The sequence below is a fragment of the Lycium barbarum genome, chromosome 4, assembly GCF_019175385.1.
Source record: "Lycium barbarum isolate Lr01 chromosome 4, ASM1917538v2, whole genome shotgun sequence".
NCBI lineage: Eukaryota > Viridiplantae > Streptophyta > Magnoliopsida > Solanales > Solanaceae > Lycium > Lycium barbarum.
The window spans coordinates 27,296,490-27,368,578 of NC_083340.1; the positions used below are offsets into that span (position 1 = coordinate 27,296,490).

Genomic DNA, 72,089 nt, shown 5'->3' on the forward strand with positions numbered 1-72,089 from the left:
ATATGCTTTTTCATAGCCTCTTATTTGTTTCATGATGAGCCTTACTGACTTATAATTACCACTTGAGAAGATGACAATGTCATCAGCATAAGCTAAGTGATTAATTTGTGGTCCTTTTTTTGTTCATGAACAAAGGGATAAAATTGTTGTGATTGACTAGATTGTTCAAAGATCTAGAAAAAACTTCAGCTGCCAGGATGAAAAGAGCTGGGGAAACAAGATCACCTTGTTTGAGCCCATGTGAAGAATGAAAGAACTCCTGTCTGGCTCCATTAATTAGGATTGAGTACCATACGTTATCAACAATTCTTCTAATCATGTCAATCCAATTATCACAAAAACCAAATCTCTGAAGGACCTTGAATAAGGACCAGGACAATCTGTCATAGGCTTTAGCCATATCAAGTTTCATAACCATATTACCACCCTTGTTATATTTCCCAATATCATGCACAATTTCTTGTGCAAGCATTACATTCTCAGTGATTAATCTCCTAGAAACAAAACCACTTTGATTATCTGAAACTTATTTGGACAAGAGAGGACTAAGTCTCTTAGCAACTATTTAGAGATGATCTTCTTGGTAAAGTTACTAAAATTAATGGGCCTGAATTCTTGAAAGGTGGAGGGTGATTCAACTTTTGGGATTAGTTCTAAAGAGGTATGAGTAGAAAACTTTGTGAATTTAGCAACTAGTTTAGAGATGATCTTCTTGGTAAAGTTACTAAGACTGATGGGCCTGAATTCTTGAAAGGTGGAGGGTGATTCAACTTTTGGGATTAGTGCTAAACAGGTATGAGTAGAAAACTTTGTGAGATTTTTACCTTTGAAGAACTCTATGAAAAAGGATGTGATGTCCTTTTTAATGAAATTCCAGCAGAACTGAAAGAATTTGCCATTGAAGCTATCAGGTCCTGCACTGCTTTCAGGATTCATACTGAAAATTGCCTCTTTATTTTCCTCCTTATTTGGAATAATAGTGAGATGCTCATGATCCTGATCATTGATCATAGTAGGGATACAATTAAGAATTCTATTATCATTTGTTTGCTGATTCAAATTGAAAAACCTTTGACGTGTTTAATAGCAGCTTTAGAGATTTTCTCTTCTCCTTGAATCCAAGCTCCTCTATGGTTCTTTATTCTATGAAGGTGAGGCCTTCTTCTTCTTTTTCTTAAAATGCTATGCAAGTATCTTGTATTGTAATCACCTTCCTTGAACCAGTTGGTCTGAGTTTTTTATCTCATCAGATTGTCCTGAAGCCCCAACCACCTTACATACTCAACATATCCCCTTTGAGTTCTTCTCTGTGCTGTTCAGAGTTATTTTGTAGATCCTTGTCCTCCAAGATAAGAATTTTAGCCTCCCAGTTACTTACCTCCTCATTAATATCACCAATGCTCTCTTTGGACCATTGACTTCGTCTCCTGCTTAGAAGCTTCAACTTGGACTGGAGTTGCCACATTGGATTGCCTTCTATTCTAGTTTCCCAGCTTTGTTGCACTATCTCTAGGAAATCAGGTTGTGTTGTCCAAAAATTCAGAAACCTAAAGTACTTAATATGTTGTTGTTGATCATTATGGGAATTCACCAAAAGGGGTCTATGATCTGAGCCTGTTCTAGCCAAATGCTTAACAATATTGTTATTAAAGTTTTGAGCCCACTGATCATTGACTACGACTCTATCAAGTCTTTTCTAAATTCTTTTTCTTGGTCTTCTATTATTGCACCAAGTAAATTTTGGTCCAGAGAAACTAATATCCATAAAATCACAAGCTTCCATAATACTGATAAAATCCAGGCTCTTACTTGCTCTGTAAGGTTTGCCACAACACTTCTCTTTACGGTCCATGATCATATTAAAATCTCCGCGAATGCACCAAGGACCATCCCAAGAGTTATTCAAGTTGTCTATGCTGTCCCAAAGATCTCTTCTTTCTCTAGCATGTAACGAAATCATTTAGCTCACTTTTAATCCGAGGGGACCGTTAACACGCTTCCTGAGGTGTTTAGATTTGATTCAGATAACACGCTTCTCGAGGTGTTTAGATTTGATTCAGGTGACTTTTTGTGAAATTTCAACTTGAAGCAAAAAATAGTTGACTCAAAGTTGACTCTTTGGTAAATAGACTTTTTTCGAAAATTCGTCGATTCCGAGAGGTCCGGACAGTCATTTAGAACTTGTGTGGATATTTGGTTCAGTTTCCAATGCACTCGGATGTATTTTGGGACTTGGGTTGGGAAATTGGAATTGAGGTGTCGAGGGTTGACTCGGTCAACGAGACCTCTGTTGCCAATTACGAGGCTACGGACGCGTTCGTAGTATATTTTTATGTGTGTATGTGTGTCGTATGTGAGCAGATGGCCTCGGGAATTAGTCGGAAATTTGGATTGAAGTCTGAAACTTGAGAAAGTTTCTGGTTTCTAGTGCCCGCTTTGGCGGCACCAGCACTGCAGCAGCGGTACCGCTATAGCGGTCACCCTGCCGCTAAAGCGGTCGTGCCCTCTAGGCATGACCGTTGTAGCAATTAAGAGACCGCTGGGGCGGCGCCACTGAAGCTGTCTGAGTGAACGCGGAAGCGGTGATCGGGTAGTGACTGGGATATTTAAATCATATAAAACCCCAAGTCTTTTCATTCATTGTTATTCTGAAAGTGGTTCATATTGGGAGCATTTCTAGAGGATTCTTAGAGGAGATTCTTGGTGGTAAGCCCTCCTAACCTTCTTGCTAATTCATTATTCCTAATCATCTTAGAAACCCTTTTCTTATTAGTTCATTAGTAATGGAAGATTAAAAGTGGATTTTGATGTATTTTCTATCTAGGCTTGCTAAGGATGTAATTGATTAGGTTTATGCTAGATTATGTTGTATCTAAGGTTGATAATCATTTATCTTCCATTATTAGAGTTAAATTCTTGAATCAAAGAGTTAGGGTTTATCCAAAATTGGGGTTTTACTTGAAATTCGAAATTAGGTGAATCCTTGAGTCATTTTAGCAATTATTTTTTGGGTTTTTATCACCTAGTGCTTAATTTGATGTTTTACTCCCGAATTTTCCATTTTGAACTTGTGGACCCGTTTCCCCAAATTCTAGGGTTGGTTTTTGACCCAAATTGAATGATAGCAATATTAGTATCGTTCTTCATGATTTCTAATCTAGATTTCGAATATGCCTAGACTTCTTTGGTTCTTAGGCTCGGCGGAAGGGCAAGGCAAAGAGTGATTTGTCGGTGTTGCGGTTCGGCCATCTAGGTAGGTTATGGCTTACCCTCAGTGAGACTTTGTATAGCGAAGCATATATTTAGATTGTATTGTCGGAGAAAGCATGTAAACCTTCGGGTATGAAGTTGGGTTGGATATTGTCTTAGGTTGGGCCCTGTTGCGTGATTGGGGCTAGCCACCCCGTTGTGTGTGACTTGATTGATCTGTTGTGTTGGCTTGATGCCACGTGTTGTTAATAGATATCGAGGAACTGTTGTTACAGCTTGATTACAACATGATGGTACTTTACTTTTAACGTTGATGTGAGCATAGATTTTCGTATGATCTGGATAGTTTTTGATGATATTATTGGGGTACCTATGTTGGAACTTGTGACATTGATATATTTGTTGGTGTATCCATGATTAGTACTTATGACATTGATTATATTGTTGGCGTACCCATTTTGGTACTTGTGATATTAAGTTGATTCTTGATGTTGACACATGCATTTCACTTATTCTCATTATTCATGTTATACTGTTGAGACACTATTGGTACTTGATGAAACGATGTGATGTGTTGAGCGCAGTTTGCATGAGAGTGATGTGAGTAGTCCGATATCCGATGGTTGTTGCGGAATCGTGGATTGTGTGATGTGAGAGTCCGTGATCTGAGGCCATGTACCGGAGCGGAATGAGTGTGATAAGAAATCTTCTTGTGGTCATTTGCATACTTGAATCATACTTTGAGCACTCATCTTGCATATATATATATATATATATATATATATATATATATATATATATATATATATATAAGGCACATTTGACAGGGCAGTAACGATGTGGCCTATCTTGTTGAAAATACTTGGGAGGTCTTATACTAATTGCGCGACCATTCTATGCTGTGTGATACGGGATGGTCGGTACGCGTGAAGGGTGGAAAGGTCGTCTCTATGCTGCGTGATATGGAGCGACATAGTACATGGACTTCGCGGGTCCCCCATGGGGTGTGCTACCGAGACATCGATATTTCCGTCCGGAGTACATGTGTACACAACATTTGCATGGCATTACATTGCACTCATACATTATTGCATTGCATTGCATCATGGCTTATATTTAGATGATTTGACGTTTTACTTGTGATGTTGGTTTCGGATTATACATATTGAGACTTGGCACATTTGGGATTAGATGCTCTACTTAGGCGATGATGTGTACTTGGTTCTGATTATGTTCCGCTCATACTTGTTGATTTATCTGCCTATTTGCTTTATTGTCTCAATTATGTTAGCTATACTTTGTCTGCCGATGATACCTACCAGTACTGTGGTTTTGTACTGACCTACACTTGTTGCATTCTTTTATGAATACAGAATCCCAGGCTAGATCTACTTCTGTTTCTCATGGCTAAAAGTCGCTCCGAGATTTGCTTAGAGTCTACAAGGTGAGCACGAAACGTCCGCCGCCTTGAAGATTCTTCTTATTTATGTCTTAATTCCTATTCCAAGACATATTCGGACTTGATGTATTATTGATACTCCAGCCTTGTAGATTTTAGTTAGATGCTCTTATATGACCACACCAGATACTGGGGCAGATTTCATTTACTTCCGCATTTTCTTATATATATTATAATTATGAGACTTTCGCTATTTTACTTTTTCCGCTATTTTCTATTATTTGTGAATGTTGAGTTAAGGGTTCGCCTACCGATGTGAGAAAAGTAGGTGCCCACATGACTTAGGGAAATTAGGTCGTGATAAGGTGGTATCAGAACCCTAGGATATCCGGTCTATAATACAAGAGTGTGTCTAGTAGAGTCTTTTGGATCGGTGCGATGAGCTCCGTACTTATCTGCGAGAGGCTATAAGGCATTTAGGAAACTTCGAATTCTTTCATTCTCTCGTGCAATTTTTTTTCAAATTGGTATCTAGTCGATTCCAATTAGTATCTGGACCCTCTAATCTTGATCATCCTCGGAAGACGAACATCTGCTTTAAATTCTTACGCGAACGATCGGTCTATGACGTGTTGTGGAACAGTACGAGATGTGTTATCCTGATTCGGATGCGTGATTCAGTTCAGTCACTAGTTATGGCCTGAGCTTTTGATTGTGTGGAGTCGCGACTAGACTCGATTGTTGTGTGGAGTCGCGATTAGACTCATTTATTGTGGGAGTTCATGAGGAATTAGAAGATAGTCCAGAGGGCTCAGGGTCTCCATGTTTCAGCATTGGGTTGCTCGGAGGTGACAAAGTACAATTATGGCTTAACAATAGTGGGTTGCTCGATGATATGATTTGACTTTAGCTTCGTTAAGGCATTATGATGGTATGTGTGACACTAGCCAACGGATGGCGGGTCGACGATTCAAGAATGGTGGAGTATTAGACTATGGTATGTGAGAACAAGTGTAAGTTCGGTGATGACATCGAATGTGGACAACGTATTGTGATCGCATGTAATTGAGACAAGAAGTTGACAATTAGGACATGAAGGAAAACTTTGGTGGAAAGCGCATAGCGAAGTGAGACTTCATAGGATATCTTGGGCATGAGTACTTTTTGAGAGATTGGGAAGCGAAAAATTGGTATCTGGCATGGTCGTCAAGATAAGGTTGCGACTGGTGCTAAGGTTATTCTTGATATAAGTCAGTTGATGTTAAAGGACTACTCGGTTATTAAGTGAATTTTATGGGCATATCATTTGATTGGTAAATCTGATTGGGTTGTAGGCTTTGAAGAGTTAGTAATCGACTGATGGAAATGACTTTAATTATGAGCGTATAGGACAAGTTAATGACTTGAGGAGTTACTGGTTGTTCATTTAGATGGGAGGAGAAGCATTGATATTGCTTTGTGGTTTGTCGGGCTTAAATGGATGATTAGTTGAGTGGATTTGAGCGTTTGTTAGTTGATAGTGATAAAAGTGATTCGAAATGAAATACAGGAACTGAAAGATTACAATAAGGCATCTTGCTATCGGGTTTAGAAGAACCTTGGGTTTAGAAGATTAAGGTTCGTAAGACTTGAGGTGAGGTAACATGGGTACGTGAGTTGCGTTTGGGTTGCGGGGGCATTATATCATGACGTTCAGTAAAAGGGTGGCCGATAAGGTTGATGGGTGTCTACGAGGTTAAGGGCAGAAAGAAAATTATTGAAGCAAAAGTTAGTGATGTTGGAGTTTGGTTGCAGTGTACAGTGTAGAGTGGGCTTAAGAGTTTATGGATGGGATGTGTGTTCGGTTATGTTAGAGACTAATAGAGATTAGTAGTCGACTAAGGTTGGAAACCTTGTATTCATTGTGTTATTGGCTAGATTCCTTTACTAGTGTGTTATTACTCGGCTTGGGTGATTGAAGAAAAAGGGATAGTCGTGCAAGTGATTAGAGGTATTCAGATTCGATAATTGAGGTAAGAGGTGGTTCTTCTAGGACTAGTAACGTTAAGGATTTGAGTAAGGGATTATTAAACATGGGTACTTGAAATGATAGAATAGACGATAATAGGTTAACTGAGTTAAGTTCGGTATACATTCGAAAATTGGGTATGGAAATTCGGGTAAGAACGTTTCAGTGAGATACATGAGGATATCAATTTTATTATACTAGATTTTCCACCGTGTTGGATCAAAACTACAATTTTATTCTCCCTGAATTGAATGAACGATGAAACCAGATTAGGGAAGAGGTAGAAAAGGAAAATATAATGTTATCAACACGGTGGAAAATCTAGTATAATAAAACTGATATACATAGAATATCATTTGTATAATTCTATTACACCTTATATAATATATTTTATATACCTCGTAGAACTTTACTATACCTTGTATAGTAAGCTTATATACCTCTTATAATTTTATATACCTCGTATAATTTGTGTTAACTAAATACTCCTTATATACCTCTTATAATTTTATATACCTCGTATAATTTGTGTTAACTAAATACTCCTATCCATATATATATATATATATATATATATATATATATATATATATATATATATATATATATATATATATATATATGTATATAGTTATACCTCATATAATAATTATCTTTCGAATCTATTATTTTGAAATGTATTTTTTGGATATTTTTTAACAAATGTTGCTTTTTAAAATTATTAATGAGTCTGTATTACACAATGTTAGCCTTGCAAAAATCCTCGAAAACTCACAGCAACCAAGAAAAATGGAAATGAAAGAGGAGCTGAGTAGTGGCAGACAGGGGTGTATTGGTTGAAGAAGAGAGAGAAGTGAGAAAGATGTAGATGTTTATCTTAAAGAAGAGAAATAATGATAATAAAAAGGAGTTCATCCTTTAAAGAAGGGAGATAAAAAAAATTCCCTAAGCAATTGAATCCCTTATTTTAGGGGGATTTTTTTTTTACGTAGTACAGTAACAAACTTTGCTATTTTTGAAGGACCTTAAAAATTGTGCTAATTATGTGCTAAAATCTAAAAGCTTGACCTATGGTGTAATTTTCTCTATTTTAAAGAAAAAACGTAAATATACAATAATATAAAAATATTTACATACTCTTAGCAAGTAAATACAATTAACATTCAGATGTCAGATAAAGAGTTATAACAGATTGCTAGTTGCTACATATAAGGAAATCTTCTGTACTTAAATCAAGTTTATATATATATATATATATATATATATATATACTAGTTATGTGAGGCCCGTGCTAAGCCCGGGCCCAAACTCAAGATATAAAAGTAGATATTTTAACTAAAGAAATATAATTTGTGTTAGTACAAGTGTACAACAATAACAACAACCATATACCCATTATAGTCCCACAAGTGGGTAGTTATATGAAAGCAAAATTTTCATTCCACTCCTTTAATATTTTAACTTCCATTTTGATGAAATTATTTAATTCAAATCAAATTTGGAACCAGAATTTGACATTATAACTTATGTATCCTAATTTTCTGAAGTTATTTAGTTCTAAAGAAATAATCTATACATAGTTAATGAACTTTTAAGACAAATGCATAATTTAACTTGTGCAGCGGATGGAGCTGCTCCTCTCTTAATTAGGGATTAGGGGTTCGAACATGGATATGGAAAAAAATCTTTGGAGGAAGCGCTCCCCCCGAATAGGAGCGATGCAGTGCGAATTATCTGGATTAATTGGGCTCAAATGCGGATATCGAGCACCAATCAGAAAATCAAAGAACGTGAAAAATGAGGTAGGAGGTTCGATAGCTTTTGAAAAGTAGACTTTAAAAACAAAAAAATTGATTTAAATAAATAAGATTAGGACCTAACAGTAATTAATTAAAAAGTTTTAAAAAAAATTAAAAATTATTGTGAGGACTACAAAAGTCCCCCGGTTCGATAGCTTTTGAAAAGTAGACTTTAAAAATAAAAAAAACAAAAAAATTGAATTAAATAAATAAAATTAGGACATAAAAGTAATTAATTAAAAAGTTTTTAAAAAATTGGGAAATTATTGTGAGGACTACAAAAGTCCTCACATTTGCTCTTATATAATATAGTAATATATTGTTAGTTAGTAAATATATAAACTTTACTTATAAACTTATATAACATATATAAATATACCTACAATATACTAAATATATATATATGATGTTAGTTAGTAAATATATAAACTTTACTTATAAACTTATATAACATATATAAATGTATATCGATATTATATTAAGTTATATGCTTAAGTTATACTACATATACCTAAAATATACTAAGAATAAGGATATATAATATATATATATATATATATATATATAAATATTAAAAACCGCATAATATTTCTACCCTAATTTTATTAACCATTGAAAAAATATGTAGATGATGGAATAATCTACATGTAGATGTAGATGATATACTAGTGTTTAGTAGAGATATTAAAGAACATTTAGGACACCTACAGACAGTATTTAGACTATTTGTAGAAAATGGAATAATAATTAGTAAGAAGAAAATGAAATTATGTAAAAATTATATAAACTTTTTAGGAGTAGTGCTAGGAGAGGGTAAAATAAAATTACAACCTCATATAGCCAAAAAAGCTTTCAAAATCTGAATTATGGACCGGTGACATCCCTCGTTTTGGAGATAATTCTGGACTAGGATCTTTGACTATATATTTATCTTGATCTTTTGTCTGGAATTTTTTTTCTAGTGTCTCTTTTACTATATTTTCTATTTTTTCATTTTTATTCTTTCTTGCAAGTGTGCTTTTCTTTGTAGAAGTCGCTCCTTGCACTGAATTCCATCTTTGTGGATTATGTGCTGCTATATCGATATTATATTAAGTTATATGCTTAAGTTATACTACATATACCTAAAATATACTAAGAATATATATATACACATATATGTTGTTAGTTAGTAAATATATAAACTTTACTTATAAACTTATATAACATATATAAATGTATATCGATATTATAAGTATATTCTTAATATATTTTAGGTATATGTAGTATAACTTAAGCATATAACTTAATATATATATATATATATATATATATATATATATATATATATATATATATATATACACACACACACACACACATACATATATGTTGTTAGTTAGTAAATATATAAATTTTACTTATAAACTTATATGACATATATAAATATACCTACAATATACTAATAAATACTATAATATATATATACTATACAAAAAATAAAAATAAAAAGGGATTTTTTAATGTTTTGGACCGGCCGATTCTGGTTTCCATGTTTGGAACCGGTAAACCGGAACCGATGGCAGGTTTCGATTTTTAGACCGGAAACCGACCAGTTTTACAACCGGTTACCGGTCCGGTTCCGGTTGAAACGGTTAACAGGCTTACTCTTGTTTAAACGTGAAGTGTCTAACATGCGTATGAGGCCTCTCGTTTTTTGACATTTGGATAAGTGGGTCCCACTGTCACCACCATTTTGACACATTTCCTTTTCCTTCCTTCAATCCCCTCTTACTCCTTAAAAAAGAAAACAGAAGCTTTCCCCTCCAAAACTAGCAGTTGCAGGCTGCCATTGTGACGATTTAAGTTCAGATTATTTTCCTCGTTTAATTACAATTTTTGAAAATTTTGTCCACAAAATTGATATCCTTTAACCATTTTTTATTATTTGAAAAGGAATAAAAGGCTAGATGCTTGATTTTCGTCTACGAATAGCATGAAACAGGTCGATTTTAATTATTTTTGTCTACGAATAGCATGAAACGGGTCTATTTTAATTCCTAAGAGATTCCATATCCCTTAGAGAGCTTGAACCTCCGCAAACCAGCACAAGAGCCTACCGACAGTGGCAGATTCAGAATTTTCAGGTAGGGGGTTAGAAAAAAATAATAAAAGCTAAACATTAAAAAGAAAATGTTGCCCCCAATAATCGATCCTTGGATGCTGGAGAGAATTTTGAACACCTTGTACAACTTGAGCTAAAATTTTACATTGTTCAGGCATTCAAAACTTATATGTGTACATAAACACAGAAAATCTATATTTTATATAAAGTGAAATTTTTTGCCACACCCACCCTCCCCATTAAATCCGCCCCTACCTACAGAGACGGAGAAAAAAGAGATGATGAAAGGAAAAGGTTGTGTGTGTGTATATATATATATATATATATATATATATATATATTAGTGTTATTTGCTCCGTGCTAAGCTCGGGCTCAAAATTAATATTAAAATTAAATTTGCAATTATTTTTTTCTCTCTCTTTGTGATATTAAGTTATTGAAAGATTAGTTCGACCTTTTCTGCATATTCCAAAATGCTAAAGGCTCTCCAAAAATTAAAATTGCACCCAAAATATTTTAAAATTGAATAAAGACTTTTTTGTCCTTATTTTGGGTTTTTTTTAGCATTATTTATTTATTAAATTTTATTTAGACTTAGACTTTGGAAATTTCTTAAGATCCAACCTCGCTGTAACATCTGTGTGAATAAAAACATCCAGTATGAACTATAATACTTTCTTTCAAAAAGAGGAAAAATAATTTGGTTCAAGAGACATCAATTATATATGGTACATTTATTCTTTTGATGAGATGTTAGTAAATGTTATTTTCATTTAAGATATACAAAATACAATGAAAATATGAAGAGAATTAATGACTTTTCTTAATATAATTAAATCCTGTTGCTTTCCAAAAACTTATGTGATGAGGAAATTTCATTTCTTCCTTTTATTAGTTTATAAGTGCACATTATTTTATATACATTCTAATCATTTTTTAAACAAAAATAAAGCTTCAACGTTTCATGCTTAATTTAATCATCTGTCCTATGCTAAACACACAAGCTAATCCTTTTTTAAATTCACCTCTCCCCTTTGCCCCCCACCCTCCCCAAGGAAAAAACGATACTCAAAAACCTTAAATATGATTGCTCCTTTTTGTTACAATTGTTTGATACTCCCTCTGTCCCAATTTAAGTATTTTACTTTCATTTTTTATTTATCCCAAAAAAGGTATCTTTTTTTATATTTAGTAAGTTTTGACAAGTTTTAGACCACAAGATTTAAAAGACTACATACATCTTTAATTTAAGACCACAAGATTCAAAAATCTCTCTTTATTTCTTTAAGTTCTTGCTCAGTCAAACTTAGCCTGTTTGGCTAAGCTTCAAAAATCGGCTTATTTTAAAAAGTACTTTTCAAAAAAGCACTTTTGGCGAAAAGTAGTTTGTGTTTGGCCAATTAATTAAAAAAACACTTTTGAGCAGTCATTAGTGTTTGACCAAGCTTTTAAAAAGTGTTTCTATTTGTATTTTTCTCAAAAGTACTTTTCAAAAAAGTAATTTTGAGCAAAAACTGTTTTTTTGCTTCTAAAAAACCACTTCTGCTACTCCCCAAAAGCACTTATTTTCTCCCAAAAGCTTAACCAAACACCTCACTTTTTTTCAAATAAGCACTTATTGAAAAAATAAGTACTTTTGGAGGGAAAATAAGCTTGGCCAAACAGGCTATAAGACACTTAAACTGGGACGGAGGGAGTATTACTATTGCTTGGAAAACTTAAAATTGTGTAATATTTAGGTAAACAAGCATAAAATATGTTATTTTCTTTAATTATACACATCAGTTATAGTTGGAAGGAGGCTAATGCGTATATTAAATGAGGTGTGTTTTAAGTAGTTAACTTATCTATGTAATAAACATTTGAGAATACATGCAAAAGTATTTTTAAAATTCAAATAGAATATGTCTAATAGAAACATATTATCATGTGTTCGGGTGTTCAATTAAAATAAGTCGTAATTTATGTGTTTATTTAAAATTTACTGATAAATTTAAAAAAAATATTAAGCCAATAAAGCAATATATAGTAGGAGAAAAATGAGGCATATGAAAGAGGATATAGTATATTCCACATCACCCTCTCAAGTAGATGAGCAATAAAAGACAATTAAAAGATTGAATTTGGAAGAGAAACCTTTTGACTAGTAACCATTAGTTAGAATCTAATTAAGTGACAATAAAATCTTTAGATTTCCTCTTATTATATATACTAGTTATGGCAGGCCCGTGCTAAGTCCGGACCCAAACTCAAAATATAAAAACTTATCGCACTTTTTTCAGCGGACAAAACTATAGACATAAAACAATATGAGCTTAACCCGCAAGGATTTTGAGTAAACATTCTAAAAAAGTTACTATTTCTTTTTTAGAAGGTAAACAGCTATTATGCCTTATTACCGTTACTTAATCGTCAAAAGAGACAATTCCATTGCACAATTTCTCATTTATCCCACTAAAAAGGAAACTACAAAATTCACGATGATAGCTATGGTATCCACTTCGAAAGCATATCTATCTACACTGGTTGAGTTACTGTACTTTCACTATTAGTTATATTACTTGAATTGTGTGAAGAAGTAAATACAAACAGGTTAAAGGTTTGGGAAACATCCTCCCCAGGTCACTTTTATATGGATCCAGTTAACTTACAAAGTCACCACTTGTATACAATTTTTTTTACAAGTGTACAATAACAACAACAACCATATACCCATTGTAGTCCCACAAGTGGGTAGTTATATAAAAGCAAAATTTTCATTCCACTCCTTTAATATTTTAACTTCCATTTTGATGAAATTATTTGCTTCAAATCAAATGTGGAGCCAAAATTTGACATTTATAACTTATGTATCCTAATTTTCTGAAGTTATTTAGTTCTAAATAAATAATCTATACATGATTAATGAACTTTTAAGACAAATACATAATTTAACTTGTGCAGCGGATGGAGCTGCTCCTCTCTTAAGTAGGGATTAGGGGTTCGAACATGGATATGGAAAAAATCTTTGGAGGAAGCGCTCCCCCCGAATAGGCGCGATACAGTGCGAATTATCTGGATTAATTGGGCTCAAATGCGGATATCGAGCACCAACCAGAAAACCAAAGAACATGAAAAATGAGGTAGGAGGTTCGATAGCTTTTCAAAAGTAGACCTTAAAAATAAAAAAAATAAAAAAATTGACTTAAATAAATAAGATTAGGACCTAAAAACAATTAATTAAAAAGTTTTAAAAAAAATTGAAAATTATTGTGAGGACTACAAAAGTCCCCAGGTTCGATAGTTTTTGAAAAGTAGATCTTAAAAACAAAAAACAAAAAAATTGACTTAAATAAATAAGGTTAAGACCTAAAAGTAATTAATTAAAAAGTTTTAAAAAAATTGGAAAATTATTGTGAGGACTACAAAAGTCCCCACATTTGCTCTTATATATAATAGTAATATATATAAACTGTCACCTCAATTCCATATATATATAATTATGGATTTTGAGTTCATCATTCTGCAGCTCTTAACATGGATTTGAGAGTCATACTGTAATACTAATATGGTATACTGAGACATGAAATCACATATATATATGCGCTGTAAATATCAGTTATATCAATCTGTACCATTGTTTGAATGGTGCATCATAACGATTAACGAACAGTGTTTCAAAAGGAAGAAGAAAAATCTAAACGTATGCACCATCAGATTTAGGAATTGCTGTTATAGACTTAGATCTTTTTACTTTTTAACCAATCAAATCCACATCTCATTTTGACAACATTAAGATGAAAGTTTGAAGTATTCAATTTGAGAAGGATAGATTAGAAAAATGTCCAGGCTTGCAGAGAAAAACACTTCCATGAGAAGGAATTGAATTTTGAGAAATTGCAAGGATACAAAGGGTAATGAACCCACCAGAGAAGATTTAACAGAAGGACCGGCAAGTTTTCAATATAAAAAAAAAAGGTGACCTTGACCAGGTCAACCGGTTATTTCAATATAAAAAAAAAGGTGACCTTGACCAGGTCAACCGGTTAAGTAAAAATGAGCTTGATTAGAATTCTTAAAATTACGTGTTATAGCTACTTTTAATACATAATTAGTGATACTAACTACATTTTGTTTTAATTATTAATAATAACTAAATACTTTTTAAATTTTAATTAATATAGCTGCACAGTAACTTTCACTTACTGGTACACAAATACACCTAAAATTTAGCACCCTCAATCCCATATCTCCCTTTTAATGGTAACAATATTAATTACTTAATATACATTACCATTCTCTCTCCTGTTTCATAAATTTTGACTTTCTCTATTCTCACTCACTACGCATTTCAAATTTTTCATTTCTCAAATCTCTAAAAATTCTCTCTCTCCTTCGATCAACCACCACCACGACGGGTGGCGGCCGCCCCTCTTTCAAAAAAAAATTGGTTTCCATGATTTCAAGCTTTGTGGACAAATTAAACATAAGAAGGCAATTAACCTTTCCATTTTCTTTTTTATGTGCATGATGTTCCAATTAGAATGATCATTCATTATGGCTATGGGCTTATCTCCCATTGTGGGCAAGTTGTAGCTATAAATGTCAAGACTTTTGGGCTGTGGACTAGTGCCCATAACTTTGGATCGAGTTGCATTTGATCTGTGGCTAGAGTTTTTTTGGGGGTCTAGAGTTTTTTAGGGTTTTGAGAAGATGAAAAATATATGTATTTGTGTATGTTCTACGATATAGTTGTGTATGTTCTACGATATAGCTACCAATTGTTGTGGTTGGTGGTGTATTTATGTAAATTTTTCTATATTTTTGTGTATTTTGTTCAAATTAATTTCATTAGTTCATCTAGTTTCAAATACATGAGTGACGAAAATACATTGTAAGTTTTCTATATATTTGTGTATTTTGTTCAAATAATCCATCAAATACATGTGTGATGTAAATTGGAACTCACACAAATACATGAGATTTAATATAAAAATTCATAGGGTTTGATTGGTAACTTCAAATACATTGATTATGCTATCAAATACATGTGTAAATCAAAACGAAATCAATATTAAAAACTTCAAATGCATTATCGCTAAAATACATGGGTGATGCAAATTGTTACTCACACAAATACATGAGATTTAATATAAAATACATGGGATTTGATTGGAAGCTTCAAATACATTGGTTATGCTATCAAATACAAGGGTAAATTAAGAACGAAATCAATATTGAAAACTTCAAATATATTGGCTGTTGAATGTTTTTAAATTTTTAATTTTTAATTTTTAATTTTTTCTGTTTGAATGTTGAAGATTGGATGGAGGAATAGAAAATGGTTATGGAAAAGTAATCTAAAATCTGATTTTGTGAAAGGGTATGGTAAAAAATATCAATTAATAGCTAATTAAATGATCCCACCGTTATGGCCTTAAAATCAAGGGATGTGTTTTATTTTTGGGCAATTGGCGCGAATGCCCAATGCGCTGGTCTTTAATTTTTGCCCCTGTAATGCGTGGTCTTTAATATTTGCCCTTCTGAGCTAAAAGATAATAAGAAAAAGACGTTATTACCCCTACCATAACATACAAAAACCTAAAAGTTTGTAACGAACCCCAAACATCCAATTAAACCTATCCATCATTCCAACAACAAACCTTTCAATCGTTCCATCGTTCCAACATTTCACCGGAGAAATCTCCATTGATTTTGCTGCTACAACGTCGGAAAAGGTAAATACATAATATATAGCGTTTCAATTGAACGTAATTCAACTCAATTTGATGTTTTATTAAGTTTAGATTTGTTAATATTTGAAAATAATAACAAATCATCTTCTATGAACTAAACAACTGATATTCAGTTGAGATTCAACATTGCGAATCATAATTTTACTCAACAACATAGAATTGATCAAATTTATTGCTTTGTTCTGATTTTGATTAGTTTATACATTCCATTTGATTAGTATACAATGCTCAATGACTTAGAATTGAAATTACAGTAACTTTAGTTGACAAAAAATAATCAGGCAAAGTTCTGAACAAGTATGCCGGAGGAGGCAGAAGTTCGCCTTGCAAAAGAACAAAGTATGCCGTTAGAGTCAAACTTTCATTTTCATAAGCAAAACATCAAGTATACAAGTGTTAAGAACTAGAAAAGTATGCGGGAGGAGGCAGAAGTTTACTTTACAAAAGAACAAAGTATGCTGTTAGAGGCAACTTTCATTTTCATGAGCAAAATAAAAAAGTACACAAGTGTTAAGAACTAGAAATGTATGCCGGAGGAGGCAGAAGTTCACTTTACAAAAGAACAAAGTATGCTATTAGAGGCAGACTTTTATTTTCATAAGCAAAACATCAAGTATACAAGTGTTAAGAACTAGAAAAGTATGCCGGAGGAGGCAGAAGTTCACTTTACAAAAGAACAAAATATGCTGTTAGAGGCAACTTTCGTTTTCATAAGCAAAATAAAAAAGTACACAAGTGTTAAGAACTAGAAATGTATGCCGGAGGAGGCAGAAGTTCACTTTACAAAAGAACAAAGTATGCTGTTAGAGGCAAACTTTCATTTTCATAAGCAAAACATCAAGTATACAAGTGTTAAGAACTAGAAACGTATGCCGGAGAAGGCAGAAGTTCACTTTACAAAAGAACAAAGTATGCTGTTAGATGCAACTTTCATTTTCAAAAGCAAAATAAAAAGGTACACAAGTGTTAAGAATTAGACAAGTCTGCCGGAGGAGGCAGAAGTTCACTTTACAAAAGAACAAAGTATGCTGTTAGAGGCAAACTTTCATTTTCATGAGCAAAACAAAAATTTACGCAAGTGTAAGAACTAGAAAAGTCAGTAAGTAAACTTTAAAGATTCAACAAAGAGAAAACCAAAATGCATATCAAAATCAACTAAAACATATTACGACATTCATAATACGACATTCAAAAAACCAAAATATATACATGGGGAACGAAACTAAAGTTTAAAAAATCATACAAACACTTTAACAAAACACTATAATTTTAAATAAAAAATGATCAATTAAATATAAAAAACTACGAAGACAAAGATATCAATTCAACAAACAACAATTTAACATAAAAACAAATATTGAAACGAGCAAAAGATCCAAATTTGTACCTAAATTTTAGAATAGATAAGACAGACACAAAACAGAGGAGGAACGAAGAAGCAAAAAAAGAAAAGAAAAGGGCAAATGACGAAATAGAAAGGGTTTTAATGGGGTAAGGGTAATTTCGTCAAAAAACTTTCATTAAATAGGCGGCAGGAGCAAAAATTAAAAAAGGCATAAATGAGGGGCAAAATATAAAGACCAGCCCAAAAGAAGGGCACTCCGCGCAAAAAAAAGTTTATTTTTTACTGTGTTACTATGTATTTATAAGCATCAAATACATCCGAAAAAATACCTTAATTTGGGAAAACATAGCTACAAATGGTAATTTTTAAAAGGTAGCTATAAATGATAGGAAACTACTAAAAGGTAGTCATTTTGCTAATTTTACCAGAATTAAAAACCTAGAGTATAAATATTAAATATCTGAAATTTTTTATATTAATACATGCATACATATAAATACTCACATTTCATATTCAAAATTCAAATTTTTTGTTTCCCTTCCCCCCCTCCCTCGATCTTCTTCTTCCTTTTTACCGGTGAGGAGGGCTCATCAGCACTTGTTAACTTCGAAAAAAAAATTGTATATACACCACAAAGGCACACCTTGAGATGTGAACGTATATTTATTACTTTTCTTTGCGTGGATAGTCCTTCATTCGGGGTGGTCTTGAATTTTTGTCCTTCAAATTGATGGTCTTTAAATTCTGCCCCTCAAATTAGTGGTCTGTAATTTTTGCCCTCTGTCTTTGCAAATTCTACCGTAAGGCAAAATTTTGCAAATTTGTCCATACAAATACTGCCTTGCAGTGAAACTTACAAAGGCAGAAGACAAAAATTAAAGACCACCCCCAATGAAGGACAATCGTGCAAATTGCCCTACTTATTAGGCACCCTAAGACAAAAACGAGTTGGGTTGCATGAAGTACCACTACTATAAATTATCCACTAGAAGTTAATACGAATAGTCACCACATGAAGGAAGAAATTTATTTTGAAGGAATGTTCTGTGTCAAATCATATTGCTTTACTTTTAAATTCCTTAAATCTTTTCTGAAAGACGGATTGCCTATATTTCGAATCATTAAAAATCTAAGGAACTTTCCATTTAACAATGTCGGTTTTGGGGGGTGGCTAACCTTCCCATTACGCATAAAATTAGAGCTCAAAAACCACGTTAATAAGGGTAGATCATGGGGGTCTGAAGCCAACAGTGTTTTCTATTTGTATTAGTTCAATGTTTTCAAGAACAACTAGTAACTCTTATTTTCTTTTTGAGTTCTCCCACCAATCTCTTGGTTGACACTATTCAATCTCTGCTAGGTACAGAAACATCAGCAATCTGGAATAAAGCAAAAATAGACTTCAGTTATTCTGGATTCGACTTACCATCAAAACTCCTCTGATTGTCTCTAGTTGTCGCGTATCACAGCAACTTCCAATGAGGTCTTCCAAGCAATGAGAACAGCCTTTCGGGTGTGCTCTATATTTCCAAATTTGACTGCCAGGAAAGTTGCTAACACAGCTGCATGCCTTCAGATCCCAACCCCCTGAGATTGTTTTGTCTCTACCCTCTGCTAACAATGTGACAGGATGTGGATCTTCCATGGCCCAGGCTGTTCTTCCATAAGAGAGCCAAAAATACAGCAATTTAACTTTCTCAAACACCATTAACGAATTCCACATGCAACAGATGTCAGGGAATATACAGCAGAAAATGCACCAGAAGACATTCAATATCCTCGCATGGCAATTCATAGAAACCCGAAATGTTCCTGGAGATCCGCATCGACTAAACTTTGAGGGCTTAGACAATGGAAAAGTATTTATCCTATGCCCATTGCTTCCCCGGAAATTTTCTTTTTCCCTTGTTTTTTGGGCTTTAGGGGACCAATAAATGCATTGGAACCATTCATTGCCCGACTAAAGAGCATGAGACACACCACAAGATTCGTAGCCCAGGGCCAACACAAGCTTGAATAACGAATATGGCTCCACTAGGATTTGAAACTTAAGCATCAAGCATTCAGCACCTACAAATCTTCCGCCACTTGGACTACTCCTTGGTTCTCTGGATATGTATTACCCTGCCATTAATTGACACTTACAATATTACACTTCACTATTAAGCATCGCTTTCTCTGAGTTTCTCTGAGCACATTCCCCTCTAAGTTGCTTGTCGGCTTACAACACGGTGAAGCAGCATGCTCAGGAGACAATAAGGAAAATCTCATCAGCAGAGTCTTGATATCTCATGCTCTCAAAATATTGAAAAGCGGCCTTGGTTCTGAGCTCCCTCATCACAATATTACTTCATATCATAGTTTAAAAAAATTATCAGAGCACCAACAAGGGCAGATTTTGTTCAATAAAGTGAAAAGTCCCTTCCTCTGTCCTTCCCACTTCCTTCAAGTAACCTGATCCATCAATCAGATCCTTTTCTTGTACAGAAGTTGTGAGATTATGAAACACGCCAACAAAGAGTGCATTATAACCTTGACGAGCAGCTAATCCACACGAAATTATACCGTTGCATGCCATGCGAACATCATTGTTTGGTCTGTTAGATAAAGACTGTCCAGTTTGAGAGGAAACTGCTTCACCAAAATAAAGATAATAGTCAAAATTAAAATGCCATGCAGATAGCATAAAGTGTATTAACAATAAAGACACCCGAGAATTTTCAGGTTACCTGAAAATAACTGCTGTTGATACTGTTCGAACAGCATGAAGCAACTGATAGTTTTAAAATTTACCAACAAATGTCCACATTTAAACCTATTCATTCTCTGGCCTAGAAAGGCTCCAACGATCCCCATGTGCTCCCAATCTTCAGTTTCACATGCAGTGGGACTGACAGACAAAACCGTAAGAACTACTATAAGTACAAATTTCAAGAAGAATATCAATTCTACCAGAGGGAAAAAGTACAATAAAGAACAACATAAGATCATTTAGTCCACCAAAAGGTTTAACTTAGGTTAAGCCAATCAGGGGATCTTCCACAGCATCCCCAAGATAATCCTCCAATTGACAAACCTCAGATAAACTAGAACTTAAGATCCGGACGGGCATTTATTTAGTTTGCTATGACCCCTTACCAAGAAGAGAAACAGCGTTTTCCATGCTCGTCTGCAACAACAATCCAGCTTCCTTTGCAACAGAAGGATCAGCCTCAAGTACTAATTCATCATGAACCTTAGCAATGTCCAAAGTAAGTGATCAATATCTAACCAAACAAACTCAAATGCAAATGTAAGCAAATAGCTTCAGGAACTAAGAGGGAGATGAGATATAGACATTTCTGTCCTCCCACTAGAGACTCTAAGTACTTCCATAACAAGAATACATGAAATTTCTCATAGAATCATCCAAACAGTATAAACAAACAATAGTTCGTAACAATATTGAAAATTGTTACTCCTTTCGCATTATTGTGATACATTTGACAAGCACGCAAGTTTACCAATTAACTAGAACTGTATCAGTATAATAATTGAAATCATTTAGTTGAAACGATCAAATAAGTATATATATTTTAATTCCAATTTGAACTCCTGAACTTTTGATATTCTCATTGTAATAAAACTCATACAAGTGTGTTAAACATTCTCGGACATCCCAAAATGAAGAAACCTAAATAGGAACAGAGAGTAATGACTATGAGCAATTGAACCACAACATAAGCTGTTACTGTAAAAGAATGCGGACTGCTTTATCTCCTCCTTTCTTTAAAGACAAACAAGTGCTTTCTGAAAGTACCATAAACGGACTAATTGGGGGTGTGAATAGTCAGTGTCATAATTGAAAACAGATGAAGAACCAAGTGAAAGATTTTCTGTTCAGGAAGAGAATACTCGAAAACTAACCTGTAAAATGATCCGACAACGTCCTTTAAGCACATGAAACTTTTCATGAACCGCAGAATGGGATGGAGACTTCTCAAAATTATCAAGCACAGAGTGGATGCTTGTCATTGCAATCTTGATAATGTCTGCAGCTGACCCCTAATTTTAGGCATAGAGACAAAAAGGCAATGATAAATGGGGAAATAAAGAAGGTAATTGATTGAAGAAAGGAAGGATGGTGGAAGGAGCGGAAAAGAAAGCAAAACTACCTGGCAGATAGAATTCACAGCTTGCCTCTGAGCTTTGGACTTTTCCTTACTGTCTCCGAAATTTATTTTTGCCAAGAAACGCTTTCGTCCCTTGAGGGTCTCTATATAACTGCATCACAAAAGCAAGGAGGAAAACTATTCAAGAAAATACCAATACAATAGGTTGTACATGTAATGAAAATTAATAACGTGTGACTGCACCAACTACAAAATATGAGTAACTTGGAAAGAACGAAGCTCAAGCTATTAAAAGAAAGCACAGTTGCAAAGCCACTCATTTTCAGTTTTAAGCGGATAAACATGGCCATCAACAATCTGTGTGCAACATATGAGGCCTAGCAACCACCAGCAATGTTTTATAAAACAACACAACATGTATAATATGGTAGACATGACATGATCATCCGATTTCCAGCCTGAACTGAGAAAAGTCATGTCAACATCTATCAACGAAGGAATCATAACATTACTCCTAGGTGTAATGACTCGAGCGCATGATGTAATAACTTCTAGGTGTAATGACTCGAGTGCATGATGTACGACCAGAAGGCTATAAGGAGAAAAGGCAATAGGAAGATTTAAGAGATGGAAGAAAAGATATATAATAAAGAGATAGAGAAAGAGGGAGAGATAGAAAGAAATAAAGAGAATGAAATGGAGAGACGGAGAGAGAATAAGAACAAGAGGCATAATATAAAATCTAAAAGATGAATACAATAATCCATAAAAAGATTCCTAGAATGAGAAGATCCCCCACTTGACGTATAGGAATCAGATACTGCGGCAGTCGGCAGGCATGAACAAGGATGGAACGAGGGTTTCTGTGATTGCTGGCAGGCACAAGGCAAAACATGGAGTGATATTACCACCACTAACTAGATCTATACAAGCTTAACACGAAAAAGAGGGAGGAAAGACCACGTAGTAAACATCAAACAAAAACCTATAGTGCCTTGATTTTAGGAGGATCAAATCAGTTTCAAGTACTTCAAACCAAAAAATATTTTATCTGCATCTAATACATCATAATGAAATAGAAGAAATAAAGAAACTATAAGCAGAAAACTAATTATTAAAAAATGGTGAAACTAACTTTTACTAAATTGATCTTACCCTTTCTCACGGCAGGATGTAACTGCTTCCTGTAGCCAGGAAGCAACACCAGGAAAGGATCTTTTAAAGCTTTCTATTCTTTCAGCTGCTTCATCTGAACTACAATCGATTTGATCTGCAAGGCTCTTAGCTCCCATTCCATAAAGAATGCCGTAAACCAACCTTTTAGTTTGATCCCGCTCCCCTTGACTCACAATAGACTCTGTTTTACCTGTCCATTTTGCAGCAATCATGGTGAAGACATCACCTTGGGGTTCACTAAGCAGCTCGATCAACGAGGAATCTTTAGAGAAATGAGCCATCAATCTTAGTTCTATCTGGGAATAATCTGCTGTTAACAGTAACCAATTCTCCTGCAAAAGAGCAAATAAAATATTTAACTGAAACCATCCGAAAAGAGAATTTCGCATAAAAAGTAACTTAAGATTACCCAAGAGATACCTGAGTAGATACAAAAAAATCACGCGCATTGATCTTATAATTATTGACATCTAGCGGACAAATGTCTTTATCCTCGTTATTCATTTTGAAGTCAACCATATGTTCAACACACTAGATAAAAAAAATAAAAAATAAAAATTAACCAAACATAGGTTATATTATCTTTGAGAGGATGACACAGTAATAACAATGAAATAATGGAATAAAAAGGAACCTGAAGATTTGGTTCCTCCATTGACAGTCGCCCTGTTGCTGTTGACGTCTGGAGCCAATGACCATGCAGTGTGTACCTCTGTGTCCTCATAGATAGTCTAGCAAGTGAGCAAATTGACCCCAATGTACAATTCAAGAGTTTTGCTAGGGTGCGGTGCTCTTTAATTATAGGAACTATTGGATGTTCATTCCTGAATAAAAGGGGAACAACGTCAATCCAGAGACGTAAAAGGTCAAAACAGAAACAGTAAAATAAAAGTTACATAGATATGCAATACCTACTGCATATCCTACAATATAGCTAAATATGATCACCAAAAAGTAGGAATTACCAGAGAATAGAACAGGAAGACACCAAAAAGTAGGAATTACCCAATGAAAACCCACCATAGTGTATCGAGCTTTTTGTTTATAACATGTCAACAATCAGGAAGACACCATGGAATTCAGAACAGAGCAATGAACATGCGTAGCCATTAATAATCAAAGCGAACAAGGTAATGGAAACATTGATGCTCTAGAAAGCAAGAAAATTACATAATGGATTTGTTGAAAAGGCCATCAGCTTTGGTTTTCTAGTTGGAGCAGATGGTACTTCTCATCTAACTACCAGACATCAGAAGTACAACGTCACATATTGCTCGAACAAACAACAACTATTGTGCCTGAACCCGAACTGTTTGCGGTCTGCCATATGAATCATCAATATATATTTCTACACTCAAAACTTTCTCTGAAAACAAAACCAGGGGTTCTCTAACACCAGAGGTTCTCCAAATTTTCAACTGAAATACTAATCTCTAACAAACTAAAAGAACTGCAATCAAACACCAGACCTAATATAAGTGTACCAAACGTAACTAAGTCTACAGGTTCATTCTGTAGACACAAGTTTCTATGTTCTTTCCTTGGCCCAGTTGTTTGTTCCTCTTTGTCTAGGCTGTCTATTATGACTACACTAAATATCCACATATACGAGACCAAACCAAAACACTAGTGGTGTGACAGTGAATCTGGCCCTGGCCAAAGGTTCTCTTCACTTCTTCTGTTGGGGTGGGTGGGATCTGACGGATTGTTTAGGAAGTATAGATAAAGTGGACAACACAATTAACTATGGAAGAAGCTAAACCAAAATGACGCAAAACCTTGTGCTTTAACAATGCAACCAGGCCCTAGCTAAAGGTTCTTTCTTTTTACTTCTTTTGTTGGGATGGGGTACGTGATGGATAAATGAGCATAGATAACTGCATAAAACATATTCATGCAGTAGGAGAAGGTCAGAGTTGAGTGCCACCGAGTTTCAAGTGAAACAGAAAATAACTTCCTTCAATGGGATTATATTAACAGAAAAATCTTTAAGTACCTTAGCAAATCCAAGCAATGCTTATCGGTACTAGGGTGCTGTTTTCCTTTTTTACGTCCTTCTGGAATAGGAAGCTGTAGATGCCCATAGAGTACATTCGCAATTTCTGCTGCTGTGTACAATGAAAAAGTCATGCCAGCCAACTTGTAAGCTTCCTTTTCCAGAATCTTCAGCTTTCTTCCCAGAATTTGTCGTGCCTGTAGGCATCCTTCCATGTCAACGCCTATTCCGCAGAGCTCCATGTCTGCAAGAACATTGACCTACAAGATAAACACAGATATCAATGACTTCAAACCTAGAGAATGACATGGCTTTGACAAGTAATGGAAACTCCCCTGGGGAGAATATTTGAATCATTGTTCTCCAAACAGGAATGAAGGGATTGTAATACTTTCTAGTATAAAAGCTTGAGATATTTAGAAAAAGAAGCAGTTCTATTTTTCTTGAGAACCAAACTGGTACCAGTAGCATCTGTTGATTTGGTATTAATGATTAAGATTGAGATGTTGATTTGATATTGATGATTAAGATTGATAGCTTAATTTTAGGAATATATTGTATTGATGTAAATGATTAGGAATTGATTGTGTAATATTGTCTTTCCTTATTTAGTCTTAGAACTCATGTATAAGTACCCATTCTTATGGATTGTATATTCATTCAGAAATACAAGAAGCCCTTTCTTCTTGCTAAAAATCTTCATGGTATCAGAGCCATTGCTGCCTTTTTGAGGTGAGTTTTCTCCCTCGCAGCACTAGGGTTCCGTGTTTTATCAAAGAGGTCGAGTTTTTCTCTCTCTTTGTGGTTGTCCGCGCAAAAAACTCCTCCAGTTCAGTTCGTTTCTAGATTATTTTTCTCTGTTGGGGTTGCTGGAACATTTTGAGCCTATCCCTATCAGTTTTGTTTTTTTTTCGATCACCGGAATTAGGATTCCGGCGTGGCAGCCAACTTTCCGGCGATTTTTTTCTGGAATTTTTTTTTCCAGTTTTCGGTTCGTAGGCCTATTCTAACCCTTCCCATCCAGATAATATGGGTGACACTACTTCTGGAGAGACTTTGTCTCAAGATGAAGTTCAACATCTTCGCCGTCTTCTGAACAAACTTGACTCTTCTAGTGTTGCTAGCTCCAATTATGTGCAGTCAGGTATTGCTTTTAATGTTCAGCTTAATTGTTGGATTATTGATTCTGGTGCGAATAGACACATGACAGGCTCTTCTAAAGGCCTTCAAAATTACTCTCCTAGTCCCAAAGGGGATTATGTCAGAATAGCCAATGGCTCCCTAGCCCCTGTCTCTGGAACAGGTTCAATGTTTTGTACTCCTGATATTACCTTATCATCCATTCTTCATGTGCCTGATTTTCCTATTAACCTATTATCTGTTAGCGCTATCACCAAAGTACTAAACTGTAGTGTCAAATTCTTCCCTGATTATTGTGTTTTTGAAGACCTTCATACAGGGAAAAAGATTGGCAGTGGTAGATTGCATGATGGCTTATATTTGATCGATGGAACTCGAGACTCTGGTCAGGCCTTTTTTGTAGGAAATAAGGATGTCAACCGAGATATAATACAGTGGCATAGACGGTTGGGACACCCATCTTTTTTTGCTTTAAAAAATTATACCCTGGTTTATTTTCTAGAACTGAGTTTGAATCTTTGTCTTGTGATGCATGTGAATATGCCAAGCACACTAAAAACTCTTATCCTCTGAGTGACAATAAAAGCACAATTCCCTTTTCGACTATTCATTCTGATGTCTGGGGTCCTACTCAAACACTTTCTTTATCTGGTAGTCGATGGTTTGTTACTTTTATCGATTGTTGCACTAGAATGACATGGGTATATCTGTTAAAAGCCAAAAGTGAAGTTTTCTCCTGTTTTAAGTCATTTCATAAGATGATTTGTACTCAGTTTGAGGCTAAGATAAAGATATTTCGAACTGACAATGGCACAGAATACATGGATAAAACTTTTGGAGCTTACTTGGAGTCTTTTGGGATAATCCATCAAACTAGTTGTCCATATACTAGTGCACAAAATGGGGTTCCTGAAAGAAAAAATAGGCATTTGTTAGAAGTAGCAAGATCCCTTTTGTTTACCATGAATCTGCCAAAGCCTTACTGGGGGGATGCCATTCTAGTAGCTGCCTACCTCATCAATAGAATGCCACTTAAAACTCTTAATTTCCGAAGTCCTTTAGAAGCTTTAAAGGGTAAAAATGACTACACTGTTCCTCCAAAGATATTTGGGTGTGTTTGCTTTGTTCACGCTAGGAACTCTGGGAAACTTGAACCTAGAGCTCTTAAATGTGTCTTTATTGGGTATTCTCCAACACAGAAAGGGTACAAATGTTATCACCCTCCTTCTAGGAGATTCTTTGTCAGTATTGATGTTACCTTTCGGGAATCTGAGCCCTATTTCAGTATTACACCATCACCTCTTCAGGGGGAGAATTATAAGGAAGAAGAGATGGTTTTTCCTAGTTCTATTGTTGAAACTATTGCCACAAGGGAAAGTGAAATTGGAGAAAGAATTCAGGGGGAGACTATTGAAACTACTGTCATAAGAGAAAGTGAAATTGGAGAAAGAATTCAGGGGGAGACTGTTGGGCGTTTGGATAGGCCTGATTTGATAACTTACTCAAGGAGAAATAGAGCAGAAGAAGTCATCATGCAACCTGCCGAAGCCGAACCTTCTTCTTCTGGTGAGTTATCTATACTTCCTAATGAGTTAGATTTGCCTATTGCTCACAGGAAAGGAGTCAGATCTTGCACTAAACACCCTTTATCCAACTTCGTTTCCTATAATTCTTTATCTCCCTCCTATAGAGCCTTTGCCTTGTCTATTTCTTCTGTGTCTATTCTCCAGAATTGGAGGGAAGCTTTTGCAGATTCTAAGTGGAAGCAAGCTATGATGGAAGAAATGAAGGCTTTATCAAAGAATGAGACTTGGGAACTTGTCGCATCACCACCAGACAAGAAGTTGGTTGGTTGCAAATGGGTCTTCACTGTAAAACATAAAGCTGATGGTTCCATTGAAAGGTTCAAAGCAAGATTGGTGGCTAAAGGATTCACTCAGACTTTTGGAGTGGATTATCAAGAGACATTTGCTCCTGTTGCAAAAATGAATACTATTAGAATTCTTCTATCTTGTGCAGCTAATCTTGACTGGGACTTGCAACAGTTTGATGTGAAGAATGCATTTCTTCATGGAGACTTAGAAGAAGAGGTGTACATGGAGATTCCTCCTGGTTTTGGTACTGAACAAAGTCAAGGAAAGGTATGCAGACTGAAGAAAGCCTTGTACGGATTGAAGCAATCTCCTAGAGCTTGGTTTGACAGATTCTATAAAGCAATGATCTCCTTTGGTTACCAACAAAGCAATGCGGATCACACCCTCTTTATACGACATTTAAAGGGTAAACTCACTCTTCTCATAGTTTATGTTGATGACATAGTAATGACAGGAGATGACAAAGAGGAGATGACCCGATTGAAGAAGTTGTTGGCACAGGAATTTGAGATCAAGGATCTAGGAAAATTGCAGTACTTCTTGGGAATTGAAGTTGCTAGATCAAAAAGAGGAATCTTTATTTCTCAAAGAAAGTATATTTTGGATCTCTTGAAAGAAACAGGTATGACAGGTTGCAAACCAGCAGAATCACCCATTGAAAGCAATCACAAACTACAAAGCGGAGTTGGAAAGTCAGTTGATAAAGAGAGATATCAGAGGCTGGTTGGAAGACTCATTTATCTCTCTCACACTAGACCAGACATAGCCTATTCAGTCAGCCTAGTGAGTCAGTTTATGCATGATCCTCGAGATCCTCATATGCAAGCAGTCTTTCACATTTTGCGGTATCTGAAGTCTGCTCCAGGAAAAGGTCTACTTTACTCCAGACATGGTCACCTCCAAATAGAAGCCTTTACCGATGCAGATTGGGCTGGATCTTTAGATGACAGAAGGTCTACATCCGGTTACTGTACACTCGTAGGAGGAAACTTGGTCACTTGGAGAAGCAAGAAGCAAAGTGTAGTTGCTAGATCAAGTGCGGAGGCAGAATATAGAGCTATGGCCCAGGTTGTTTGCAAACTTTTGTGGTTACAAAAGTTACTAGAAGAATTGAGATTGTCTGAAAAAAGGAAACTTTCCTTGTATTGTGACAACAAGGCTGCAATCAGTATAGCTCGAAATCCAGTCCAGCATGACCGAACAAAGCACGTTGAAATTGATGGACACTTCATCAAAGAAAAAGTCACGGGTGGTGTCTTGATTTTATTCCACGTGTCATCAGAAAAACAACTAGCTGATGTGTTTACTAAAGGCCTCAACAAACGGACTTTTCATACACTGGGGGGGAGTGTATGAAAAGTCAAAGATGTGCGACATCTTTGCACCAACTTAAGGGGGAGTGTTGATTTGGTATTAATGATTAAGATTGAGATGTTGATTTGATATTGATGATTAAGATTGATAGCTTAATTTTAGGAATATATTGTATTGATGTAAATGATTAGGAATTGATTGTGTAATATTGTCTTTCCTTATTTAGTCTTAGAACTCATGTATAAGTACCCATTCTTATGGATTGTATATTCATTCAGAAATACAAGAAGCCCTTTCTTCTTGCTAAAAATCTTCAGCATCTAAATATACAAAGGAGGAGATGAAGGTGAAAGCATTCTTAACAGTGAGATAAGCCTTCTTCCAGACAAAGATACTTCAGGTCATTGCATATACTCTATTTAAAACTACGAAACTGAAAAAATATATGTTCCGACAGATTGTTCTATCAAATAGAGAGTGAACAATAGATGTTACACATCTGCAATGCCTCGATGGATGCTTTTTCAGTTCTTCATACTACTTTAAAGAAAGCAAATTTCTTGATGCAACACCCTATAAGGTACAAAGATACACGTATTACTTTCCTTTTTCCAACTGACAGGTACTTGGCCTTTAAGGCTCATGCCAGCTTATTCTGCCTCACCTAAGAAAGAGAACAAAAATGATAGAATAACACATAACATATGTCAATTTTCTTCTAAAGTTGATTTCTTGGATAAAATTTAGAATTCATCAGACAATCCAATTCTTTGTCTTCTGCTAGGCAAGCATTAAAATACTTGGAAAAGATCAACTTTTCTATGGACAATAATTTAGTTATAGCAAAGGATTCAATTCTGCCATAGCAACCGGAAGAAAGTTGCAAAAAGTTGGGGTCAGCTCCACTTTTCTAAGATCCTGGATGTGGCAGTAACGAATTAACTTGTTACACGTTTGACCAGTTACTGAGTTGGATAGCTATGACGCCCGCATAGCAAGGACAACAGAAAAAACTTGCGCTTCCCCTATTTTGCAGGATTTAATCTCAATCAGTCAAAAGTTAGATTGAAAGATGAAATCCACCTTCGCAATGATTTCTAGAAGGGATTAAAATATTGTAGGGTTGCAATAGAAATGGATCACATGCAAATATATTTTACCAATGGCATTTCAGTTGCTCCAAGTGCCTCAACAAGTCCTTCAGAAATGACTAGTTTCCATAAAACAGAACACAAGGCTCGTGTTTGTGCTACTCGACGACAACAACCATTATGAGCAACTTGTCGCATCTGATTCTTCCATCTACCGTTTCGATTAGCGGCAGCAGCAGCCTCAATGGATAACCTTTTCTTCACTTCCTGCAGGAACACAGCAAAGGAAATGTTTTAGACACTAATGCACTTATAATCATCAATTGTTCAATGTGCCACTACCAATCACAATAGTATCATCAGATATTGAAACCTATAAGATGATGATCCAGCAGTGGATATTCCAGGACAACAAAAGGCTAGATTATCTAGTTCAGTGATAACTTAGCAACAGTGTTTCATAGACCTTACAAAGGGAAACAAAAGCAGCACTCAGTATAACAGCAAAAACTTCTATGCGAACAAATGTATAATATGTTCGAGCTGATAATTACGAGACATTAGAGTTACCTTTTCTATACTAGGGTTAGAACCTTTCTCCTCATCAGGCCAGAGGATCCAAGCTACTATACACAAGTCAATTGCATCTTGAACGGGAACAGGAGACAACAGATAGCAATTGTTGTCAATTAGATCCACACCAAGAGATTTGACCAAAAGACTCAAGCCACCAGATCTCTGAACTGAAACAGTAGGATGCTTGAGTACCTGAATCTGAACTTTTAAGTTCCATGTAAACTTTTTTATATCTTTTTTCCTCATTATGGTACTAATTCTATTCCAGCGTTGTATTGCTATCTCCCACTGAAGCTTTGGTGGTAGAGCATTCCCAATATCACCACCGGTAATGGGCGATGATTGGCTATTCTTTCTGCTTTTGGACCAAAATAAGTCCCTCGGAAGATTTACATAATAGACAGGAGAATCTTCCCAACAAATGGCTATGCCATATATTTCAAATGGGGCAATGCTGTTCAGTGCAGACTTTTTGCTGAAATGGACATCAAAATAGAACTCCCCAGCAGCTTCCCAGAGACCCAGGAATGAATCAAATCCACCAGCCACAGCAGTCGCATTCATAGGACCCTTCTCTGTTGTTTCTTTGACTCTTCCATTACATATCTCAGCTCCTTTGCAGTGTTGTTCCCCAACAGGATTATGATTTTCACAGGTACCACCTCCTTCGATGCCCTTAACTCTTAAAGTTGGATAAGGGGAAGTCTCTGTATTATCAATATGATGAGTAGTTTCATTAACTTCACCGCTACGATTAGATCCTTCTATATCAAATACCACTTTGTCAGCAACTCTTTTCCCTTTTGCATTTTCTGCTCCTGCATCAGGAATAGTGATATTGACCTCCTTACTTCTTTCTTGGGGTAATGTCGGAAGGACTTGATTCGTGTTCTCCCGGCTAACAAAGCTATTAGTTGACCCTTCTGCAGAGGAGGTACTAGCTTCTTTGTGAGCATTATGTCCAGCAGCAGTAGATATGACAGGCTGGGCAAGCGTTGGAACATCAAGTCCAAGCGACCTGAATGCTGAGAATGCGGCAAGCCTTGCTTCCTCAGCTTTATCAAGAACAATCTTGCGTGCACCATTTTTTATCTTTTTCGCAACTCCTAATTGGATCCTCCGTTGTGCAGAACCTTCCATAGTTGATAAAACAATTTTCCCAATTAACAGACAAATACACAATCATTTAGCATGGCTACCCATGAATCTTAAATCACTGGAGACTTGATGAGCATAAATGAAAATGTGAAGGAATGTCAGCAGAAGCAATAAGGGGGATAGCGGAAATATGCATGCCACCAGAAGTACAATATATTGAAAAGCGGTTTCTTGCTTAAACGGAAAGTGGACACTGTAGTGTTACATCAAATGAATAAGAGCAAATTAGTCCGGCATGCTATGAGGAAACGGGAACGGTAGAAGGAAGAAGCATACTGAAGCAACAAGAATGATGGTGACATTACATTTCTCAACGTCTGTTGCTTGTTATAATATGTAATAAACCTTGCAGAACCATATGAACAGTGAGTCATAAGCATCATAGTATACTATTTCCACATTGCTTCTCCAATGTAGGGATGTCAAAGGCAGATAGACCAGTCCACGGATAAACAAAGAAAGTAACAGTCTCCATCCAGCACATGAAGCATTCTCATAAAGGTAAGTAACAGGCCACCAACGAGGTCCCAAATCATCGTACACTCACCTTGGTCAGCCCATGATGAAGACTCAAAAAGTACTTTGACAATCTCAGGAACTGATGCTTCAGCAATTGCTTCAGGTGTTCGGAAACCAGCTTTATACAGTGCTCGAGCTCGGGAACCCTGGTGACTTCTCATTAGTTCTAAAGAACTTAACCAAAATAAATAGAAACATAAAGGGAAGAGGAACTTAGTTACCTTAACATATGGAATGGTGGTGAGCTCTACAATCTCTGCCCTCACTCCAAATGAGACACGATTTTGGAACTTTGATACTAATCCTTCAAGGTCATGCCAACCAAGCCTCTCACAAAAAACAGAAACCATGGAAGCAAACCTTCCAGCATTTTCTTGTAAAGCCTGAACCATACCCCTTGCGACCTTAAATGCATCACAAACCTCGACAACTGGCACTTCCTTCATCCCATAATGAGACACTTGGAATTAGGAGGACAATTACAAGACTACTTCTCAAGCATCGAGGAGCAAGATATGACTCAGTGGGAGTCAAGCATCGCAACAGACAATTAAGTGCAGATACAAAAATTGATAAAATTCGCTTGAACCCAAACACATAAAGGAGGAGATATATACATAAAAAGAAATAATATATCAACAATTAGCTAGAGAAAAAAGTGTTGAAGGAGTAAAAAGATGCAAATCATCGAGTTCAGTACTTGCAGGTGCTATAAGTAAGAGAATAGGAAAGATATTTTGAAGACTAAAAGATTTTAGGAATACACAGCTATTTATAGAGGTAAAACACAAGACACATTGTAATACCCCTACCCAAGCATATTTTAATCATCAAAGTAATGTATGGAACCCCGAAAGATGATAATTTAAGTAACATGAGAATGATATTTTATCTTTTTGGTTTCACACAAGGAAAATCATATTATTTCTATAGGACATAACCGCACAACACATGTGGCCTTTAGATATTAAGGCGACAATAAGAATTTGATATAATATGTTGTCGGATATTTTACCTTCTCACAACTGAGGTATAAAGAGAAATCTATTAATTCATATCTATTATTCGAATGTAAGATAATGAATACAATCTGGTAGTGTAGTAGTCAACCCTTTCTCCAATTTGCTCCAATAAATTCAATTTTCATTGGTAGGAATTATGTCTCCAATACCGGCGAGTTTTGCGAATGACTCGGGCAGGAAACGATGGAAGGATGAGTCCGGTCGAGAATCGATGTGTTTTTTATGGGTGGGGCCCATAGGTTTGCGTTAAGCCTGGATGATCATCCAACTGAACAACTTCCAAGTCAACCTTCTTTGCTCAAGTGCTTCTCTTCTCTGAGAGCACATGCTCTCCCATTGGGAATTTTGACATCCTTGTAACACTGAAGGGCTCTGGCGCTCTAAACCAAAGAATGGTCTATTTCACTCTCCTGGATGAAGTCAGTGCTCAACTCCGCGGGTTTTTCTCAGTCCAATCCGAGGACTCCCCTTCTGAAGGAAGCTTGCAAAGGGCTGAATGAGGGTATAATACTAGTCATGTTGATTTGTATTATCTGATTTTGATCAGATGGGATCTAATCTTATCAGATAACTTAGGAAAGTTTCATAGTTGTATAAATTAGATATAGATTGGAATTATCCCTCAATTCTGGACTATCTAGAATCAAGGGGACTACTTTCCTTCTGGACTATCTAGAATCAAGGGGACTACTTTCCTTTTTTACTGGTTTGTTTTCTCCTATGAATTGTATACTTTCGAAAGAATAGAACATACTATCCATATACCAAAACTTTCATGCTCTAAGAGTCAGGCTCATCCCAATTCTTGGTTATTCAGACTCCAGTTGTCATGTTGGAGGCTTCTCTTGTCATTTTCCCTGTTAATATTACATTTCGGGCTATGTCCTATTTCTACTTATATGTAATGCACTCCGTAGAAGCTCCATTGACTCATTCTGGTATATGTCTACACATTTGGTATTGTAATTGGGCTGTCTCTCGTCAAAACTTATTCAGCTATGTGATGCCTTCACGCAATTCTATGATATGCTCACGTTTTATATTCAGTTGATATAACAGGAAAAAGTGTTCGCGCGGGAGCGCCAAGCCTGTTGGGTGCCGGTCGTGCACCCTTAATTGGGTCATGACTCACATGATAATTGTCCAATACGAGACAATATCTCACATAAGAATATAACTCTTTCAATATTTTTTTTACATTCTACCACTAAAACATTTGATTCTAACAGCAGTATTCGCAATAAAGCATAATAAGCGTGTTCTATACTGCAACTATGAATTCAATGAAGAAGAAGAGGTGAGAGAGAGGGCTACAGTAGTGTCTGACATTCATTTCAAAGAAATTTACCTGCACGAGCCTTGACAGTATAAGAGCCACAAAGAATCTCCTACAGACGCGAAGCATGTGCTCATCTGAAAGCATATGGTCATTCAGAGATCTATTATCCAACTTTCCCTGCAACCCTTTAGTACCAGCCTTTGACCTATACGATGTACGAACTGGAGCACCATGAGCCATTCGCATCAAAAAGGGTTCTTGAACTCCAACCCGATTGCCAACTGACTGCACATCAAAACGCAGAGCACACAAATATCTCCATCACACTAATCCTGATTGTAGGAACAAATTTATTTCTCTCTTTTTTTTTTTTTCCGAGGTAAAGAAATAATGTCAGGAAATAATCATATTAGTAACCAAGCACAAACTGATGACCTCAAATCTTGGCATGCCACCTTATAGCAAACGAAAGCAGTCTTGAAGCATTAAAATCACTTTGAACATTAACTGATTAACTATTCAAGCTAAAGTATTCAATTAGCATAGACTATGGAGAACTTAAAACCAAGTGACCAATCATTAAAATACATGTTCCTGTTGAAGAAACATTTTCTTTTCTTTGTCTAGTAGTTCTTGAGGTGATAAGATATTTCAGGGCAGAGAAAGAAAACAGAAACTCCATATTTTACCCGTTAACCTAGCATCCTAGTTGATGATGCTAGATGATTCAGCTACAAATCCTTGAAGACAAACAACTTATGTTATGCAGCTAATGTTAAGGAGTCATACACTTCCTGTTTCGGAGAACAACAAATTAGCTCCAAACTATAGTACCTCACTACCTTGCATGTGCACAAGAACTCTTTTTCAACTATTCAGTGCATACTCATGAATCATTAGCACACTTTTCCCTTTAAAACTGATAAACATTAGAAAGCTCAACCAATCCATACTTATTTGTCAAGGCAGGACATGAATATTCTTTTAGATAATTGACAGGAGCTGAATAATTTAAGGGTTGAAGTCATGCCTCAGGTAATGCGTGAAGTCTAGTTGTCATATTATTCATCTACTGATGAGTGAAAGGTGTAGCAAAAACCAAGGTCAACTCCCAAACAATCAGCAAGTGACAACAATCTAGCAGCATGTAAGGAGGTTTGTGATGATTTTCCATCTTCTCTACACTAGGTAATCTAATATCCTTATGCATGAAGAAAATCAATTTGGATTTTTCTGACACTCAATCAAGCAAACACAACAAGATGGATGAGGATCAATCTCATGGAAAAGACAGGAGGAAAGATGCCCCCTCCCCCCCGGCCCAAAGCAAACAAACAAAACGAAATAAAGAAAAAAATCACGAGATTCTGAAAATGGTATAGAAATGAACTGATGATTATGCAGCAAAAATCTACAGTTCAGTTACCTGATCCAGGGCAGACAACTCCATGAACCTCTGGTAATACAGTTCCCAGTCAGGCTCAAGATCAACATTAATGGGTGTCACTAAGTAAACAACATGCAGATCAGATGCAAGCACAAACCCTTCCCTCGCTCTAATCAAATCATCCAAGACAACCTAGAAAACAAGAGAATGAGCATTAATGGATTCCCTAAATGCTAAGGAATATAACTATACCAGTTTTTTTTTTAAAAAAACCATTAATGGATTCCCATCCCAATATTTGCACTCTATTCAATTGCAGAAAATGTAAACAAGGACCATTTGGGTAAAAGAACAAATTGACAAGAAATGATAATATGATAAAGTGATAGCAAGTGGAAACAACTTCAGATATTACCAGTGATTCTTCAGGAGAGAGAGAACTGCCAAAAGATGCACGACCAAGAGGTGTGACTGTGTATAACTTGGTATCTTCACTCCATCCAAGAAATTTTTTATGGCATAACCAGCGAAGAGAATCTTGTGCTGATTTAACCACATCATCAAATGGTTTTGTTGAATTGAGAAGGGTACACCTAACGTACCGGTTAATGTCACTAGCTGTTTGAACAATACCACCAGCTACAACTTCCATTATTGAATGGATCATCCCATTCTTATCTTCAGATAAACAAGAATGCAACGGTGGACAGCTCTCATTAACAAGTGCCATTATTCGTTTGACCTCTTCTGGTTTGCAGATCAGCACCTGATGTATTTAAACAATAAAACATCATTAAGTTTAATATAGCACATTTTCAGCAGCAGTGAAGACTTAAATAGAAATCAAAAAATGAAAATACAGATAGAAAAATAGTAATATATGAGAATTGAGTCAAACAGGTGTAAAAACTTCAAAATTGTAAGATAACTAACATGTAACAGAGAATAGCATGCAAATCAGACCAACAAATTACACATTGTTACTGAAAGTCCTTTTCCTCTCCAAGTATGCAAGCTCTGATTGAGCAAGGAAAAGAAACGAATAGGAAAGGGTCAAAACGTACACTCTCTCCTTTTGTATCTATACCAGTCCGACCAGCCCGACCAGCCATCTGTTGGTATCTTGTGCCATCAATAAAGTCACGACCAATACGCGGTTGTCGAAAAATAACTCTCCGGGCAGGGAGGTTAACCCCTGCAGCTAAGGTTGATGTAGCTGTTAAGACACGTACAAGTCCTTTGCGGTAACAGGTTTCAACTGTTTCTCTTTCCTCAACCTTCAAAGTAGAAAAGATGCCTCAGATGAATGGAGATTTACTCCGAGATAGAGAAAGAACCAACAAAAGAAAAACAGGAAAACCTAGAGAACTAAAGAAAAAAAGTAACACGTAAGAATCAATATGCGTACTTAAGCAACAAAATATACACAACTTTAAAATGACATTACCGTGAGTCCAGCATGGTGATAGGCAACACCAGCAGGAAGAGTCTCTTCCAGAATAGGATCCAACCCAGCTGGAGATCTTCGCAAAGCATCAATTGCAGAGGTAATATCAATTGACTCATTTTGGCTGCTCAGGTGGTTCAAGGAAAATCTTTTAAGATACTTCGCCACATGCCTAGCAGTAGACTCACATCCTTTGCGACTTGAGCAGAAAATTAGCACTGAGTGGCCTTCTTGGACAACCTGATAAATCTCATATTGATGTAGTTTTCCTTCTATTAATTCTCTCGACAAAATAAAGTTCTACTAACAAAAGTAAAAGAGAAAACTATACCTCATTGCAGAGCTCCACGATGTGATCTGGATCTTTACCACCAAGATCAGCTGCTTTTGAGATTGTCCTGACAATGTCCATTTTTTGGTTATAAATTGTGTTACCGACTTTTACATATTCTTCCAATGGAACAGGTCGAAACTCGGTCTGATATAAAGCTGCCTGCAAGAAACAACTTAGAGAGCTTCATGAGACATTCAGGATAGAAGGAACAAAGAGGCTGATTCCCCATATTTACATGCATAAAGCACAACCAGGTACAGTAAAAGACTGGAATATAGATTAAGTTAAGATTACAACAGCGATGGTGATTCAAATTGTTTAAAAGCAAGATGACCTGTAGCTTCAACTGTTCCCTTTCCTCATATGACAATTAACAGGGAAGAATTCAGATGATTGTTTATCGAGTTGAACAACATAAAAATCAAGATTTTAACACATAAAAAGAAACTCAAGGTTGAGCTGACTCAATCAGGACCCAAACATGTGAATGGACTAAAGAGAAAGCAGACATTTGCAAATTATCAAGACGATGAGAGAATGAAGAACGGGCATGTTTACCAAGTTGGCATGACTAACATTCGAAGATAGACGGGTGAGACAAATCAGGTATTTAAAAAAAAAAAATTAGATAGATTAGGATATTTCAACCTTATACGGAGTAACTCGACGGAAACAGGACAAACTATGGGTGACTTCAAAAAATTGGGGTGACGAAGTCCATATGACACATTAGGTACCAATTATCCGTCCCATATTGTGGTGGTGCTTGGCAACAGAGTGATTGAGAAAAGTGACTAAACAGCTAGTATACATTAAAGAAAACAACTCATTGGTATGAGATTAAAGGCACTGCCTGAAAAAATATACGACTAAATTTGAAGTCAAAGAAAGATGGGATGAAGCTTGACCTATTTCAGTTGCCATGGTTAGGACCCATCTGTCAATGTGAATGTTGGAAGAGATTGAGAATACGAAATAGTCATTAAAAAGTATTTATCACCGGCGATATGATGTGAAGCTCTTGAGCCAAGAACTCAAGGTACAACACTAGAAGATTAAGAGACATTGTCAAAGATCTTTCAAAAGAAAACCCTTCTATGTTTTTGAAGGGGAGGATAGGTTCACTAAGTAGGTTGGTTATACTATCACGTACAGGGATAAGGATTAGCTTCTGGAAGGATCTGTTGTGTGATCGAACAACTTTAAAGGATGGCAACACGGGATTCAGAGTAGGATGAGGTTGAAGAGTTCCTAAGGGAACTATATCACTATTGGCTACTTAGCAGACGGAAATGGTAGTATGGTGGGTTCAAAGCAAAATCATTCATGGCGTGAATGAATATTATGGAATACCCAATTGACCAAATAAAATACTCAATTCTTACTCAATCTAGATGACAAATAATCTGAATAAGAGAGAAATAGAGAGGACACAGATCACCTCATGTAGTGAGCTAGTGTTGCTTGTGTAAGCAGTTGTCATTAGGACACAAACCACCTTATATTAGTATTGCAGCTTCACAAAACAGCTATGGACCAATGTCTTCTGTTTGTTTCACATTTGTTAGAAGTTACAGAAAACTGGAAAACGATGGAAGCTTGGAGAACAACATCACATCTCTTTTGACTTATTTGTTGTTCACCTATTTGATGTAAGGATATGCAGATTTTTGTTTTATATAACACTTATGGTGTAAAGAGAGAATCCCCTTCTGTATAGATAGCTGGACGAACTTTATGGATGACTGGTTGAGCCATATACCCAACTTTTACATACTTCTGAAATTGTCATGAGGTGTTACCAATACAGATTTTAATTGAAAGAAATAAAAAAGCTATGAATTTCATCTTACTTGAAGCCAATCGGCGACTGCTGTCACATTGGGTAGAGTTGCACTCATGCCAACAATTTGGAGGCTGCCAGCAAGGCCAACTTTTCCACTGCTCATACCTGAAGTTTCTCCACTGGATGACTCTGTATTTCCTTCACCAGATGCATAGCGAAGCTTGGTCAGCATCAACTCCAATAGATAACCCCTATTCTGGTCTCCAACCTACCATGAAAGCAACTCGTGAGATCAAGACGAATAAAATTATGAGTTTCAGCAAAGACGCCAAAACTGCAGCTTTGAGCAAACAGAAGGTGAGCATAAAATGATGGGAGGGTTTAGGTGGATATCATTAAAATAAGATAAAACAATAGTAGAAAAGAACTTCAAAGTCAATACCATGTGGAGTTCATCAATCACAATGATACCAAGCTCTGACAAACGACCCTCTTCTAGCAGTCGGTTAATTAAGGAATTTGCCTTCTCAATAGTGCAGACAGCTATAGCGGTATCCTTTGGAAGACTACCACCTCCCTGATTACCATAATAACTGCGAACATGCTTCCCAACTGGTTCCAGAAGGACCTCAAGATGTTCTGCCTGAACAAGTTTAAACAGGACACTAGACAAAGTAAATATACTATTAATGCTACATATGCATAGTAAAGACCACTTAAAGCTACTTATAAAAAAAAAAAAAGACCACTTTGAAAGCGAAAAGATAAACTTCACCTTCTCTGCACAAATGGATACATATGGAAGCACAAGAAGACCCATTTTTCCGGATGATAAAATTCTCCGTAACATTAATATCTCGGCAACAAAACTTTTACCAGCACTACAGAAAATTAAAAGACCTGGTTAAACAACAGAGAGACACTATGAAATCTGTTACATGACAGTATCAGTACAGAACAACAGATAGCAAAAGCAATATTTCCAGAACAGAATTTCTACTTGTAGTGGCTTCCTGAACTTTAATACCCAAAGGGAAAAACAATATTAAAGGACCTGATCAAGAAACCAAGATATGAAGGAAAATGCGCATGTCAATAGCTATATTTATATTCACTTAGCAAAATTTGAAGGACCGCCTCAATTGTGCAAGACTGGAGAAACACTCCTATGGAAATTATCACACATAGTTTAGAGGAACTATAGGATTAGAGGAGGAAAAACTCATAAAGTGAAATTCCAACATTGTATGCAAAGCCCTTAACTTAGGTGCAAAAAAAGAAAATAAGGGAAAAGACAATAGTACTTCATCTGAACCAGATAATTGAATCTTGCAAATCAAATACTTCAAGCCAGTAAAATATAAGGTTCAAATTCTGTCATCAAAAAAAAAAAGGTTCAAGTTCTGTCATCTGTGATTTGCAAGTTCATTTAAAGCAGGTTATAACCAGGTAAGAGACAAAAGATCAAATATTTGGGGCAACAAATTTGTCTAAAGGGTTTCTTAACAGCTAGACTGTAGAAAGAGGGTGGGGGTGGGCGGGGTGGGGGGCAGATGAATTGTATTAGCCTCTTTGCCACAGGTAAGTGCCAGAAATAGGATTCGGGCTAAGTAGACAAGATATAGTAAGAGGATTTTTATTCCTCAAGTCTTTATATGTTAAAACTTTGTAGTTCTGATGTTGGGGCAGCTAACAAGCTACCTGGCTCACCAGAAGTCGAAAAAAACTTCTTTTTAGCTTTCTATATGGCCGACAAAACTATGCTTACAGCTGAAAAGGTACAAAAAGTAGAGAATATACAAGATGATTTTTGGTGGCCGACTGATTAAGGACAAGATCTGAATCAGCTTCTATTGGGCAAGGTTATGTAAGATCGGTATCAAGCACTGGCATTGTGATACCAATAGCAATTATGCTTGTTGAACTTTTGTTTTTCATTTAGCCGAAAATCAAGCTCTGTCTCTCTCACCCTCTCTTGTGTGTTGTGTGGAGGAATTGCATCTCGCAAAAAATTCCATACCTTTTTATTTTTTTTGGCTACCATAAGAAAATTAACAGTTTCTGGACTCTTCAAAAAGAGAGGTTTCAGATAAGTACAGTTTCATGACTTAAGAAGCAAATTGATAGATCAAGTTAAATTTCAAAATAACTTTTTGCCTAATATGGTATCTCAATTTTTTGAATGTGCCAAACTGAGAAATCAAACCTTATGGAAAGACACTAATAACCACCTCACTGTTGCAGTGGAACTTTAAAAATCACCTTAACGAATTAATCATACAAGACTAACATATAAACACTGCACTCAGAGGACAACAACAAAAAACCACAGCTTCCTGTTTCAGCTTGTCAATAGCGTACATACTTATGAGGAACAAAATTTTACGGAATTCGATTATTGATCTATGTAGTTCCAACTAATTGGTAGATATCTCATGCAAGAACTATATATCTACAATTCACAGTTATAAAGCAATTGTTGCTAACAAGGAAACAAGTTCTTTAAGCTGCAATTACTAGTAGCATGTACTGTAATGATCTAACAAAGTTTATAGTGTCCCGGCACCATTGCTGAAAGTACTAGATGCAGGATTGGACAATTAGGAGGTAACAACATTGTCCTCCAATAAAAAACAATAAAAAGATCATTATAATAGTGACAACTGACAATTATTGTAATAATGCTAGCAGAACAAAAATACAGCATTAGCAACATAAACCACAATGAAGGTACTAAAGAAGAGGATAGCAATAGTTTGTTTTTGGATTGACATTCATTTTGGTTGAGTAAGAAATTTTCAACTTCCTGAAAGAAAGAAAAAAAAAATACGAATATCCTGAGCAGAAAGCAATAAGTAATGACTTGGAACAATTAAATAATCCAAGAGCGCAAAAAATTCAGAGCAGCAAACAAAATGTAATGACTTGGACCAACTTAAATGGTCCGAGAGCAAGTATGGACCTCATAAAGATTCTTTTCTTTTTACAGAGTATAAACAAAAAATTGTTTAAACAAATTTAGGTAAAATCAAACTAATGTACTGCTAATTTAAAACCAGAGTATAAGATCACCCCATGCCCCGCAGTAGGTAAAATCAAACTAATGTACTACTAATTTAAGACCAGTAACAGAAATAATGTAGACTAGCACTTCGTTTGATGGACATCTTAAACAATCTTCAAGACACTAATACAACTCAACCCAGGCTTTACACTAGTAACAGATGCTCCAAATTCCACAACTTCACCAACTTAAAAAGCTTCCAACATCAAGCAGTTTTAGAATAAGACTGTTTCGCTACTTATAATGATTAATGTATAGGCCCTATGGCTTTGGTCTAATAGTAAGAGCAGCACGTGATATGTGAATTAGGCGCACATCACCGGTACGAATCCTACCGCAGACAAAAGCTTGGCATTTAAGTGGAAAAGGGTAGAGGGTGGGCTCATTATCCATCGAGTTTCAAACCGTACACCACCAACCCGGAGTTTCTCGGTTACCAAAAAAAAAAAAAAAAACTAATGTATAGATCGTGGATATATTTCTACACGGCGTATTTGTTTATTCTAGCATTGATAAACTATCCTATTCAGGTAACCTGCAAATTTACAATTAACAAAAAACATCAACATTGTGAAGAAAATGGTAAATATGTTTAATAGGAGTCCAAATTACACTCAGCTACAGACCTGGTAGAAGCACAATATACAAGATTCCGGTTCTGCAAAACTCCATCCACTTGAAGACAATCAACCTATAGGACACAGAATGAATTTCAATTAGACTGTCACTATAAAGAATAAATTGTTCACACTTAAACTGACAACAAATGTGATCTCTCGTAGAAGCCTCAACCTCTAAAGCCTTGAATACCCTCAAACAGAATTCATCGCACAAACTAGTAAACAATGGGGAACAGAAGTAAGCCAGAACAAAGCTTCTATGGATCAAAGAAAAATGCACTATACAAAACCGGATGCTAGTCTAACACCACCAAGCTGCAAAAGGGAATAGGTGGAAATATATTTGACTGAGGATGAGTAATAGTGTTGCCCATATGTAATGCAAGAAAAAAATAGTAAAAATACATACAACTATAAAAAAAAGGGCAGCCCGGTGCACTAAAGCTCCCGCTATGTGCGGGGTCCGGGGAAGGGCCGGACCACAAGCAGTTACGCCAAGGCTCCCCTTCAAAAATGCATACAACTATATGGACAAAGAAACTGAAAAAACTACAATTGAGTAAATATGAAGTAAATGTCGTGGCAACTAAGTTTGAAAACCATTTAAGTTCTTGATTTAGATGCAAAAATGCAGTTTTAACTTTTAAGTTTATAATTTAGATTTACAAACTAGTTTTCTTATAGTACTAATTTCTGGGCATAATACCTCAAGACCCACCCACCCCCACCCCAAGCCACCCACCCGGACTTGGCACCGTTTATTCGGGGCGGGGCACATCTGAACAATTTTAAATCCGAATTATTCTACGAACTTGGCAGTTTGATAACCTTAACCGCCTGGACGCTTACGTGGCAAATAGCGTGGATACGCTCTCTTTTAGGCGCGTGAATACACCATCTTTGTGGATATTTGCGACCTTAAAAGCCCAACATCGTTTCCAATATAACAATGTAGATCTTAGAACTGTTATATAGAACATGTCTTTCACTCTGAACGGTGTCCTCCCATGGCGTAACACTCTACTAACAGTCCTCCATTCCATCCCTCCATCGTATTTTAATTAAATGTGTTAAATTTCATCTAATGTACATTTTCATTATGCTTTTTACTCCATTTTTGCACACTTTTAACAGGGGAAAGAGACACTATGGTATGGAAGATTGACAGTAAAGGGATGTAAATGTTCACTGTAAATTCAGCATACAGGAACATGAACACATCAAACAATCAAGAGGTAGGATGGCCATGGAAGATGATATGGAAAGTAAAAGGGAGAGTTGAGCTTTTAAGGTCGAACGTTATGGTGTATCAATGGATAAATGACACGGGTATCAATGGATAGATATATGTTTTGGGGAAAGACCATGATTCCCAACCGGCATATGGCAAACACTAAGGCTCGGGTTGCTTCCCAATCTTTGTAGGTTTGGAATTCCATGGAGTAGCCCACAAATCCTTCTTTCGTTCCAAAACGACGGTATAAGTCCCCAAAAGCTACAGTTGGTCCAAAGATCCATTCGGCATTGGCTAGGGAGAGTTGTTTCATGATTTTGGCAGGGGTAGGTTTGTTTGGGACTAAGAGGTTGTGATCGGGTTTTCTTCTCCTTCTTATGCAAGTCCCATTACTGTCTATGCAGTCTCGGATCTCCTACAAAGTTGGGTCATCTCTATCTTACCAAATCTGAAAACCATCCTATCGCAGTCCCAATATCCGGTAAGCACCTCAATCAACTCTCTACGACCCTTCATAGTCATAAGGGAAGGTAAATGTCCTAAACAGCCGGTGACTTTCCTTTGTTGTTCAGTATCTAACCCAGACCACCATATCTTTAACATAGCGGGCGCACGAAGTTGGATGCGGTGTCTTCGGTGAGATGGTATTGGTTAACCAAACTTGACATTAAATCAAGAAAAAGACAAACCATTTTGACCTTCAAATATAGATGGTGCAAGATCAAACCCAAAGTAATTTTTCTTCCTCCTCTCTACCTCACCTCAATGGAAGCAATAAAGTCGACATTCCATCAAATGACACTTCTTAAACTCTTGCAACTTCCCCTACTTCTGTTCATGATTGTTCTCCTACTGAGGACATGAGCCTACTTCCCTCTCCCTAGCCTATCCCTTCATCGCTTCTCCAAACCTAGATCACTAGTCCCTTCCCGACACAAAATTTGAAACGAACTTCTCTCTTTCTTGATGCAATGTTGTCTCTCTTCCCTAACACACTCTCAATATACATCTCCCCTAATTCATGCAAGGTCAATTGTCGTTTTCATTTTCTATTATAATTTTTCTTCACTCCCTCCATCCCCAAACCAAGATATATATGATCTTCTTGCTAGTTTTATCCTACAATTTTTCTCTGTTGACACACAATCCCAACCAAGTCAAACTTTGCTTTTGATATGTGATTCCCTTTTCTTCCAGAAATTATTTGCTATTTGCTAAACGGTTTCTCTTTTTTCTTGATCTACTTATATCATTATGGAAAATGCTAAAGGATTTACAAGAAAACCAAAAACAGTGTCAAAGAGTTGAAAAATTGATACGACATTTCGATGAACACAAAATTTGTTTCCGGCATTTTGGTAGAATATACTAATTTGGTCTGAATCAAACCTAGAAATCAATTAGTGAAAAATTCTATTATGTGTCAAAGGTTCCAATAATTAGACAAATGAAGATTCAGTTATCTACTCTTTGTTGACTCCTGTTTGTACAAATGAAGATCCATTGCATGCTTGATGCAAAGGGGCCAATCAATCATTCCAGATCTATAAAATATGAATCTTCTTACACCTCACAATCTCAACACAAGATTCAGCTAAAGGTAAACAGCGTACCTGCCATGAGTACAATTTTGAAATACCCTTTTTCCTGTAAATGTTGCATATTTCAGAAGGTAGCCAATGGTTGAGATCTAAATGATTCTTTAGTGGTGCCATACTTGAAGGAGTGTTGTCTTTACTTGATAAGGAATTAGCTGTACAACTATTAAGTTTCTCCGGAGGTGTCGTTGATGCCATTATATCAGTATCGTGGATAAGCACATTCTTGTTACCCTTAGCAGCACGACATTCTGGAGTCATGTTTTGAACTTCAAGGATCTTGCCTTTTGCTTGAGCTGCCTTGCAATGGCTGAGGACAGGATAGCTACTCAAATTTACATGATCTTGGGATCCTTTGCCACTAATAGTCTGGATGTCCATGTTACTTCTGTGAGATTGTAAAGCATCGGAATTTTTCTCGTCAGAGGCAAAATCAAAATGCTTAACCGGCATGGGGGACTTCTCTCCATCCAGATCCTTTCCCAACTTCCTCAATGAACCAACAGCAGAAAAAACGCCGGCATCAGAAACTGTCTCTATACCTTCATTAAATGTTTTGTGGGACTTATTGCCACACTCTCCATTTCCAAGATTATTGGAATTGATTATCTCATTATGAGTTTTCAAAGCGTCAGACTCTTGTGCTGCTTGAAGAGAAAATTTATCACTTCCGGCAAACAAACCATCAGCAACCTGAATTGCTTCATTCCAAAATGTTTCGCCGGGTGAAAAAATGGAGCTACCACGACTTGACTTGGGAGTATCACCAACACGAAGCTTCGTAGATGTTGAACCAGGTGTCTCAGATTCAGTTGACCCAATGACAGGTAGATTGTTGCATTTTCTCAAGCTTATCCGAGCTTCACCTGATGTATTCCCCTCTGTTATCTAGCATAAGATGCAAATTCTCAATGAAGTTAACAAAGATTGGTGAATCAACATTGCGGTAGTGTGAAAAAATTTAAAATACCTACCTCAATAGAATTTAAAGTTGCGCCCTCAGAATTAGAGTTTCTGTTGATATTAGAATTATTTTCACTCGAGATGCAGCGGATTCTCTTTGCATTCTCATTATCCGCATCAAGAATGGAAGGGCTACCACTCCGTTTACTAGCACCCTCATTCTGCGCTGAAGGTAAACTTGAACTAGAAGGCAGTTCACCGAATTCAGGAAAACATAGAAAAGTTACCAAGTTAAACAATATGCAGACAAATCCAGCTTAGTGACCACATTAGCCACGAAACAAATCACCACCAGAAAATCAAGAATAAAAGGCATTACCTGCAGTATAATGACAAGAAGTTCGTAGCAAATTGCTTAAGTTCTGAGTTTCCGGTAACCTGTGTAGTAACCAAGACATCTTCTCCATGACCTCTATTTTCAACAACATGTGAGTCAGGGGAAATAACAGACTTCTCCTTTGAAGTTTTTGTATCAAAAGTTGTAGATTGTGCTTCCACCAAAAAATTACTCTCTTTATTTTCATCTCTTAGATATGGACCAATCTCTAATGTCAGGTTTCTCTTAACCGGTGTGCCTCTAGCTTCGTGCGAAGGTTTACTATCATCCTGAGAAGTCACTAAAAACCCATCCAACGAACCTTTCGTGCAAGGAGACCCTTCCTGTGAAGTCTTAACATCTTTCCTGGCTCTTGCAGGTTTCAGACTTGGTGATAGGGACTTCCTCTTCTTTTTTGAAGCAAAGAACTAATATAACAGTAGTCAACAGAACAAAATATACCAAATATTAGAAAGGACAATCCATAATCATCAAAGCATGATAACAAAGGAAAAAAGAAATAACGGGAGATAAAATTGCCCCCGTCATGTGGAAGTGATGCAAGATTGAATCTACTGCAACTGCTCAATTAAGAATCATATAGAATTAATAACTGTTAAAGCGTAATCCATGGCATCGGCAGAGACCTTTCAATTGAATTCTTTAACATCTTTGTTGACTCGTGTGAATCTCAAACTCAGCGTAGAAGCTTCCCATACTGAGATTAGGGGTGTGTTTGGTATGGTTCTGGAACATGTTTTCCAGTTTTCTCATGTTCGGTTGGCCAAAATTTTTGGAGAACATTTTCTTTAGGAAAAAAAGTTCCTGAAAAATAAGGAAAATTACCTCCCTGATGGAAGTAGGGAAAACAAGTCTCACAGGTGGTATTCCATGTTCATTGTCCCCTCCGCACCCTCGAACTCACCTCATCTTCACACCCACTCCTACCCCCCCCCACCCCCCACCAAACACCAACACCACCACCAACAACAACCCAACCCCGCACCCTCCCCTACCCCCCGCCCCCACCCACCTCTAGATTATATACAATGCTTTTAGGATAGTATTTTTTACTTACTTACAGAACCCAAGAAAATAAGTTAAAAAAACTAGCTATTTTTCAAGAAAACATTTTCCTTCATATGGAACACACCCTCGGAGAAAATAAAAGAAAAAATATCCACGAAATCAAATAACAACAGAAGAAAACAAGAAAAAATCTCGCCTTTACTATAATACACAAGTTTCTACTTACTACTCTCTTTACTACTACAACAACAGCAACATGAATCCCTTTACTACTGAGAAAAGAAAAAAAACAGCACAATTATATGTTTCCTAAGTGATAAAAAAAAACAGGAACAATTGAAAAAACTAGGGTTTTTAAGGAGATGAAAATGAAAAGAAGAAGGTAAATTACTTGATCAATGCGTGCTCGAGGAGTATCAGAAGCCATTAGAAGAAGAAGAAACCCCAATTGAATATTTGTTCACAAATTTGTGTTGGCTTTCATGGATTTGAAATTGGAAGTTTGTTTTTGTGGTTACGAATCAAAGTTTCAACAAGCTATTTGAATCTCTGTTAAGACCGCGCACTAGAGAGCACTGACAAGGGGAACAAAGTAGTATTTGATACTAGTTCAAATGTTGCAAATGTTTTGCAATTATGGCCCTTGTATTTTATGATAATTTTAAAATTATCACTTTTTTTTTTTTTTTGCGTACCTGAACTATCCAAAGTGAGCAAAATATACCTAAACTATTACTATATAGTTAGCAAAATACACCTGAATTTATATATGATGGTGCGTGTACTACACTCCCTTTTTTCGTTTAATAACAGTGCCACGTGGTATTCCACGTGGATAAATAATTCCCCTGTGGCAGAAGTTAATTCCACATGGATAAATAAATGTTAAAAGTTAAGGGGTAATATATTTGGGTAAAATTAGAAAATATGGTCATTGTAAAAATTTAATGGGTCTCACCGTTTATAAAATTCTCACCGGAGATTCTCTTCTTCTTTGACAGCGGTCTCGTCTCTGGCGTGGTTGGTGTCTTGCTTTCCCCCAATTAAGCTCCAATTTTCCCCCAAAAAGATGAACGGAAACAAAAAGGAGGAGAAAATTTAATTAGCCCTTACAAAAGAAGAAAATGAAGAACAAGGTTGATAATGAAGAAGAAATAAATGAAAAAATTTGTACATGAGAAGAAGAAATGAAGAAAAATGGTTGAGAAATGATGAAGAAGAAAGGGGAGAGCTTAGGGTTTTAAAGAATTAATTGGAAAATTTTAAAAAAATAAAAATAATAATGAGTCAGCAAATATATAGCAGTTACATATGCCAAATGGACGAAATTTTTTGATAAAATTTTGCTTCACGCGCATTTAGGTGAGTGAGGTCAAAATTTTAGTCTAGTCAGCGTTCAGGTGTGTTTTGCTAACTATATAGTGATAGTTTAGGTGTGTTTTGCTAACTATATGATGATAGTTTAGGTGTGTTTTTGACCCTTATCTCTTTTAAATTTTGTAATATTAATTCTTGAGCCATTTTCAGTTGTAATTAGATAAACCCACACATAATTACATTTGAATGTTGCATCTAAAATGAGAATTGAATGTGGGATTAGCTTAAAAGAACGGGTCGGGTTAAACGGTGTAGTTACTTTGGGTTTAAATCTTAAAATAGATAATATATGTGGTCAATCATAATAAGTCACGTGGCTTTTTTAAATTGAAAAAAGTTATCAAGTTTAGGATGTTAGTTTGAGGGGTAATTTTTGAGCTGAAAAAAAATAAGTTGTGGGTATTTTTAAACCAATAGGTGGATGGAGAGTATTTATGAGCCATGATCAATACATTAGTAGGGGTATTTTTGGCCCTTTTCGTAGTAGTAAAGTGTATGATTTTTATATACTTTAGTGTGACTTATATCTGAGAAAGTGACCATAATTTCTTTCAAACTATTATCTCATGATTCACTCATTTCACTCATTACAGATAAAATAATGAGCCTGTTTGGATGGACTTATTTTAAGCAGCTTATAAGCTGAAAACAACTTATAAGCCCAAAAAAAATAGTTGGGATAAAGCATTTTATAAGCTGCAAACAGCTAATAAGCTGCTTTAGATAAATTAAGTCAAACGGGCCCAATTATTTTTTTGAGCTTATTTTAAGCACAAAATGACTTTAAGCTGGCCAGCTAAACACTCAAAAAAACTGAAAACAACTTATAAGCAACTTATAAGTCAATCCAAACGGGCTCAATGTTGGTTTCAAAGTTCAAACATATGCGATGGACAAGTAATAGTGATAAGTAAAGTATCATTCCTATGAGGACTTGTGGTTAACTATTTACTAGATCAAACTAAAAAGACTACTAAAATATGAAATAAACAAGTGAAGAAAATGAGAAAGCAAACTTCGGTTACAGAATTCAATAAGAGATTCTAGGGTTATGGTTCAACTAATCCTGTTGAATGTCCAATATAATTGACTAATTGATCTATCCAATTTATTGGTTGACAAAGTTAATATCGTTTGTAAGAATCTTTCTCACTCGTATATATTCCTAGAGAATCAGAATTAACAAGAACAGATTAATAATTCAGGTAAAATAACCAAACAATACGGTTAGTTATATTCTTATCCTAACCGCGAGTTCGTTCTCGAGGGCAGGTTTAAGAAATTGTTCTATTCAGTCCTATATGTAATTTATAATTCCCACTTTCGAGTTCAATTCTAGATACGTAGATATAATTTAATCGTTGGCCAGACAATCAAACAACTAAGAGCGGGATTGAATAAATAAATCAATGCGATGAATCAATAAGAACAATTCAAGCTTCAAACTAAAACAATTTCGAAGCACCACAACCCTAGAACTACAATAATATGATAGAAACGATGAAGAGACTAAAAACATAAAATCAAAGTCGCTCCCAAGTCTTTCTCGTCGTCTCTGCTCTCTAGGTCGAATACCCTTCTCTAGGTCCAATCTCCATTCAAAATCATGTTTGATATGTATCCATAAAGTGTAGAAACATCATTGAACCAAACACCCTTAATGAGAACTAAAATAGAATCGGACATACCTGAAACATGCTTGCTACACTACATGGCACGCCGTACCAAGAGGCATATTCAATCAGCCTCAGGGATACCCTACCGCGGTAAGCAGGTAGGCCAAAGTTGATCCTCCAACTCTTTTGTCGACCTCTCTCATGCGCGCTTGATTTTCGACCCCGAAACTCGATTTCAATTAGTTTTCTTGGGCTTCTGCTCAAACTTCAAAGCTCTATTTCATTCGCTTTAACTTCAAGTCATTCATTTTGGTCAAAATTATGTTCTACGCAATAAAACACACACATTGAGCTCAAAACATCACAATGCACGCTACAATCATTAGAACATCAAAAAACTATCCACTAACTCATAATCTCTCATAGTCTCGCAACATTAATACTCTATTACTTTCTTATCTATTCTTTGAAAAATTCTATCCACCTACAAATACTGGTGTTTATGTATTATCTATGAATAAGTGTTGTAATGAGGTGTAGTTAAGCCAAAAAAAAAAAAAAAATAGGATTGTAAGAGAAAAAAAAAAGTTGATCTAAATCTCCAACATATTTACAATAAATAAAAGAGTAGTAGTATATGTTGAAGGAATGTGTTCTAAGTTATGGAGCTTCAAAATTAACAACTAACCAAAGTTTGGTTGACTCGTTATGATGTTGTTGGGAAATTATATCTAACAGTGGTAAGTCACAATATTATTGCTAAATCATTGAAGATTCGCGAACTTGAATCTCTTAAAAATAGCGAAATATTTACGTCTCATTCTGAATAAGTTAATTTTTTTTCTTCACTTTTTCAACTGTACTTGTATATTCACCAATAATTTTGTCACGACCCAAAATACACCTTAGTAGTGATGGCACCTGACTATCCCCAAGCCAGGCGAACCAAACATTTATTACTAAAAACTTAGACACGCGGAAGCGTACAGTTAAGTCTATCATATTGAAATAACATACATATAGGATAAGTTTAATACAACGTGAAAAGTCATAGATCCCAAATCCAAGACTAACTCCCCCAAAAGGCCTGGTGTTGCATTGTCATAAGCAAACTAGAAAGGAAAATACAAGTGTCTCATTCAAACAGAGTCTGACAATATAAAAAAAAAAGACATGAAGGAAAAAGGGATGTTGTGGCCATTGCAATAGAAGGCAAGTAGCTCGCCACAAAGCTAGATCATCGAATTTGAAACTCAATCACTGATAGTGTTGGTATTGGGATCCCAACTTGCACAAAGAGTGCAACAAGTGTAGCATGAGAATGAAAGTCAATGTGTACTTAGCAAGTCTCATTGACTGCTTCTAATAGGTTAGTGGCGGAAGTTACTTTAAAAGTCAATATTTCCTTAACATGGGCAATTTATATGAAAAATACAAAGGAAAGGAGTAATAATAGGAATGGAAAATACATCAAATCACCCTTAAACTATATTCAAAATGTCGATATCACACTTAAACTATACAAGCGACCTATTACACACCCGAACATCATAAAAATGAATTTAATACCACCCTAAAAGCTGATGTGGCACAAAAACGAATTATATTTAAATAAGAGGAGAGTGAAGTAGTAATTTTTTTTTTAATAAAAACTGATTTTATTTTCATGTCCTCCTTCTCCATTTCATCACCACCAACCCTCTTCTCATCCACCTTCACGCCACACCCAACCCCCAGCCCCAAACCCTTCTTCTTCATCAGTTTTGCTGTGTCAAACTGGAAATTATGGAAATTATTTCCAGCCGACACCATTTTATGGAAATTATGGAATAGATACGGGTTGAAGTTTCTCAATGCCATGATTGAACATAGCCCAGAAAGGATGCAACCAATCATCATAACCCCTTTACTACATTAGCAGCAACAACAACAACACAAAAATGAAGAAATTGCACAGTTTGTCCTTCAAATGGGATGGTCTTTAATTTTGAGGAAGAGCAAGAAGCGTATAGGGGTGTCAATGGCAATGGCAGTGGAGTAGACAATAAATAACAGTGAATAATGGAGCTTGCAGGTGTTCATTAAAAAATAAAAAATAAAAAGAAATTGCAGCTCACTGATTCCAGCACCACCGCCGGCGGAGGAATAATTGTCCAAACGCCAAATTTTCAATGCACATTTGAGCCTAATCCACCCACAAGCACAACCGGTGGTGAATAAAACTGGATTTTATTGCAAAAAAGGGGAACAAAATTGAATTTTGGATGGGGATGATGTAATTTCAGTGGTGAATTTAGTCGCGGATCTTGAATTTATGGTGATTGTTTGCAATTTCTTATAGTGGCAGTAGTTGTGACGCGATTTAATGGTTGATTTGGTTGTGGGTGGTGAAATTTGTGGTAAAAAAATTTATTTTGTGGTGGTGGGTTTGATGGTTGGTTTGATGGTGGTGGCGAAATTGATTGTGGTGGTAGCGGCGGATATGGTGGTGGTGAAATGGGTGGTGGAATATTTGGTGGTGGCGGATAAGGTTGTGGTGAAATTGGTGGTGGGAGTGGTGGCGGATATGGTGGTTCTAGTGAAATGGGGTGGTGAGATGGTTTAATGATGGAGAAGATGTAATTATGGGAGGGTTTTATGGTTAATTAGGAATTAATTAATGTAAATATAATTAACAAAAGAAAATAAAATGAATAAATAAATAAAAGAAAAATAACATAAAATTAAAATTTAAAAGATATCCAATGTGGCGTTGACGTGTCGCTGATGTGGCAGCGAGTGTGTCATACCTCCCTTTATGCAAGTTGTTATATGTGTATCAAGGTGGTATTGAATCCACTTTTTACATGATTAAGGGTGTAATAGGTCGCCCGAATAGTTGAAGTGTGAACTCGACTTTTCAGGTATAGTTTAGGGTGCATTTGATGTATTTTGCCTAATAGGAATATTGGCATACACTTGACAGTTAACAACACTTAAATATTTATCACGGTGTGAATCAACCAAACAGACAAGTCCTTACAAATAATGAACTAAAGTAGGAAAAATAGTCAAGAAAAGCAGTAAAGATAGGATCTTCATCACATAATACACTTCTCAACACCCTTGGACAACTCTTTTCACAACCAGCGTGCACACTGCAAAAAAGGTACCAAGTTAGTGACTCATGAGGGAAGGATTCATATTCACACGCGCACATGATAATATCTAGAATCTTATGGACTCATTAGTCCTCACATGTCACTTTCAATCCGGCTTGATAGCCTGATATGCTCAAATTACACCTATTAATGGCGTAAAGCGGACGTTGTCAAATATAGTAACCCAAACAAGGTTGGGGTCGAATCCCACAAGGAATATGGAGAGAAAAGGGTACTAATTGTATGCGATACTAGTCTTTAAAGGCTTTAATCCTATTCCGAGTATTTTGAAAATAGATTTGGTTTGTATTAGCTATTTTGAAATGTTTGGAATTTGTTTGGATTTGGAGAACCAAAGTTGTGTCCCCGCGATGATTAGATGTTATGCTATGAGTATCAATATGATATATTTCTAATGGGTCGCGGTTATGTATGCACTTAATCTCTAATACACTTTCTAATATTTTTCAATAGTGAGAAAATATTTCTTTTCATGATTTTCCCAAATGCAGAAAAGTTATATATAAGGTTGATTAAATATGCCAAGTAGAACTCATCTTATTCCTAAGCGAGTTCATTAAACGAGGGTTAGCGCCCCGAGTCCTTGTTATATTATTTCAAACCACACCCTAGTTCATCTTTCCAAATAAACTAGGGTTTGTGCATGAACAAGTGTTTGCAACCACTTATAGAACAATGAATACGAGAAATAATAAAACACATCACAACCCATTATATATATATACAATGTTAGATACCCATTACATAGTACCCATCATTTGAGTCCACAACTTTGATTAAAGGAACTACTGACACATTATGGTCTCAAAAGTAGTAATCAATAAATGAGACATAAAGCTTACAAAGTTTAATAAAGATGATGGAAAATGGAATCTTCTTATCTTCACTAAGCTCCAAAAGGGGAGTATTCAATACTCACCCACCAATGGGACTTTTTAAGTGAGTACAATAAAATCTGGATGGTTAAAATGACCTAAAATGTTATTTAAATAGGCTCCCAAAAACGCACAGCAGAAACTGACAAAATTGCCCCCGATAGCAAGATCGACGGACCGTCGATCGTTCGACGATCCGTCGATTTCTCCGTCCTTTGTTCCTTCAGCAATGTGTTCCATTCGACGGTGTCGTCGACCAGTTCGACGCTCCGTCGAGTATTCCGTCTTTTTCTCCTTTTGTTGAGAGATCCTGCTTGACGACACAAACGACGAACCGTCGATCAGTTCGACGCTTCGTCGATGCCTCCGTCCTTTGTCGTCTTCAACTTTGTCATCACTGGAAAATCGAGCTTATCGACGCTTCAAAGGACGGTTCGTCGGCTGATCGACGGACCATCGATTCTTCATTTCTGGCCAATTTTTCTTTCGTTCTTTGCTTTTTGCTTTTGGGCATTTGTTTTCCTAAAACACAACAAAACATATTAACGAGAACCAGACTTACTTGAAAACAACCAAATTTCATAATAAAAAGGCGTCGAATGTGCCACAAATCCGCGGCACATCATAGCCCCATATCTCTGTATTAATTAGACTCACACAGTCCTCATTAATATCTCAATAATGAAGTTGCACAGTCTTCATCAATATATCAACTTTGGACTCACACGATATCAACATTGTATCAACATCAGACTCACACCGTCCTTAGTAGTCATATATCAGCTCCACACTAATACCACATCATAATAAGGAGCAGATAAAAAAGTAACACAGTGTAAAGCATACAAAGTCTTAAACACTCAAATAGGATTTCAACAAATACAAAGATAAAACATACTTTTTAGCATATAATAGGTACAAATTCATCAACAAGACGTAAATATCATGCTCAACTCGTCAAAATACAGATATAGAATAATTCTGATACTTTTTAGCATTTCAAGTATTTTCCCTTTCATACCTGATAGTTGTATATATGCTCATCACGTCATATATACACTATCCCCCACATATCAAGTCACATACAACACATAAGTTGAGCAAAATTTCCATATTGAGGTCAAAATCTTATCTTACCTCATTCAAAGTGAGCTTTCAGCCCTTCTTGATCGCCTTTTTATGTCCGAACGCGTCCAAACGGTCTAACTTTAACCAAAGAAATATTTACTAACTTTAAACGAAGCTAAAGAACTCAGATACCAACCCCAGCATGCGAAGAAGTTCAAAAATACTATATAAACCAATATATAAAGCCTAAAATCATACAACGACACATAAATGATAAATGCTCAACAAGATGGATTGGGTTATTACAAGCTAGTACGTAGTTGATAAAATTCTATTTGTAACTTTTGGACATTATTAATTGTTTACGTCATCTAATACAGTGGTCGAATCAGGATTTTAATTAAGGGGGTTCAAAAATATAAAGAAGTAGACAAACAAAGAAGTCAAGGGGGGTCAACATATATTATATGTACATAAAAATCATTTTCACCTTGTATATACAACGTAATTTTTCGCCGAACGGGATGAACCCCCTTGGCCCTTACTGGCTCCGCCCCTTATCTAATATATTAAGCTGCTTTAATTTTTATTCTAGCAGCACAACGAAGAGTTGAGAAAGCTCACAACAAATCTCATGACAAAATATATAGGATCAACTTTGTACATTGTCCACGTGGGTTTGTCCTACTTTTCCTTTAGCAAAGTTTAAGGATGAAAAATCTATGAGTGGGTGGAATTGAATTTGAACGGATCAAAATAAGCTGAGTTAATAAATAGACGGTCACTTGGGTAGGTCAAAATGAGATGAATTTGAGCTAACCAATGGGTTATAGTCAAACATGTCCAACTCTTACTAAGTTTTAATTTCTTTATTTGTTTTTTTTTTATAATTTGTTTATGACTATAATAAAATTAAAAAATCCTTTACTGTAGCTATATATAATAATGGAATAAAAATAAAAAAAAATAAAAAAGTATTTTGACAAGATTTTTCATGGGTCAATTTTTGTTGCATGTTAGTTCAACTCTTAAACAGGTTGAACTAAACAAATTAAAATGGCTGAGTTAACAAATGAACAAATTATCAACTTCAGACGAATTGGGCGGGTCATATTGTTATTGACTAACTTTACCACTCCTATCAATAAGGTACTATTTGGATGGTTGTTTCCCGTGGTTCATTATTGTATTGTTTTCTACGAAAACCATGTTTGTTTCTATTGTTTTTAAATTATGTTGTATGGTGTTGTAAACCCGTTGTAATCTCGTGGTTATATAACCATGAAAAAGTACAATTTTTATAACCACAGATTTGGTGATTTTTGTTTGGTTACATATTTCATTTCCCCATTATACTCCCACCCCATCCACCTCCTTTTATCACACCCAAACCCACACCCACCCCCACGCTACCACCCACACCCACTACCCAACCCCCACCTTACCACCCAACCCCTACCCTCTGTCACCCACTCCCCCTACCACACCAATACCCACACCTCCCACCCCCACCAACCACCCGCCCCTTACTCCTCCTCCACCACCCACCAGATGACCACCCCCACCCACCACCTATTTATTTTTTAAAGTTTCTATTTTATCTTTTATACTAGTTTGTAATTAAGGGTTAAGGGTATTTTAGTAAACTTACATGATATTATACAGTACCATACAGTCAAACCAGACAATAAAAATGTTATTAAACTATAGCAAACGATACAGTCCATCCAAACGTTCTATTCATTAATACAGTACAATGCAATACCATACTGTACATTATGAAACATGGGTAACGACCATCCAAACAGAGCCTAAAGAGATAAGAAAGGAGTGAGAGTGCAAGACAAAAACAAATGAGAATTATCTCTTGATCTTTGTAAAATAAAAAGGCGGAATAGCTTGGTAGGTCCTTGTACTTGTCCATTTTTGTCATCCCAGTGTTCATACTTACGAGTTTTCCAAGTAAACCTTTCTACCCTTTAAACTGAGCATTTTAAACCCCTCTGACCGTTGACCAAGCATATGTGGCATTAATCGTGCTGAGTTGGACAAAGTGTGTGAGATTCACGCATATTACGAGCATAAATGTGATAATTTTAATTAAAAAATAAATATTTTAAAAAGGAAAAAAAAAGAAAACAAAAAAATGATTAAGTAAAAACGTTTCCCGACCTCATTTCATTAGAACAATGGCCAACCCTCATTTTTTGAGCCCATCTATGTCTTCTCCGACGAGCTCCAACCAAGAAGCAACGGTGCCCCTGTCACGACCCCAACCGGAGGGCCGCGACTGACACCCAAGAACCTACTCGGCTGAGTGCCATACTACCATTCCATCCATGAGTCACAACTTTTGTGTACCTTTAATCTACGAAATGACGCTTCCGTCAGGTAAAAAAAAACCTTTCAATATAACTCTTTTGTCAAATAAGGGACTTCTCCCTTATCGTTAATTCAAGAAAACCTTTAGTCACAATAAAATCCTTAAAAATAAAGCTTGAAAACACATCGACCTATATGGTCGCTTTATACCACTGTCGACTCCTCGACGCGCTATCCACAGGACACTGTCTGTAAAGTCTCTAACATATACAAAATACCATAACATAAGTACTTTGACTCGGCAACACTCCGAACTGAGATGGAGCTCACCAATTCAGCTGATAGCCTGGGAACATCCTATAGCCAATGTCTTCTACTCATCTGTATACATTTGCGTGGCATGAAACGCAGCGCCCCCAGGCAAAGGGACGTCAGTACGAACAATGTACCGAGTATGTAAGGCAGAACTGAAACAATATATCTCGACTCGGATGATAAAAGAGTAACAGACTCGACCCGTACCTGTAACCAACTCTGATAAACGTGTATGTGCATATGAACTTTTGATGCAGCATGAGTATGTGTGTGTGTGTGTGTGTGTGTGTGTGTGTGTGTATATATATATATATATATATATAATGCATGCCTTCACCCTGCGCGCAGCCCCTTCGGGCATAATAGCATAATGGCCCCTTCGGGCATAATAATCATCGTATACCAGCTGATCAGGTGGGTTGCGTATATAACGCCTTAGCCCTTTTCCCTTCCCTATGAAATGATGTCGTGCATGTATGTAAATATGCAAATGCATGAAAATCTTTAAAAACCATTAAAAGACTCCCTTCTGAACAACTTTAGTTTCAAAACGGGAACTTCTTCCCTTTTTCTTAAAAATGGGAACTTCTTCCCCTTTTTCTCAAAAATGGGAACTTCTTCCCCTTTTCATTTGTCTCCTTCGAGACTCAAAAATTAAATGTAAAATGCATAGGTAAGAGAAAGACCTTATGAATGTCCCCTTCGGTAATTAGACAACATTATGAAATCGCACAACTTAAGAATGCCCCTTTGGGCTTAAGAGGTCAAAGAACTCAGGATATCCTACATCTAGCAATGGATTAATTATGGATATCATTACGCTTCGCACTTGTCATAGATCATGCCAAAAAGAAGGAAAGGATAGCCTTAACATACCTGGAAGCTCGCTTCTCGACTTTCCAACCTACCTCCTGTCTTGAAATCTACATATAAAATCATTCATTCTATTGTTAGGCTCGTTGTTATATACTTATCCTAAGCCTCCAAATAAATCTTTCTAGAATCTACCGAAATTTCGGCAGCATCTCCCCTGTTTATATGCCTAACCCGAATTCTCAATTCAGCAACCAACAACAACAATAACAATACCAACATCAACAACAATATTATCAACACCAAAATATTCCATAAACATCTCACACGATGTTTTTCCAATTTCCATAACCAGCCAACTCGCTATACAATTATTTAACGACTTTATCTCCGAAAATAAACCAAAATTAACATTAATAATAGGAGATTCATACCTTATTCTTGTTAAAACAGCGATATCTTTAATATCCACCTTGAATCCACCGCAAAACCATACTAGAATCACATCTATGCGTTTATCTGAGCTTCGATTAATACTCTGTCACTTGAAAATTACTTACTTTTTGTTTCCCTCTCTCTCTCTTTTCAAAAATCTGGAAATTTCTGGGCAAATCTGGTGAAAAAAAAGGGGTTCTTACCCTTTTTATAAGGGTCAAATTCGGGCCGGGTTTACTGTAGCATTTTACTGTAGCAGTACTGTAGCACGCGTTTCTGTTCTGTCAGCTGAACTTGTAACGTCCATAATTCTCTACTCTGAATTCCAATCGATGAGCGGTTTGTTGCGTTGGAAACTGGACTCGACGATCTTTATTTTGGGCTTTTGTTTCACCTTAAAACACTTCATATGCTAAGACATATTCGTCCCCTAAGTTGGACCAAAATTGCTCCTCATATTTTCTCCAAAGTCCGACAAACTTAATTTCCTTGATTCACTTGCCCGCCAATCCTTTCGGTACTTCTCATACATGATCTTAAACCCTTAAAACCATAAAATAGGCACATATCACTTCAGTGTTCACAATTAAGCAGTTAACACCTACGGAACTCAACGTCCGAACTGCGAGGTGTAACAACCCAGCTCCCCTATTCCCTCCTCCGACGAAACACCACCGCCAGACCCCTCCTACGTTGACCCTCTATCTCTATCTCACTTCGTCCATCTTCTTGTTAGGGATTGCCTTGCATGTCCTAACTTATTTGGATTCTACACCATAATTGTGTTTTATAACAAAAAGGTTAACCTGGTGGAAAAGATTTTTTTTAGTAGAAAAGGTCTCTTCCATGTCTATCATTTTTTTGGGGGGAGAAGTTTCAAACATCTATAAATAGAAGATCTTTCTTGTCATATAGAAAAACACAAAACAAAAGAACACAACAGTATCCACAATATAGTCATGAAAGAGTCTTGTTTAGGAGGAGATTATTCTCTCAATATATTTTAATGTTTTTATATTAGTTTTCTTATATGTAGGCCAATTGGCCAAATCATAATATAATATTCTGCTTTTTCAGTATAGTTTTCTTTGTCGTCTGATTTATCGACTTTCAAGGTTTGCAATTATTAGCTTCCGTATGACGCCCTATTATTTCGATCCCCAACAAGTGGTATTAGAGGCGATGATTCAACCAATGGTTCAAAGAGGTTGAAGATAGGTTCAAGGTGGATCAGTTCAAGTTGTGACCAATTCAACGATACTGAAGATTTTTGCCCAAAAAAAAAAAAAAGATATTCAGAATATTACATGTGGAGATAATTTTCAATTATATTTTCAACAATTCTGCTGCTGCATATTTTTTAAAACTAAAGTAATTTTTAACTCATGCTTATTTTAACCTATGAGCTGCAATTTTCAACTCATGCTTACTTTTAACGCATAAGCTCAAATTTCAACCCTTGCTTACTTTAAACGCTTGGGTCAATTTCAACCCATGTTCATTTTTAACGCATGGGCTCCACTTTCAACTTATGCTTACTTTTAACTCACCGGCTAAAATTTTAACCATATCTACTTTTAACCATGACAAGCAGCAGTGATGAAGATTATGTGAAGAAGGAAGATGAAGATTATTTTGCTAGAAAATTCAGGCCAAGGGGAGATTTGTTAGGGATTGCCCTAAATTTCCTAACTTATTTGGATTCTATATCATAATTGTGTTTTACTCCAAAAAGGTTAATGTAACACCCCGTACCTTTAACCTAAGCTTTGACCATGATCCTAGACTTAGAAAACCCGATAAAGAATGCGGGAATTTCCTCTTCAGTTGTAAGATGGTGGTTTATGCCCATGAACAGTGACTGTATTTCAGTATACGGCCCGTATTTCAAGTGGTAAACTGGTACCAAAGATTTCTGAGCATTCTAGAATTTGACACTTAGAGGTTACATCGTTAAATTCGGACCGTATTTCAAAATACGGCCCGTATTTAAAAACGTATTTGGAATTTGGGAAAACTTCCTTGATGAAAATTGTAGATCTTTGAAATACCTTTCCAACGGTATATTATGGGGGCCAAACGAACATCTGTGCAAATAGTTATGGTCATTTTACTGAAGAGACGCAGTGCAATCCATACGGAATACGGACCGTATTTCAAAATACGGCCCGTCTTTCAAAATACGGCCAGTATTTTGCTGGACGTAAAATTTAATTTTCCAGAACAGTATATATTCGTCCATATCAGTTCAAATCATTATTTTTCATTCCTTCAAGCCCTAGAACGACCTCCTACCCTCCTCCATCATCAAGAACACCAAGGTAAGCCTACTCTAATTATTCCAACTCAATTCTAACATATACTCTAATAATCTAAACAAGAAATCATCATTCCTAAACTAGGGTTTTCAAGAAAACCTAGCTCAAGGTTCAAGATTCAAGATTTTAGAAATCTTCTTCAAAGTTCAACTCTTTAATTCAAGTTTTGGAGCATTACCAGGTGTGTAGAGTTACTATCTACGTGTGGGAACATCATTGTTCTTCCCCACGCCTCATAATCTATAAATTATGATTCTTTACGAAAACTAGGGTTTCTATACCATGTTCATGATAACCCTAGGTCCATGTCCATGATTATATTATGCATGAATTGTTATAATTTCATCATTGAGTTCTTAATATTTCTTTATGATTATTAAGAATCTGTCTGTAATCTATGAAAAATCCATATATCTCATTCCATGGGTTCATGCATGCTATTTTATGATATATTATGCTATTTTCAAGAAAATACGATACATGTTTTACAAGTTCATGCAAGCAAGCTATAATTTATGATATCCATGTACAAGCAAGTTATATTCATGAAAACAATGGGCAACAAGTGCCACTTATTTTACATGTTCATGATTTTGGGAGTTGCTTTAATTATCGAGGAAGGCTTCAGATAGCCTGAAACTACGTAGCCACCGTAGGATGAGGATCGCTCCACCCATGTCCCGGACGATCTCTCATAATGACTAGATCCTTTCATATTTTATTAAATCTCATGTTCCCTGGCAAGGACTGAGTGTTCTGCTAGCGAGACGCAAGCACCAGACCATAGATCGGCTATAAGTTATTGCTCTCCCTACTTATGATATTTTTACCATGTTATATATATATATATATATATATATATATATATATATATATATATATATTCATGTTCATGACCAGGTTTCAGTTCCTATCATTATTATTTCATGTCCCATGTTATTTCATTCAGTTGCTTTACATACCAGTACATTCAAAGTGCTGACGTCCCCTTTCTATTGCCCGGGGGGCCTGCATTTCACGATGCAGGTACTGATATACAGAACGACACATCTGCTCAGTAGGACAACATTCGTATCAGCTTATTGGTGAGCCCCATCTCATTCGGGGTTTAGTCAACTTTTATTTTATGATTAGTTATGCATCTAAGGTACGCTGGGGGCCTTGTCCCAGTAAGTATGTTTTCCAGTCATACTTATGATAGAAGTTTCATAGACTAGACAAGTCAGTTATGTTATGTCATACATTCGAAGTCGTATAGCCATTTTGGCTCATTCATGTTATTTTCGCACTCATGTTTAAACAAGTATTTTTATTAAGTATTATGACTTACTACATTTTATAAAGGCTCATCATGCATTCACGTTATATTCCGCTCATCTTATGCCTCATGATGATTCAGTAAGCCATGTGATTCGCTCGGTCACATGCAGTAAGGCACCGAGTGCCGTGTTTCGCCCAGGCCATGATTCGGGGCGTGACAGTTAACCTAGTGGAAAGGATATTTTTAGTAGAAAAGGTCTCTTCCGTGTCTATCCTTTTTATTGGAGAGAAGTTTCAAACATCTATAAATAGAAGATATTTCTTTTCATACAGAAAAACACAAAACAAAAAAAAACACAATAGTATCCACAGTGTATTCATTAAAGAGTCTTGTTTAGGGAGATATTATTCTCTCAATAAATTTTAATGTTTTTATATTAATTTTCTTATATGTTTGCAATTATTAGCTTCCGCACGACGCTGTATTATTTCAATCCCTAACACTTCTCCTCACCAAGCAGTGGCTCCGTCCCTCTCTCTTCTTTGCCTCACCGGAGTTGACCACCAGCGACTGGGAAGTCAGTCAGCTCTAGACGAGCTCTGCCATGGCCATCCCGTCTCTCTCTTTGTTCCTTGTCACTATTTCACCATTGTTATTCGCTGCTACAGTGTTACATTTTGCTACTAATGTGATTGATGTGGCTTTATTTTGATTTTTCTGGTGGTTGTTTTACCCGTCACACTTCCCTGCTGCTTCGTCCTTTTTTGTGCCATTGTTGCTATTTTAAAACTGCTTTTGACATTCTTATGTTAATTTTGCGTTGATTTTTGGCTGAGAAATTTCACTACGGCGTCACTATTCAGAATATACTGATTGGAAAGGTTTATGTAGAAATTCACAAATGCCAAGTTTTTTTTTTTTAATTTGGAATTTCCATGTGGCATTTTAAATGACGTGGAAGCGGTTGTATTACACGCATCATGACCGGGCCGAAAAAGTGTTTAAAATGCTCAGTTTTAAAGGGTAGAAGGGTTTAATTAGCAAACTCGTAGGTACGATCACCGGGATGACAAAAATGGACAAGTATAGGGACCTTTTTTTTTTTTTTCCCCACCCATTTAGGAGGATTTATAGTGTTTCCACACTTCCCCTCCAGTGTGACTCGAACCCAGGACCTATCGGTCGTAGGTGGAGGTGCTTAACCACTGAGCCATCCTCACTTGTCAAGTATAGGGACCTACCAAGCTATTCCGCCAAATAAAAATAAAGAGAGAAACTAAATGAAAAGAAATCTCATAAAAATGCAAAGAGCAAAAATAGAATTTAATACAAAAAAGGGACACTGGAAGCCACTCTAATATCAGAGCCAGGTTTCGATCCTGGGACCTGTGGGTTATGGGCCCACCACGCTTCCGCTGCGCCACTCTGATTAGTTGTTTATGTTTTGCATTCGTTTCTATAAGAGTTAATATATTGGATATATGACTATTTCTCTTCCACAGTTTCAGTTTCACGCTTCAATCAGATTTCTAGTGCCCATTGTGCCAAACGGTTTGGTTATAAAGTGCATGAAGGAAATTAAGGAGAAAAATACTTGGTGATTTGTTTATAATGATAGTTGTTAATTAATTAACGAATTATGATAACTTGTCAAAATATTGGTTAAAAATGGCTACACTTTGGAAAAGAATAGAGGAGGTAAAATAGTGTCCGCAAAGTCTGTAAGTTATTTTCGGATACAATTTTGAAGTACAAAATACATAGTTCCCTTATCTTTTCGTTTTCTCAAGCCTGACTCATATATTATTAGATGCAGTTTTTTTTTTTTGGCATTAAATACAATTCGACATCCGCGTCATTTTGATGTATATAGACTTAAGTTAATGTTTATTACAACACTAGTGCAAATTAAAATATAGTAGGTCTTTCATTTGGAGTACTCGTCGTCCCAGAAATATTCATCAAATTTTAGAGGTTGAAATAAACCATCTTTTTATTCGGGGAAATGACAAAGATTGTTTACAAAAACAGTGAACTTTCTTCACACTAAAACTACTTTTTATTACCTTAACAAACTTATTGGGATCATCCAATTGTCATGTGCTGAGCTCTCTCTTTTTTTTTCTTTTTCTTCTGGCCATAATTTTGTGGAGAGTTCGTATCAATTCCATTTCATAACAACTTTCCATTAATATTTGATGAAATAGTGGCTAGGGAATGAGAAGGAAAAGATGTTTAGGCGGCCGACTCTACAATTAGAATTGCCAGTTTTGTTCGGTCTCCTATGAAGTCAGAGATTTTTTCTTAATTCGGATAACAAAAAAATTCGGACTTTTGGTATGGGATTCTCTTTGCATTTCATGCAAAACAAACTCCCCAAAAAAATCATTGTGCATTCTTACATGGGATTCTTGTGGTCTCAATTAAGTAACAAGAACATGATTGAGCAAACTATTAATGGAGGGCAAATGTTATGCAGTTCGTATACTTTAAGAGCATTTTGACCCCTTTCTCAATAATATATAATCATAGGCTTGACTCTTGAGAGGCGATTTATTTGATATTCAAACAACTAAAAGGAAGAAAATTAAAGATTAAACAGAAGAATGAATGCAATAGGAAGGAAAAGAATCAGAGAATTAAGTTAATGACTAACATAGAACTCTTATGTATTAATAAGGATAAGGTTTAGTACATTTGCCTTATGGTAATTAAGCAAACGCACTAATTAAGGCTGCCACATCACTTTTTAGGTGAAATTTTTATGAAATCCAGCCAAAGTGATTTTTGTGACAATTGGAGCAAAATAAGATGATCTTTATGTAACAAAGAAAAAATTGACTTTTTTAAATAATAAACACAAAGCTAAATGACCACTCATAAAATTAAGCTAAAAAATGCCGTTGAGCTCATCGCTCATTGCTAATTAATCGGAATATTTTGATATCTTTACCTACCTACAAGCATTCAAAAAGTTTGTTAGAATCTACTACGATTAGGTTAACGATTTTGACTTCCTAAAACAAGTGGAATCATTTAGTCAATTTGATGGAATAGTTTCTAACATATGCAAGTCAATTTGCAGCCTAGGTTTAATTTTCTGCATTCATCCAATACTAACAGCAACCTTTTTCTTCACCATCAGCACCAATATTTGATTTCTTAATACAAAAGCGCTCTGAAAAGTTCATTTAATCTGCTGACTATACTTACCTAACTATTTTAATATATTTTGGATTGTATGTTTTTGTTCTGAATTAATTTTATAAGTAATTTCTTTAAACTGTAGAGTTATATAACTCTAATATCGGTTGTTTAACGTGCTAAAATAATACATTTATCATTGTAATAAAATGGACCTTATTCAGGCAGAGTTTAATTACTCTAGCATACCAGAAAAAAATGTTATATGTGGGTAGCAATATCTATTGTCCATTAGACTTGGTTTCGTTCAAAACTAAACTCAATAGACGACGTACTATGAATAAATTGAATGTCAAAATCACATATGAATTTTAGCAAATAACGTGACCGATTCACAATAGAATTCAAGAGATCCCAAAGGGACTTATATCAACATGATGTCCCAATGTTTCCTATCTACCATGTCCATTTTAATTTGCTTGTTTATACTGCTTTTTAATAGTTAACTTAATCAATTCACTAAGATAACTCAGATCTGAAATCATTCTGTCTTCAGCAAAAGATACATTAGAAATTAAACTACATAAAAAAATGTTTACATAGTGAAAAATCTCTTTTTAAAATATGTAAGAAAAGTAATGAGAAATAGCAATAATTTTATTTCACATTTGAGAAACAAAATACTCGTTCTCTCTTAATTTAACTGTCATATCTTTTGTTAAGTTATTTTAAATTGTATCACCTTTCTAAAACTAGAAACTGTTTTGTTACGTAAGTTCAACCATTTTTTAAATATTCCATCATAAAAAAATATTTCTAATCAATAGAATAATCAACTAAAACAAATACTATAGCCACCATCGAAACCGCACAGTAGAGTGGAGATCTAGTAGCTCAGTTGGTTAGCTATCTGAATTTTCACCTTGTTGGTGAGGGTTCGAATACCACATTGTAACCCCCTTCCCCATTTTTCCCTTCTCTTACCCCCTATGTAATAATTTTTTTTAAAAAAAAAAAAATCACGGTAGAGAAACTTTAAAAGACGGCATTACAACCACAATGTAGGCTGACATGATTAGAAGATGCAGCTGGGAGTGAGACTTAAGACAAGAAGACTGCAAGCTACACAAGGTATTGGAAGAAAGGAACAGATGCAGCAAGAGAAGAAGGCAATATATGCTGCAGTGACACAAGAATTCATATGCAGATGGTTTTGCTGTTTTTTGTTCTGCAGTAACTGCTAAGGGATAGAACTGCTACTAGAGTACACATGATCTATTTGTTGGTCTTGCTTAGTAGGTGGTATCAGTACTATGTACTCATTCCTACTGAGGAAGCATTAGTATATAGAAAGTGTGTGACTTTGGTATTATTAGCAGGAAGCAAGATTCAGAAACATGCAGCAGGTTACACTTATGCAATCAGGTTTGCAGAGAATGATATTCATAGTCAAGTGCAAATTTGACTATATATGCAAGCCTGCAGATTCAAAGTAGCAGCTTTTTGGTTTATTCTGATCATCAGGAGCTCAATATCAATTTATTCATTTCTTTTTTCAATTTTTATTCCAATTATTTAATTCTTTAGCTATTTGCTATTTGTAGTATCAAGTTAAGACAAGCAATAAGTCTTAATTTGGTCATTAGTTTAATTTTGCTATTATTATTAGCCTTTTTTGGCTACATTTGTAAGGAATTCTGGATTTCTTTGAGAAAAATATATAAAATCAACCCTAGGTCAAAAGCCTAGTGATTTTTTTTTTTTTTTTTTTTTTTAAAGATAGCATTACCATACCTCCTTTTGCATTAAGTTGTGGAAAGTCCTTTTTTGTAAAAGTTAGCTTTTCCATTTGTTCAGAGGAACAAATATACCTCTCAACTTTGCGATTTAGAGCAGATATATTGATACGCCCAAATTACACCTCTAAATTAGGAGTAAGCGGTCGTTGTCAAATATAGAACCCAACAAGGTTGCAGTCGAATCCCACAGATAATACAGTGAAGAAATAAAATTGTTAAGTGTAACACTTGACTAATAGTCAATATTTCAAGGGATGGGAATGTACAAAGTGTTTGGTTTTCATATTTATCATGATCATTAGTGAGAGAATACTTGGTTTGAATTAACAATTACTAAAGGCACTAAGGTTTTGGTTCTAATGGAAAGTAATGCGCTTGGGTTTTACTTCAACTCATTTCTATGCATAATTGTAGTAGACCAAGGGGCACTTAACTCTTGCCAAATGTTTTCCAACCAAATTAGCAAAATTCATTCTAAGCTTTTCCAAGCCTTAGAATGTTTTATATGGGAACACCCATTTAGTCTCAACTAGCTTTCCTGTTCCTAGCGCAAGCTATTAGATGAGGGTTATGCCTCAAATTGTTGCTATTAACTCTTTTCCTATATTAACTCTTTTCCGAACCTCTACTTTCTTTTCCAAGCAAAGTAATGATAATAAGATACAAGTAATGTTGTACACTATCACAAGACATTGAAGCATGAAAAGTTAATAGAAAACACATTTGGCATATAGATGAAGTGTGAAAATGAAACTCAATCACATAACTAACACATTTAGTCCCATAACCTTAGCTAAATGAGTTAGCTATTCATACCCATTAAATATAAAGTAGTAGCCAAAAGAATATTCATGGAACTTACAATAATGTTAATGGAGAAGATGACAAAAGAAGGAGAATCTTCTTAAAAGCTTCACAATAAATGATATTCCAAAGCTCCACTTTTAGAGCTAAAAGACAATATGAACAGAAAGTTAGGGAATATCCAATGCTTTACACAGCAACCAAGGACTAGTATTTATAGATGGGGACAAAAAGTGGCTTTTAATGCACTTGTGCGGTGCAAGTATGCGACCGCATACTGAGTGTGCGCCCGCATACTCTCTGTTGATCGCCGCACTTTTGCTACCTTCCATGGGATTATGCAAGCGCCAACTAAGTTGGCGAAGTCGCATACTCTTCGCATTCTTGCTCAATTCGCTCCACTCACTGGCTTGTGGAAGGACAAATATGTGACCGCACATCAAGTTTGCGGTCCCGCATATTCGTCGCATATTTGTGAAAATTGTGCTGCTCACTGGTTCTTTTGATGATGAGTATGCGGACGCATGACAGAGTGTGCGTTTCCGCATACTCGTCGCATATCAGCATTTTCTTTCTTTTTCTCATCGTTTTGTCCTTTTTGTGTCCTCGACTCAAAAATCTGAAATCATGAAACAACCTAGTAGAAATACAAACAAACGCTTCAAAAGACTCCCAAAAAGAGATAAGTAGTGGTCATAAAAAGCCGGAAATCCACAACTTATCATATAAACCCATTGAAAAAGTGGTTTATGTATATACCCTTGTCGTTATAAAATAGTGCAAATATACACTTTTAGCTAACGCAATTTTTTAAAAAATCTTTTAGCTTATTTTTTAATTAAAAAAATGTCATGTGGCTTAAAAAAATCTATTCATTATTTTTATGAGTAGACATATTTTTCTAATGCCACATGGCAATTTTTTTTTTGGTGGGTTGGGTCTGGTTCGTTTAAAAAAATATCTCCGTGGCTTTAAAAAAAATAAGTCTACCCATTTGTTTAAACAAACCAAACCCGACCCACCATAAAAAAAAATTATCATGTGGCTTTAGAAAAATGTGTTTACTAAAAAAATGGGTAGACTTTTTTTCTAAAGCCACGTGGTATTTTTTAATTTAAAAAATAAACTAAATGATTTTTAAAAAAATCTGTCACCAAAAAGGGTATATTTGCACCATTTTGTAACGACAAAGATATATTTACACCACTTTTATAACGAGGGATATATCTGCTCTAAATCACAAAGTTAAGGGGTATATTTACACCTTTTCCCTTCCCATTTTAAAAGCACAATCTTATATTACTATGAAGACAATATTGCTAATTATGGAGTACAGAGGAAAAGATTTTGAATCAACAGATCTGTGACAGTATTGTCTACTACTTTTTTTTAGTAAATTTCATTATTTATTCATAATAAAGGAGTAGCATACATGTTGTACATAATGTTAAATGAAAATGTAACAAAAACTTCAGAGAATAATTTTTTAAAAGTTTTATAAAGAATAAAACTAAAATGAGTGCTAACTATAATTAGTTAAAATTACTTAATTAGAAAAATTTACAGCTGCCATGTCATTAAACATGTACCGAAAATTGTAATTCCGGCTAAAATGATCATGAAGGCTAACTAGGCAAAATTGAATGACTTTTGGAAGACAACAAATATTGATACGCTCAAATTACACCTCTAAATTAGGAGTAAGCGGTCGTTGTCAAATATAGAACCCAACAAGGTTGGGGTTGAATCTCACAGAGAATACAATGAAGAAATAAACTTGTTAAGTGTAACGCTTGACTAATAGTCAATATTTCAAGAGACGGGAATGTACAAAGTGTTTGGTTTTAATATTTATCATGATCATTAGCGAGATAATGCTTGGTTTTGAATTAACAATTACTAAAGGCACTAAGGTTGTGGTTCCAATGAAAAGTAATACACTTGGGTTTCACTTCAACTCATTTCTATTCACAAATGTAGTAGACCAAGGGGCACTTAACTCTTGTCAAACGTTTTCCAACCAAATTAGCAAAATTCATTCTAAGCTTTTCCAAGCCTTAGAATGTTTTATATGAGAACACCCGTTTAGTCTCAAATAGCTTTCCTATTCCTAGCGCAAGCTATTAGATGAGGGTTATGCCTCAAA

The 72,089-nt window shown here is 35.8% G+C and overlaps 1 protein-coding gene and 1 non-coding gene across 4 annotated transcripts; both read right to left on the bottom strand.

Annotated features, from left to right (window-relative positions):
* Positions 1-16,428: 16,428 nt before the first annotated feature.
* LOC132635674 (helicase and polymerase-containing protein TEBICHI) lies at positions 16,429-49,242 on the bottom strand. 3 transcript variants are annotated; one of them, XM_060352156.1, is made up of 28 exons: positions 49,027-49,241; positions 47,610-48,034; positions 47,302-47,473; positions 46,343-47,215; positions 43,502-43,566; positions 40,587-40,692; positions 40,254-40,454; positions 39,879-40,079; positions 38,023-38,184; positions 37,692-37,931; positions 37,309-37,521; positions 36,660-37,010; positions 36,284-36,436; positions 34,927-35,142; positions 32,778-32,996; positions 32,585-32,702; positions 30,874-32,012; positions 30,373-30,570; positions 24,885-25,144; positions 23,523-23,712; positions 23,309-23,419; positions 22,868-23,220; positions 21,755-21,863; positions 21,507-21,644; positions 20,739-20,835; positions 20,330-20,490; positions 19,027-20,231; positions 16,429-16,578 (listed from the first exon to the last, which is right to left on the bottom strand). In XM_060352156.1, exons 1-26 carry the CDS (start codon positions 49,060-49,062, stop codon positions 20,432-20,434), a joined length of 6,405 nt encoding a protein of 2,134 aa, XP_060208139.1. In that variant the 5' UTR covers positions 49,063-49,241; the 3' UTR covers positions 16,429-16,578; positions 19,027-20,231; positions 20,330-20,431. The 3 variants fall into 3 exon arrangements, with proteins under 3 accessions (XP_060208139.1, XP_060208140.1, XP_060208138.1); XM_060352157.1 differs by lacking the exon at positions 16,429-16,578 and having other exon boundaries at positions 18,840-20,234; positions 49,027-49,242; XM_060352155.1 differs by lacking the exon at positions 16,429-16,578 and having other exon boundaries at positions 18,840-20,231.
* Positions 49,243-65,554: 16,312 nt separating this feature from the next.
* Positions 65,555-65,626, bottom strand: TRNAM-CAU (transfer RNA methionine (anticodon CAU)). Its single transcript has one exon. It is a non-coding gene; the product is annotated as a tRNA-Met (tRNA).
* Between the last annotated feature and the right edge of the window lie 6,463 nt (positions 65,627-72,089).

Coding starts and splice junctions, on each gene's coding strand:
- LOC132635674 (XM_060352156.1), bottom strand. CDS start 49,062: ATGGCTTCTGATACTCCTCGAGCACGCATTGATCAA. Junction 37,522..37,691: donor ATCACCATGCTGGACTCACG/GTAATGTCATTT, acceptor TCTACTTTGAAG/GTTGAGGAAAGAGAAACAGT. Junction 25,145..30,372: donor GAGCAACTGAAATGCCATTG/GTAAAATATATT, acceptor TTTATCTTGTAG/GTCAATGTTCTTGCAGACAT.